Source organism: Arachis ipaensis, chromosome B8, assembly GCF_059453495.1.
Source record: "Arachis ipaensis isolate K30076 ecotype BB chromosome B8, ASM5945349v1, whole genome shotgun sequence".
Lineage (NCBI taxonomy): Eukaryota > Viridiplantae > Streptophyta > Magnoliopsida > Fabales > Fabaceae > Arachis > Arachis ipaensis.
In genome coordinates, this window is record NC_142443.1 from 9,350,893 (window position 1) to 9,422,981 (window position 72,089).

General features: G+C 32.8%; 4 protein-coding genes across 5 annotated transcripts; 2 read left to right on the forward strand and 2 right to left on the reverse strand.

Annotated features, from left to right (window-relative positions):
• Positions 1-2,165: 2,165 nt before the first annotated feature.
• Positions 2,166-3,907, reverse strand: LOC107612344 (coumaroyl-CoA:anthocyanidin 3-O-glucoside-6''-O-coumaroyltransferase 2-like). The gene has a single exon (XM_016314097.3). It carries the CDS (start codon positions 3,821-3,823, stop codon positions 2,360-2,362), a length of 1,464 nt encoding a protein of 487 aa, XP_016169583.1. The 5' UTR covers positions 3,824-3,907; the 3' UTR covers positions 2,166-2,359.
• A 21,697-nt stretch (positions 3,908-25,604) lies between these two features.
• Positions 25,605-27,935, forward strand: LOC107614516 (malonyl-coenzyme A:anthocyanin 3-O-glucoside-6''-O-malonyltransferase). 2 transcript variants are annotated; one of them, XM_088496120.1, is made up of 2 exons: positions 25,709-27,108; positions 27,470-27,935. In XM_088496120.1, exons 1-2 carry the CDS (start codon positions 25,737-25,739, stop codon positions 27,487-27,489), a joined length of 1,392 nt encoding a protein of 463 aa, XP_088352246.1. In that variant the 5' UTR covers positions 25,709-25,736; the 3' UTR covers positions 27,490-27,935. The 2 variants fall into 2 exon arrangements, with proteins under 2 accessions (XP_016172189.1, XP_088352246.1); XM_016316703.3 differs by lacking the exon at positions 27,470-27,935 and having other exon boundaries at positions 25,605-27,402.
• A 9,910-nt stretch (positions 27,936-37,845) lies between these two features.
• On the forward strand, positions 37,846-47,518 carry LOC148547142 (uncharacterized). The gene is made up of 4 exons (XM_088495318.1): positions 37,846-38,922; positions 39,208-39,525; positions 46,563-46,627; positions 47,467-47,518. Exons 1-4 carry the CDS (start codon positions 37,846-37,848, stop codon positions 47,516-47,518), a joined length of 1,512 nt encoding a protein of 503 aa, XP_088351444.1.
• A 20,370-nt stretch (positions 47,519-67,888) lies between these two features.
• On the reverse strand, positions 67,889-69,943 carry LOC107614327 (coumaroyl-CoA:anthocyanidin 3-O-glucoside-6''-O-coumaroyltransferase 1). The gene is made up of 2 exons (XM_088497222.1): positions 69,520-69,943; positions 67,889-69,274 (listed from the first exon to the last, which is right to left on the reverse strand). The coding sequence occupies exons 1-2, from the start codon at positions 69,824-69,826 to the stop codon at positions 68,100-68,102; spliced, it is 1,482 nt and encodes a 493-aa protein (XP_088353348.1). The 5' UTR covers positions 69,827-69,943; the 3' UTR covers positions 67,889-68,099.
• Between the last annotated feature and the right edge of the window lie 2,146 nt (positions 69,944-72,089).

A 72,089-nucleotide genomic window follows, 5' to 3' on the forward strand; every position in this document is an offset into this window, starting at 1 on the left:
GGGTAGGAAGATACATGATGGGATTTTGATTGCATGTGAAACTGTGTAGTGGCTGAAGCTGAGGAAAAAGAGCTTAGCAATTATTAAACTAGACTTCCAAAAGGCTTATGATCGAGTCAAGTGGAGTTTTGTGGATATTGTTTTGCAGAAGATGGGGTTTGGCCGTAGATGGAGGGAGTGGATAAAAGAGTGTGTGTGTGTGTGTGTTCTGCGTCTATGTCGGTCCTAATAAATAACTCTCCCTCTAAGCCCTTCAAAATGGAAAGGTGTCTACGACAAAGGGATCCTCTTTCTCCCTTTCTTTTTGTGCTTGTTGTGGATGTTCTACATAGGATGATTAGAGAGGTGGTGCGGAATGGACGCATTACTCTGTTGTTGGTTGGAAGGAATAACATTGAGTTGTCACATTTGTAGTTTGCGGATAATACTATACTTTTTTGCCCTTCTGAAGAAGAGACGATTAGAAACTATAAGCGATTGCTACACTGTTTTGAGATGATATCAGAGTTGAGTATTAATTTTGACAAGTTCAGCTTGATCCCGGTTAATTGTGAGCAGAGTTGGACACGACAAATGTATCGACTGTTGGGGTGTAAAGAGGCATATTTACCTGTCAGATATCTTGGCATTTTTCTGGGGACGAATCCAAGGCTGGTCAAGACATGGAAACCAATTATTGACAAGGTAGAAAAAAAATTAAGTCTGTGGAAAGCAAAGTCTTTGAATAAAGAGGGTAAGCTGGTTCTCATTAAATCTATTCTCAATAGCCTGCCTATTTACTATCTCAGCTTGTACAAAATGTTGAAGGTAGTATCAGAAAAAATAATATCCTTACAGAGATGCTTTTTGTGGAGTAAGGAGGATGGAAGGGACGGGATACCTCTAGTGAAATGGAAAGTTGTACAGGCCCCCAAAAAGGCAGGAGGTTTGGGAGTTGGTGATACGATAATTTGGAATACAGCGCTCATGTTCAAGTGGTGATGGAGGTTTTCGAAAGAGGATTGTCTACTTTGGAAAAAAATTGTATGTTTCTGTAATAACATGAATCCTTCTAAGATGATTTGTGATAAGCCTGTACCTACAAGAGGGGGTCATTGGAAGGATATTTGTCAACTACAAATCAGGGAGTCACAAGTGAGAGAGAAGATGTTCAGAGGCTTGGCTATGGAATTAAGGGATGGCAGGATAATCCGCTTTTGGGAGGATAGCTGGTTACCTTGTGGTACTCTGAAAGTTACTTTTCCAAGACTTTTCTCGGTCTCAAATCTTCAAGGATATGTTATAGGAAATTGTGGGTTCTGGGATGGGTTAGAGTGGTTTGGAATTTCCAGTGGCGACGAGAGTTATTTCAATGGGAACTGGAACTAGTAAACAAGTTTCATGCGGTTCTGCAATCAGTGAAATTGACAACTAAGAGAGAGGACAGAGTGGTATGGAAATTTAATAAAAAAAAGGTATTTATTCTACTAACTCCTTTGTGTAGGTATTGCAGGCAGAGGTACTTCTGACAGATATCACAAGCTATAGCTTCACTAGTACTATTTGGAGATGATTCGTCCCACCAAAGGTTGAGTTGTTTACTTGGTTTGCACTGGTTGGTAGGGTGAATACAAGGAAAGACTGCATAGATTAGGTGTTATTGGCCAGAATGATAAGATGTGTGTTTTATGTCATAAGTCTGTTGAAACTGCTTTTCACTTGTTCATTGGTTGTGAGCTCATTTAGCAGGTGTGGTGTGCTTAGTTATTCACTCTTGGAAGGATATGGACTATTCCAGGTACGCTCAAACAACACTATGAAAGTTAGACGGATATATCAGCGAGAAAAATGGAATGGAAGCGGTGGTTGGTTGACTTTTTCGTAGTCATCTGAACAATTTGGCTAGAAAGAAATGATAGAATCTTCAAAAATGAAAGTTCAAGTGTGGTGGACATTATTAATAGATCCTTTACAAGTTACGATGAGTAGATTGGTGGTGAATCCTGTAGTTGTTGATGGCAATATCAAAAATGGCTAGGAATTATTATTTTTAGCATTATAAGTTTTTATTTCTTTTCTTTTGCTCCACCTTATTGTGTTGAGCTTTTTTATTTAAAAAAAAAAACATCAGTAGGGATTTGATGACAACAAATATGATTACGAAATCTTAATAATCATCCAGCATTATATCTCAAATAGCTATATCATCATTCACGACTTATTACACGGTCTCATCGCATCAAGACTTATTAATTAGTACACGAAATCTAACCAGCAATGCATGTCATCAACACAATAACACACACACATTATGGCATGCACAACAACAATAATTCTTATTATTAAACCTACTATTTCAGTTATTCATCAGGATTTGAAATCAAATCAAATCTCGAAACCCTTGTTTAAGAACATGAACAAATCTTTGATAATGGACCCTCTTTAACACCAATCCAACCTCAACCCCTCCCTCCACGTGTCCACTTTCAGCAAGAGATATAGCCTTTGATGAATGCACCATTTCAACTTTCTTAGGCCTTCCAAATCCAAAGTCAGTCTCATACACACCCAACTTGTGCGAAGCCATCACATGAAACGCACTATTCCCCAACACAAACAACTTCATGAACAATGCCTTCCAATTTTCCGCACCCTGAAACGGCGAACTCTTCATGTCGTTTATACCCTTTTCTATTACCTTAACCGCATTCACAAAACCGTCTTCTCCTTTAAGTTCCATCCTCTTAAGCTTTGTTTGGCACTGTGTTATGCAATTCCCAAAATAAGTAATTGGAATTGGATATCCGAGTAGATTGTTATTCCTACAATCAGCTGGAAAATGAAAATGCTCTTCTTCTTCTTCTCCTCCTTCATTGTTATCGTTATGTCTTGTAGTTTTAATTAAACTACTCCATACAAAACCACATATCACCATAAAGGTTGATAGATATTGCGGCGCTTTGTATCCGTTGCTTTTTTTCAATTTGTTCATCGCAAACCTTTTCATTGCTTCAATGTCTTCTTTACCAAACACAATTGTTGTTTTAACATAGTCCTCTTCCAATATTGATTCACCATTTTGACTTTGAGCTACGAGTTTGTCCTTCCATAATGTCCTCTCGTTAAAATAGTCTTTCAACAAAACGGCCTCGAGCTCATTAGGATCCTTCAATATTTCCCTATCAAAACAGGGTAGTAATGAATAGTGCTTCTCTAAGAGTGTTGAGTCAATAATTTCTTCCAAATTTATTATTCCACAAAGAGAAGACCAAAATTTCATAAAATGGCCACAACACCTACCGTCCATCACGTGACAATAGGTGATGGCGATGCAAAGACCACGGTTTGGAAAAACCGTGACCTGCAAGGCCACAAGTGGTGACACGATCGTGTCATCATTCTTGTCATGCGTGGCCTTGTCCATTAATGTTGGAACCAAGTGATCCAAATCTTTGACACTTTTGGGGTCATTGCTTGAAATATGATCGAAATTCGAAGCCGACTCGACGATGGTGAAGGTGACGGTGTCTTCATTGGTACATTGAATGAAGGGCTTGTGGGGTGGTGGAGGACATAGGAGGTTCCCGGCTAGAGGGAAGAAACGTTGTAGAGTAAGAGACAGAGAGAGTTTGAGGGTTGGGAGGGTATTTTGGTAAAAATGGTTGGTGGAAAAAGGGAAGTTATAGAAAAATTGGCGTCTAACGTAAATTGGACCTGTAAAAGGTAGGTCAAGGAATGTAAGGGGGAGGGATTTGATTTTTGGATCATCATTATCATGGTATGCTTTTGCAAGACCAACTTGTGTTTGTTCCACAAGCTTATGCTTGCTATGATGATTTTCCATTTTTTTTTTTTGGTGGTGCAACTTTGTTAGTTAAAATTGATAGGTGATGATGAGATAGCTATTATTCGAACATGTGGAAATTAGCAGAGAGGGTGTATGTACTTATATACTGGCTGATCATATCAATTTCCTGTTCAAAATTGAAGCTAAAAGCTTGTGGAAAGTATACGATTTTCCCCTAAATAATGGAGAAAAAACATAATGACTCCAAAGTGTTTCAATTGTCGTATGATGTAGCTCGTGTAGTGGATGACTTATTCAAAAATATATGGACTAGCTATTAACTTTTATTTAGAGATAGAAAAAATAATTATTCATGTATTTTTTTATTAGTTTAATTTTTTTAAAAAAAAATATGATATCAAAATTTTTATAATTGAAAAGTTTAGAATTTTATCATTGTTGAACCAAAATAAAAAAACAACATAAGACAAAAATAATAAAAAAAAAAAACTTATGTCACATTCACGCAAATTCAAAAAAAAAAATCGTACATAAAAAAATATATTAAAAATATAATCATTTATATATCTCTTTTTAACAATTTAAATTATTAGAAAAAAGAAATTTTATCACAGGAAAAATATGAAAAAATATTAAAGAATCATCATAATTTATTATTTATTTTGACCATCAATTTTAACTATTAATTCAATTTTTTTTAATAATAATTTAACAACAATATATTTTATCCTATATTTTTAAATACTAATAGCTAATTAATATATTTTATCTTACATTTTAAATATTAATCTATTTGTTTCGTATTACGAGTAAATAGCCAAAATCGTCCCTGAAAGATATCTCGATATCCATTTTGGTCCTCAAAAATTATTGTTAATTACATTTCTATTAAAATTAGTAGTATCAAAAAATATTTTAAATTTAATATTATCAAGAAAAAATTTAAAAAAATTATATAAGGACTAATTTGATTAATTTTTAAAATTTTAGGAATGAAAATGACTTACGTCTGAACTTTCAAGGACTATTTTGATTATAAATAACTTTTTTACATCTCAAGTGTCACGTGTCGCTGATCTAATGCCACATGTCACTGACCGACACGTCAACCAATCATCTTGTGACACGTGGCATTAGCCCTCTACGTCATTATATGCCACGTGGCACTTAACGTGACACATCATCATCCAATTGACGGAAGGACTAACGTGACCAATCGTGTATCTTTCGAGAATGATTTTGATTAACTTTATTTTTTGAGGACCAAAATGAAGATCGAAATATTTTTCAAGGACGATTTTGACTATTTACTCCTCGTATTACCGTAAAAAATAAATAAGAGCATACACTTGGATATATAGTTATACAGTCAACAATATATATAATAAATTGATTTTCTGAGTAACAACTCGGTCATATCACAAATAGACAAATAGTGTTTTCGAAAGAAAGTGAGGGGAAATTGCTAAGAGTTGATTTTCATTTTCCACCAAGCTAAGCAAAATGGATCGGAGTATTCAACGTCATTGCAAATTTTTTCTTCTTTTTATAACAATAACTATACGGCACATATTTTTGAGAACATTAATGTTAGAAAAAAAAAAGTCCAAATTTATCTTATTTAATATTTATTAATTATTGTAATAATTAATAAATATTAAATAAAATAAATTATGGTTATTTTTTGTTAATTTTTTTTTATTATCAAATATTTTCGTATTTTTTATAATGGGACATCAATGTCGCAAATTATCTTTAATACTGTGCAGCTATGTGTGTACGATAAAAATGTGTCTATCAACATGTGTATCACACTTTTTACTCAATAATATATTAATTAGGAGGTTCCAATGAAATTAACTATTATCCACGTGAAGTTGCAAGGAAAAGTTATCAAACGTAACGATATGTTGTAACTGAGTTACGTACGTCATCAAGCTTATCGCTATTGAGGTAACGTATTAAGTAATTAATTTTGAGTTAATATTTAAATTATTCTCAGCATCAATTTAGTCTTCAAAAATTTAATTTATTTAATTTAATCCTTCACTTAACATTTGTTGTTCATATTGGTCTCTACTCTCTAGCTTAACTTTATTTTTGTTACATGACCCTTAATAACATATTGAGATGAATTGCCGATTATTATGTTTAGGACTGCACATGAATCGGATAATATTCGCATATTCGCGGTAATTATTCGCATTCGATTCGAATTTTGCGGATATTATTCGATCCGCAGAGCCATCGGATCGGATCAGATCTGATTCGCACTATGGTAAGATCGGATTACGGATTTAGCAATGATATCCATGAATTCGATCCGCAAATCCGCATATCTGCACTACGTCTCATATAAATAGCATAATTTAAGAAAGTAAACCCTAATGTAATATGAATTTTAGTGTGTTGTTTTATAAATTTTATGATATCTTGTTTTTAATTTTTTATGTTGTACTTCAACTTAGAATAATTAAACTTAAATCTTGTGTTATTATGTCTTTTTGTTATTCAAGAGAACTTTTATTGATAATATTTTAAGAGTAAATAAGCTCAAACAGGTGAAAAATGAATTTTATGGATATTTTTTTGTAAAAATAGAGAAATAGAATCTTAAAATAGTTTTTTTTAATTATGCGGATATACCCAATATCCGATCCGATCCGATCTGCATGTATGCGGATCGGATCGGATCTGGCCTGAAAAAAATGCAGATATTGTATCCGATCCGATGAGTACAGTGCGGATCGGATAAAATTTTAGACTATATCCGATCCGATCCGATCCGTGTGCAGCCTTAATTACATTAGACTTCTAAATAATTATTTATTATGATAATTGAATTTTTTTATCTTAATTTTTTTCTTATAAAATCTTTAACATTTTAATTTTAATTTCACTTAAGAATTTTAAAATCTTCTTAAAAAATAAATTAAGATAAAAAAATTTTAATTGTCATATTAAATAGCTATTAAAAAATCTGCGTAACAAACGTTAAGTTTATTTTAGTTGTCGTTACTGTTTTAGAACAAAAATGGCAAAAAATTAATTTGAGTCAGGAATATAAAGTTAGAAAATCCAATTAAATAAATTAAAATTTTAAAAATCATATTAAGATGAAAAAGTACATATAGTAATAGAGAAATGTTAAAGGAGAGAATTATCAGAATTTATTATTTTTGTTTTATTTTTAATGATTAAAGATAATAAATTCTAATGAATTTCAAACATTTTTCATAATAATATTTACATGTAATGGATATAATATCGAACATGGAAGAATTCTTCGTATTAGAGGAAAATAAGAACAAATTAATTAAATCTAAAAGAAATAGGAAATAATTAATTTCATGGAAGTAAAATCTTAAAGAAGAAATTATTCTAATGACTAATTTTTTACATGATTGATTACATTACTGTTATTTCTGTTTATAGTATATATATTCTATTACTAATGAGAATTATCTAATTGAGTACAATTTTTAAAGACAATCTTACTCTTATGGTTGTGAAAAAATTCACAATGAACATTTAATTACAATCAATAGAAGAATACTTTATCGTAAAAATAATATTTCTATTTTATTTCTATTCTACTTTCAAAAAATAAAAAATTATCACCAAAATTCCATTGATAAAGATTAAGTTCATCAATCCAAAAAAAAAAAACTTATTTGATGCATAAATAATTTTAAATTAGTCCACTACTAGATATTACTAGATTACCGACGAAAGCTCCAATGGCCATTTCGGCAATGAGGTTACCGTTGGAAAAACTCAACAAAAATTTAAAACAAGAACCTATCTAACAGCGGAAGTATCAAAAATAATTTTTTCACAATCTGTGCAATTAAATAGGTAATACTAAAGATACTCCAAGCAACAAATATAATGTCAGAAATTAGATAATCAGACACTAGAATTTTAACGTGGAAAAACTCCCCAAAAGAGGGACAAAAAACCCATGAAACCTAATCCAGTAAAATCTTTCACTATCAGAATAATGGGTACACAAACAGTCTTCTTAGTGACACCAGGGCATCTCAACAATCAACAAAATATATCACCAAAACTGGTGGAATCAACATAAAATCTCCACAAAATAAGTATCTCAAATCAGACAAAAGAGAAGGCCATACAACTAGCAAGTTATATCCTAATGTTCATCTCTACACCAGGAATAACATACTAAAATTTCATAAGAAATGAAGCGAATTTACCAGGTCAATGTGATCAAAATGGCAATGCTCTTTTCCCCCCAATTTTCTTCTTCTCTTGATGCCAAAGAACTCTCTCTTCCCTCTGTTTTCTTTGTTTCAAACATGAGAGGCTTAATTCTCTCTCTCTCCTTGCCGTGGTTTATTAGCCACTCTTCTTTCTTTATTTATTTATTTTTTGTTTTAAAAAACTTGTGGGCCCCACTTAGTTGGGGACCCACTAACAAATCTCCCCCTCACCAATTCAAGTGGGGATAGGCTGCTCCACTAAGCCCGCCTTCTCTTTGCAGGAATCAAATTTTACTGCAGGTAAACTCTTAGTCATCATATCTGAACCATTATCCTCAGTATGGTTCTTCTCAAGTGCATATGACTTCATCTCAAGCACTTGACGTATCCAATGATACCTCACCTCTATGTGCTTCGATATGGAATGAAACGTCAGATTTTTGCTGAGATGGATAACACTCTGACTGTCACAAAATAACATAAACTTCTCTTGATTGATGCCTAACTCGTGTAGAAATTTTTTCATCCAAAAGAGTTCCTTAGAAGCTTCAACAACAGCAATATATTATGCCTCTGTAGTAGACAAAGCAACACATTTCTGAAGTCGAGATTGCCACAACACAGCTCCCTCTGCAAAAGTCATCATATAACCAGAAGTAGACTTCCTTGAATTAAGATCCCCACCCATATATACATCTGTGTAACCATCCAACACAGGTTGGCCACTCCCAAAGCATAAACAAACTCTGAAAGTACCATTAAGGTATCTGAGAATCTACTTCACTGCTTGCCAGTGTTCCTTGCCAAGATTAGAGAGAAACCGGCTAACAACTCCAACGGCATGAGCAATATCCGGCCTGGTGCAAACCATCGCATACATCAAACTACCAACTGCAGATGCATATAGAATCTTCTTTATTTCTGCTTTCTCTTTCTCACTTGTAGGACATTGCTGTGAACTCAGCTTGAAATGACTAGCAAGTGGAGATTAACAGGTTTGGAATTACTCATGCTAAACCTCTCTAAAACCTTCTCAATATACTTCTGCTGCGACAACCACAGTTTCCCATTCTTCCTGTCACGAGTGATACTCATGTCAAGGATTTTCTTTGCAGGATCCAAATCCTTGATAGAAAAGGATCTGTTAAAGTCTTTCTTAAGACTTTCAATTTTCTTAGTGTCATGACCAACAATCAACATGTCATCAACATAAAGCAAGAGAATTATAAAATCACCATCAGAGAATTTCTTAACATATACACAATGATCAGACGATGTCTTACTATACCCATGACCTTCCATGAAGGAATCAAATTTCGTGTAGCACTGCCTTGGCGCTTGCTTCAACCCATATAAGCTCTTCTTCAACTTGCATACAAGGTGCTTATTTCCTTTAACCTCGAAACCCTCTGGTTGTTCCATATAGATTTCTTTATCTATATCACCGTGAAGGAATGCAATCTTCACATCAAGTTGCTCAACCTCTAAATTCAAGCTAGCTGCCAATCCAAGCACAACTCGAATAGAGGACATCTTCACAATTGGAGAGAAAATATCCTCAAAATCAATACCTTTATTTTGCTCAAAGCCTTTCACAACCAATCGAGTTTTGTACCTTGGCCGTGAGACATTTTTATCCGCTTTTAATTTGAACACCCATTTATTCTTGAATGCTCTCTTACCCTTCGGCAACTTCACAAATTCAAATGTATGATTCTCATGCAAGGATTTCATTTCTTCTTATATGGCCTTCAACCAATCTTCCTTATGCTCATCAGACATAGCTTCCTGGTAATTCTTTGGCTCCCCAGTCTCAGTGTTCATCACATACTCATGAGAAGAGTATTTCTGAGAAAGATGACGCTCTCTAGTAGATCTTCTCAATTCAGGCACAACTGGTGGTTCAGGTGGAACTTCAACATCTGGCACCGCAGGTTGAGGTGTAGGTTCATCATGCAAATCATCACCATCATTATCAACTTGTACATCTCCCCCATCAACAGGAGGTCTAGTGGAAGGACCAGGTTCATCATCAGTAGAACGTCTAACAGTTATTGTTGGCTTATCTGTCTTCTCAAGATCTTCAATAGTTTGGTCTTCAAGAAAAATCACATCTTGACTTCTAATTATCTTCTTACTCACCAGATCCCGTAATCTGTAACCAAAGTCTTCGTGACCATAACCCATGAAAATACACTGCTTCATCAAGTTTAGACTTTTCATCTCTTGGAATATGAACAAAAGCCCTACAGCCGAACACTCGCAAGTGACTATAGGAGACATCTTTCCCTCTCCAAACTTTCTCTGGAACATCACCATTAAGTGGAACTAAAGGGAGAAAGGTTGATCAGATCTATTGCAGTCCTCATCGCTTCACCCCAAAAGGATTTAGACAACTTTGCATGAGAGAGCATACACCTAACTCTATCATTGATAGTGCGATTCATTCTCTCTACAACTCCATTATGTTGAGGAGTCTTAGGAACTGTCTTCTCAAACTTGATCCCATGTCCTTTACAATACTCTTAAAACGAACCCCTGTATTCACCACCATTAGCTGCTCGAACACATTTCAATTTCCTCCCTATTTCTCTTTCAACACTTGGATGAAAGTGTTTGAAGATACTGAGCACCTGGTCTTTAGATTTCAAAAAAAAAAACCCACACTTTTCGAGAATAATCATCAATAAAAGTAACAAAGTATGATGCACCACCTAGTGTCTTAGTATCCATAGTGCAAACATCAGTGTGAACTAAATCTAGAACATGTGATCTCCTATGAGGTTCAGAACTATGAAATGATACTCTAGCATGCTTTCCAACAAAACAATGAGTACAAGTATTTAAAGTTGTACTTTTCAAGGGAAGTGAGTGCTTCTTGGCTAAGACGCTTAGTCCTTTCTCGCTAAAGTGACCAAGAAGTATATGCGACAAATCAGAAGAGGAATCATCAGCTACATTCACATCTTCTTTGCACAAATTTGCTTGCAACCGGTAGAGAGTAGTGAGACTATTGTCTTCTCTAGCAACAATGAGAGCCTCTTTGGTAACCTTGCATTTTTCACTTCCAAAGGAAGTGCAATACCCCTCTTGATCCAATGCCTTCACTGAAATAAGATTGAACCGCATGTCTAGCGCATGCCTAACATTCTTCAACTGCAACTTGCATCCCATGTTAATTTCAAGCCACATATCAACCATACTAATGATATCACACACTCCTTTATCTCCCAATTTGATCTCGCCAAAATTTCCAGCAGTATAGGAAGTAAAAAATTCATGCCTCAGAGTGACATGACATGAGGCACCAGAGTCCATAATCCTAGTGGAATCATCACAGATAAGATTCACATAATTTTCATTATATGTGATAAGAACATCTTCATAAACAATAGCAGCATTTTCTTTATCACTATCTTTACCTTTGTCTTCGTTTCTTCCCCTTGATTGTTCTCTTTTCAAGAACCTACAATACCTCTTGATATACCCCGACTTGCCACAATGGTGACAAATGAACTTCTTTCTTGGCTTGTACTTTTCTCTTGACTTGCTTCGACTCTCTGACTTGTCGGAATTGTGAGGTTTTCTACTTTGACTTCTCCCCCGTGACTCTGAAACAAGTGCTTCTGACTAAGAGGAGGCATTAGTCAAACTTTGCTCTTTTCTTCTGGCTTCTTCATTCAACATGCTCTCTTTAACCATTACTAACATCAACTTTCCATTTGGACCTGAGTTAGTCAATGTCACAACTAGAACTTTCCAACTATCAGGCAAAGAGCTCAACAACAACAAGGCTTGCAATTCATCATTCAAAGTGATTTTATTATTTGTCAGTTGGTTCACCGTCTACTGAAAAATGCTCAAATGCTCCGGCATTGATTTACCTTTAGTGTACTTCATATTGACAAGCTTCCTAATCAAGAATGCTTTGTTTTGCACAATTTTCCTCTCATATAACTCTTTCAATTTGTTTCACATCTTCTTGGCATTCATTTCGGTGTCAACATGTGGATACACGCTAAGATCAAGCCATTACCTAATCAAAGCAATTGCATTCCGATTCAATTTCTTCCATTCAGCATCGGATTTGGTACCTTTAGATTTATCCCCCTCCACCGGATCATACAAGTCCTTGCTATACAACATGTCTTCTATGAGGGTCTTCCAAATCGAGTAATTTTGGGAATTCAATTTGACCATATTTGGCCCATGAGTATTTTCCTCCATTTAATCAGCACACAGATAAACAACCAAAATTCTGATACCACTTTGTTGGGAAAACTCAACAAAGGTTCAAAACAAGAACCTGTCTAACAGCGGAAGCACCAAAAATAATTTTTTCACAACCTGTGCGATTAAATAGGCAATACCAAAGATACTTCAAGCAGCAAATATAATGACAGAAATTAAATAATCAGACACCAGAATTTTAACGGGGAAAACTCCCAAAAGAGGGACAAAAAATCCATGGGACCTAGTCCAGTAAAATCTTCTACTATCAGAATAATGGATACACAAACAGTCTTCCTAGTGACACTAGGGCATCTCAACAATCAACAAAATACATCACTAAAACTCGTGGAATTAACGTAAAACCTTCACAAAATGGGTATCTCAAATCAGGCAAAAGAGAAGGCAATACAACTAGCAAGTTATATCCTAATGTTCATTTCTACACCAGAAATAACATACTAAAATTTCATAAGAAATAGAGCGAATTTAGTAGGTCAATGTGATCAAAATGGCAATGCTCTTTTCCCCCAATTTTCTTCTTCTCTCGACGCCGAAGAACTCTCTCTTCCCCTGTTTTCTTTGTTTCAAACATGAGAGGCTTAATTCTCTCTCTCTCCTTGTCGTGGCTTATTAGCTAGTCTTCTTTTTTTATTTATTTTTTTTTGTTTTAAAAAACTTGTGGATCCCACTTAGTTGGGGACCTACTAACAGTTACCAATAACTAAGCCGTAAAGAAACCCCAAAGACGTCAGTAATATTAGCAGGTTATTATTTTTTTTGTGGATTTTATTTGCCAAACCATTGGTAAGTCTTGGCACGACCTTGGCGTAATTGGACGCGCTAAAAATATTACCGACGGAAAATATTGTCGATGCTATATCTGTTGGCAAATACAGTGGGAGCGTTATTGAAAATATTATATATATATATATATATATATATATATATAAAACCTAGCCATCGATAAGTTTATTTCAAGATACATAATAAAAAATCGGTAATGCTAGAGAGGCATAAAAAACGGGTAAAATTTATTTTATTTATCATTTATTAATTGTCACAACAATTAATGAATGTTAAATAAGGTAAGTTATGGTTATTTTTTACTACTTTTTTTTGTTATCAAATATTTTCAATAAAAAATTTACTAAGAGAAAATATGATATAATTTATACTTACTTTTTACACATAAACACCATTGTATATAATTATTCATGATCTCTACAAAAAAAAGTGGTAAACAAAAAAGACAAAAAAAAGACGTACAACTATTTTTATCAAATTTTATTTCATCACTCATTTTCTCAAATTAGAAATGAAATAAAGTATATAAAAAATATAATTTAAACATTGAAAAAATTCAATATGTAAAGAATTTTGATAAATTAACTTGTATAAGATAAAAATGATACAATTTATAATCAAAATTATAAAAACATCAATAAATAGGAATAGAATAAAAAAATGAAAAAGGTAGGATACAATAATGAATAATAATATTTTATAGTTTATAAAACAAATCAAAGAATAAAAATAATGCATCATAAAAAAAGTATTGAATAGAAGAATAATTAGTAAAAAAATAAGATTTTTTTAAGCATGTATAATTTTTTAACGTGAATCAATTATAAAATATAGAAATTAAAAAAATAAATAAAATTATATTTTTTTAGTAAATTGAAAAAATAGTCACGACCACATAATTAATGATAGATATATAACTATTAGATAATAAATTATAAAAAAATATTAATAGAACTAATAGATTTGATATTAAAATAAAAAAGAGAAATATAAACCATGAATAAAAGTTTAGAATTTAAAATTAAAATATTTAAGATAAAATTTTTTTTTTTGATAAATAACAACTCAAACATTAATATGATAATAAATTATTTTTTGATAACATATATTTAAATTAATTAAATTAAATAATTGATATGATAAACTAATTATAATTGTTTGTATTAATAAAGTAAGTTAAATAAAAAACATCTTATAAATATATTATGTAAAAATTATAACACTTTTAAAATCATTAATCAAATATATATGAGACAAAAAATTAATGTAAATTAAAATAAAATTAATTCGTTTATTTTAGTCAAATCGAATAATTAATATAATTGATTGATTATAGTTAATATGATCAAATAAAATATTAAATAATTTAATATTTATCTCAATTAAATAAAATAAATGATTAGTTAATATAACACTTAAAATCTTTTTAATTAAAATACATAAGACAAAAAATTAATATAAATTAAAATAAAATATTATTTTAATTAAATTAAATAATTAATATTTTATTATTTATACAATCAAATAAAATATTAAATAATTTGATATTTATTTTAATTAAATTAAATAAATAATTAATTAATACATTTAACTTAATTAAATAAAATAAATTAAAAGATACTTTTAAACACATGCTGCGTCAACGATACTAAAGAAATTCGTTTTTAATAATATATAATAGATAAATTTTACCTCATTACCACGTAAACATTTAGGTTTTCGAGCATTAATTATATAATAGATAATTCTTATACTTATCACATTTTGAAGGTAACGAAAGTCCGAAAGGTGTATTACTATATTTATTACCATGAAATTTAGCATGTTCTTTCTCTCTGTTTAAGTTCTCCCTTGCTTCTTAAAATTCAAGGGTCAATAACTCAATATTATAATAAAATAAGAAATTTCACTCCATGAAAGGGAGTATTACCCGTAATTGTCAGAAGAACTCTTAATTAAACCGATAAAATTATTAATTTATTAGTTTAATTAGTAAGTTACCAATTGAACAATTTAAATTATAATTAATAAATATAAATTTAAAAATATAATTTAATTTATATATTATATATTTTTTAAGAAAAGATAAATATAGGCTAAGTTACTGTTCGCAAAAGGATTTAAATTTAAATGTAAAGAGAAATTTTTATTTTGCTAATTATTGACTTACAATTTTAACCAATTTGTATCGTTTTTTTTTAAACGGTCAAAATATTAGACGGGATTATTTTAAAATTTGATTTATCGATTTTTTAATTGAACTGATCGATTCAATTCGATTTTAACAACTATGATACATCACCACAACTAATTTGAATGTTTTAGTTTTAAAATAGTTTAATTTGGCTTTTCAATTGCTTGAAAAAGTAGTGTTTGAATTGTCACAAACTTGCATTGAATCGCAACCTGATAACTCAATTAGGGATGATAATGGATAAGATAAGATATGATTTGAATCGGACCCAACTTCCTAATCCAACACGTGGTCAACCCGCGAGTATTCAATCCTACCCGTAGGTTTTCACAAATATGAAATATTATTATAAAACCTAATAAACGGACCACGACGGCACGATGCTGAAGTCTGAACGGAGCATAGAGCACGGAGAGTGCTAAAGTCTGAATAGAGCATGCGAGTAGTCGAACACGGAGCACGACGACCAAGCTAGCAAGTGTCAGCAACGTGAACGAGTAGCGCCGGCAAGGGGAGTGAGGGCAGATGCGGAATTGCAGAGAAATTGAGATTTGAGAGTTCTTTGGGAGTTTGGGGGGTTGTGAATCTGTGATCTGAGTGTAGGTTGTGATATAATGTAATTATATATCACTAAATAGAATTAGTTTTTGTATAAATAAAAATATTAAATTATTAATTTTTTATCTTGGCCCAATGATAAAGATTTTTTACGCTAAATGAGGGGTCTTTGGTTCAACATTCACTTACACTACGAAAAAAATACTAAGTACCGTCGGATTTAGCGTCGCGCATTAGCATCAGTATTACCGACGAATTTATAGACGGTTTTCATGTAGAATTCGACAGGTCAAATCAATACCGACGGATTTTCATTTCCGACAGTAAATTCGCCGGTAATAGTTAGAGGAAAAATGGAGAAAATAGGTGCAAAACGTAGCATGGGATTTATTGGCGAAAAAATCCGCCAGTAAACTCATTTTAGTGGAACGCTGCGTTTTGATGACCGCAGTGCGTTACCGTCGGATTTATTCACCGGTAAATCCGACGGTAAGGAGTTGAGCCCTGAAATTCAAAGCGCGAACTCTCTCCTCCTTCATTTCGAAATCTCCTCTCTCTCTCTACCCCTCTTCTCGCACTTTCTCTCTACCCATCTCCTCTCCCAACTGCTCCATTATTAACATCGCTACCTCTACCCCCTGTCGCCATGCACCTCCCTCCTCTGGTCCTTTGCTTCGTTGCCTCAAGCTGCGCCTTTACTCCGTGAAAAATCTGCACAGCACTGCCTCGCCACCACGACGAGGAGTCTGCTATGCCGCCGGCCACCTCCTCCATCACAAGTAAGTTAGCCGTTTCTACCATTAATATTTGGATTTTGTTGTGAAATTGGTTTCAATATATGTTTTATGAACAAATTTCTATAGATTTAGGGTTTAGAGTTTAAATTATGTTACCGTGAAATTGGGTGTAGGATTTGAAATTAATTACTATAAAATTGGGTTTAAGGTTTGAATTTTATTATTTTAGAATTTTGTAACAACTCAATTAATTATTCAATATTATTGGTAACAGTATGATAATAAGGTATGTTATTTTATTGTATTTATATTAATTATAAATTTAATATAAGAACGGAAATAATTTGCTTCAGGAATACGACTTTAGTTATTTAAGAAAATTGATGATTTTTTGTGTAAGGATGTCAAATAAAAATAGTTATATATATTAAGAAAAAAATTATATAAGACCCGAGATATAAACATGCAAATTTGGTTATAATACTGGTATATTCATTATTTGCTGTGTGTATATTTTGATAAATTCTTTTTGTTATTTGATCTATAAATTATGAAATTAAAATGAAACTTTTTTTAACTATAATTTCTAGTTGGCCATTATCAATAAATAGTTGAATTTTTATTTTGTACAAATCTAATCTTATAACAATTCAATTATGTTTTATAATGTATTTTCATGTGATATAGATTATTACAAGTTTAAATAATAACTTGTTAGGCACATTTCTGTAGATTGAATGGCTAAGTTGCTAAGTTTAAATTAGTCATATTCAAGGATTATTTATCACTCTAAGGTATACGATTTTGGTCCTTTATCTTACATATTATGTTTCCAACCTTCATGAGATTAAGGATTATTGCTTTGCATTTGTATTATAAAGGCTCTTTGTTTAATTAAGTTTAATTGTAATGAATTTAATTGAGTTTTGAATGATACTGTGAATTGAGGTTGGTTCACTACAAAAAAATAAGATTAAAATGGCATTAATTTTAGGACGGTTTTTATAGAAACGCCATTTCTCCTGTTAATTCCGGCGGTTTTAGCTTGTGCCATAATATTTGTTATTTTTGTGGCGGTTTTTGTTTATTGTGGCGGTTTGAAACCGCCACTATCATTTTTTTTCCATCTTTTAAATTCAGATGTGTTGTATTTGACTATATCAGAGACTTAGAGTGATTAGTGTGGCTTCTCAATAAAAAAGGGAATGACGAACCCTACTCCCTTGCCACTGTCATTCATCTCTTCGCTGCCGCTCATCCCCTCATCGCAACTCATATCCTTGCCATTGCAAGAACATCGTAGTTGCCTTCAGCAAGTTTTCGATCTGGCATCGAAGGTTTGTCACTGCCGCTTATTTCACCGCCATTGTTCATCTCCTCGCCGGCACACATCCCCTCGCCATATCAAGCAACATCATGTCGTTGCCTTCAATGAGGTTCTGGCTTCGATCTGAAGGTTAGTCACCGCCACTCATTTCCTTGCCGCCTTTATTTATCACCTCGCTGCCGCAAGCAATGCCGCTATTGCTGCCTTTAGCGAGCCTCTGCGATTTGGTTCTTCCTCTTCATATTTTTAGATCTAGTTCATGCTCTAGTAGGAAGAAATAGAGAATGTATGTTCTTTTTTTTTTATTGTGTATTTTTACTTTGATTGATCTTCTGCGTTGTTGTTCTTGTTGACGAGGGTGCTAGAAGTGGTGGAATTTTACCACACGTTGATGAAGAGAGAACCATCGCAACCGTCTCGACGCGAATGCAGCTCCAACGGAATCGTGGAGAAAGTGCTGGCTCCGGCAAATGCACGGAATCACGGTAAGTGCTCTATGTTTTTCAATTTTTGCTAAATTTACAATTATGCTCCGTGATACTGTGAAAATCAACTAATTGATGAGTGGATAATTTATACCCTTTTGGCATTGTTTTTACATAGTTTTTAGTATGTTTTAATTACTTTTTATTATATTTTTATTAGTTTTTATTCAAAAATCATATTTCTGGACTTTACTATGAGTTTGTGTGTTTTTCTGTGATTTTAGGTATTTTCTGGCTGAAATTGAGGGACATGAGCAAAAATCTTATTTAGAGGCTAAAAAAGGGGCTGCAGATGCTGTTGGATTCTGACCTCCCTGCACTCGAAGTGGATTTTCTGGAGCCACAGAAGCCCAATTAGCGCGTTTTTAATTGCGTTAGAAATTAGACATTCTGGGCTTTCCGGAAATATATAATAGTTCATACTTTGCCCGAGATTTGATGGCCCAAACTGGCGTTCAAAGTCAGCCTAAAATATCTTGGCGTAAAACGCCCAAACTGGCACCAGAATTGGAGTTAAACGCCCAAACTGGCACCAAAGCTGGCGTTTAACTCCAAGAACAGCCTATGCACGAAAAAGTTTCAATGCTCAGCCCAAACACACACCAAGTGGGCCCCGGAAGTGGATTTCTGTACAATCTGCACTTAGTTACTCATTTTCTGTAAACCCTGGTTACTAGTTTAGTATAAAAACTACTTTTAGTGATTTATTTTACATCTATCTTATGTTCCTATTTTGATATTGTACATGTTTGGAGGCTGGCCTCACGGCCATGCCTAGACCTTGTTCACTTATGTATTTTCTACGGTGGAGTTTCTACACCCCATAGATTAAGGTGTGGAGCTCTACTGTTCTTCATGAATTAATGCAATTACTACTGTTTTTCTATCCAATTCATGCCTACTTCTTCTCCAAGATATACTCTCGTACTTAATTCAGTTAAGTCAGAATGAAGGGGTGACCCGTGACAATCACCCAATCTTCGTTACTCGCTTAGCCAAGGTCGCGTGCCTGACAACCGCAAAGCGATCTACATGATGTTCAACGTAGTCATTGGACGACAGCTGGAGTATATTCTCTTGGGTTTCTAATCTAAGATTAGAACCTTCGTGGTATAGGCTAGAATTCTTGGCAGCCATTCCTGGGATCCGGAAAGTCTAAACCTTGTGTGTGGTATTCCGAGTAGGATCCAGGATCCGAAAAGTCTAAACCTTATCTGTGGTATTCCGAGTAGGATCTAGGAAGGGATGACTGTGACGAGCTTTAAACCTATGAATGTGGGGCACAAGTGACAGTGTGCAAAAGGACAATGGTCCTATTCCGACGCTAGCGGAAACCGACAGATGATTAGCCCTGCGGTGACAGCGCAGATGGATTTGTTTTCATTCGAGAGGATCATACGGCTTGCCATGGAAGGAGGTAACGCATGGTTGGAAGAAAGCAATAGGAAAGCAGAAGTTCAGAAGCAACAAAGCATCTCCAGACGCTTATCTGAAATTTCTACCAATGAATTACATAAGTATCTCTATCCTATTTCATATTTTATTTATATTTTAATTATCAAAACATCATAACCATTTGAATCCACCTGACTGAGATTTACAAGGATGACCATAGCTTGCTTCAAGCCGACAATCTCCGTGGGATCGACCCTTACTCACGTAAGGTATTACTTGGATGACCCAGTACACTTGCTGGTTAGTTGTGCGGAGTTGTGAAAAAGAGTTGAGATTACAATTGTTCGTACCAAGTTGTTGGCGCCATTGAGATCACAATTTCGTGCACCACTAATCAAGTTTTAATTTCGCGGCAAGGTGTTAGGGTTTTGATTCTTTGGTGTGTGAGTATGAGGTTGAGAAAGATACTTTGAACACCTTAGTTCCTGGCATAGTTTAAATGTATGGATGGAATACACTGCATCCGTCTGAAAATAACTGTCGGTGCAGTACTTTCTAGTTATATTTAAATTATGAAAATGGCTTCTATGCAGATGTAGGAAGATCTAATTCAGAAGGCAAAATGGTTGTTGAGTCGCAGAGAGACAGTTAAGTGTTTCGACGGCATTGGGCGTAACCACCGTTCCCTTCACATACATGGTTCACGTCCTTAGTCTGGTTGCCATCATCTTGGTCCTTGTCTGGAACATTCACTTCAGGGGTGGCTTGGCCTGGGACGCTGATAACAAGAATCTCATCTTCAATGTATCTCTCTCTCTCTCTGCTATATTTTACAATATTCAGTATCTATTTGTTCATTTTACCCCAATTCTTGGAGATTCAATTTCATGGTAAGTTAAATGTAAGGTTAAGTTAGATAGTTTCTACACATTTCTCTATAATCAAAGGTTACCCCCATGTTGGATTTGTGAAAACCGTGAAGGTGGATATATGTCTAATTTTAGGAGAGGTTATGTCAAACTTTTTTTGAAATAATATAAATGTTGAAGGATTTGTGTAGTATATACGCTAATTAGTGTCAATAATATATTCTCTTTGCAGACATGACGACAGGTGGCAGATGTAGATTAAGTGGGTCTCGTGGTCGTGGTAGAGAGAGGATTTCTACCGAATTTCTAGGACTGCTTAGTCCTCGCCCTTTACCTCGACTATCCCATTGACCCCTGTGACATTACCGGTAGGTCCAGCGGACCAGCCGTTAATCATGGTCCCAAAAACATCTTTTTTTAAGGAAAAAGAATCTTTTAAAAAAAGATGTAAATTGTAGCTTCTCAAAAAAGATGTTTATTTTTTATTTTTCTAGTGTTTTTACTTTTACTGTTAGAAATTTGCCAAACACACTAAAAAATAAAAAATATCTTTTTCCGTTGAAAAAAGATCTTTTTTATCGATTTAATGGCGCCCAAACAAGCACTAAAAATTGAACAAAGAGTAAAAATTAACAAATAACATATAACAAAAAATTAACAGATAACATAAAAAAAAAACTAGATCCTTTTCTGAATAGAGAAGACCACCACAGATGAAGGAGAATGATGACGACGCTGATGGAGACATCAACCGAGAGGAAATTGTTGCTGATTCGGTTGGGTGAGTAACGGTAAGGTCGTAAGGAAGCTCTGCTAGGGTTTATACAATGGGTGCTACTAAAATATGTTTAGGTTAGGGTTTGAATGATAAAATCAATAAAATGTATATATATTTTAAATTTATATTTTTTAATTTAATTAATATAGGTTTAGGTCTACGGGTTGGTTAGGTTCTACACCACCAGAACCATTATCCGGACCATTACTAGAGAGTATCATCGGTTCAGTTCGGGTTGTACCCGATTATCCATTGGTTTTAAAACCAATTTAATTGGCTCGATTCAGGTTCGGACGTGTAATCGAGTACGCGATACCTGTGAACACCGTACCCTTAAGTTTGCTAATGTTTGTTAATTATTGCTTGAATTAGTTGTTTCTTTATTTATTTTAGGGTAAAGTATTAAATTAGTCCTCTACGTTTGGGCATAATCCTGTTTTGGTCCTTAAGGTTTAAAGTATCCTATTTGAATCTAAAAAGTTTTATTTAGCTTCAATGTAATCCCACCGTGAGGTCAAAGTTAAATAATTAATGAAATGTCCTACATGGCAACAGTACAAGAACAAGATCAATAATCTGGAGAATAAGTACAAGCTCCAGAGGCACAAAATCAATCGTGGATACATTAATATATATATTTATTATTTTTCTTACAATTTAAATAAAATATTTTCTATAGAACTAAGGAGAATGATAAATAAATGTATTGATATATTCTCGGTTGATTTTGTATCACTGGAGCTTCTACTTATTCTCCAGATTATCGACCTTATTCTTGGACTGCTGTCATGTAGGACATTTCGTTAATTATTTAATTTTGGCCTCACGGTCGGACTACATTGAAGCGAAATGAAACTTTTTTGGATTCAAATAGGACACTTTAAACCTTAATAACCAAAATAGGATTATGCCCAAACATAGAGGACCGATTTAGTACTTTACTCTTTATTTCATTAGTTGATTTCAATATGTGTAGTCTAAGTCGTTGGATTGTGAGGCGACACTGGCGGAGACCTTCAAGTATAACCATACGTTGAAGGCCAACAAGGAGAAATTTGCTAATGAGTGGTATGCGACTCATTCTGTTAGTTTCAATTAATTCTAAATTTGAAATTTATTGGGTTTAAACTCAATTAATTGTTATCTTAATCACAACGTGTGTTACACGAGAGGACTACACGCAGAGATTGGAGGTCACGACACAACAATCTCAGCTGCTTAGTACTAATGGGAACGACGATTCTGGCTCCAATACCTCAGTGGTAGATCCTGATAGGGTCTAGCGCGAGACTGACTCTAAGCCCCACAAGAATCGTCACTTCGCTTTGGGGTTGTTCTTCTCCAGCGGTCTCTGTACCTCCACATTGGCGGCTTCATCTGCCTCTGCCTCTGCCACCAACCCTACCGATCCCGAGATAGTTGTCGACTTGAAGGAGGAGATGCAGAAGCTCACACAAGAGCTTCACCAACAAGCTCAACAGTTTGAGAAGAGGTACAACGAGCTTCTTGCATGCATTGGAGACACCGTAGCCATCAACTCGCAGATGATGGAGAAGTTAGAGCGTTTGCGAGAGAATATGGAGATGTAAAACGAACATATGCGTGCTGGAGGCAGTGGCAGCGCTGCTGGTGGGGCACTGACATCAGCACCTACTCCGCCGCCTCAGCAGGTGGAAGAAGGCGACGACGACGATTACCGGAATCTGCAGGGTTTATGATTTTAATTTATTTTATGTCTATTTCATTGTATTCTACTTCTGGGACATTTTTTTATATTCAAACAATTGATATTTAATAAAATTATTAGTTGATTTCTAGTAATTTTAAATTTTTGTCCTAATTATATTAACAAAAATTTTTAATTTTACTACTAATTATGACTTAATTATCGAAAGAAATTATCGTAGGATTTACTGGCAGAAAAATTTGACAGTAATTGGGCGCCAAAACACATAATATGGCGCCAAAGTTACTGTCAGAATAATCCGACACCATCAGCAACTTAATCTCGACATAGTCATTAAAAATTCAATGAAAAATCCGCCGATAAATAATTTCTTGCGTTGTTCATACTGTCAAATTAAATTCGATGATAAATTTGACGATACTCAATCCGCAGCTTACCTGACCCGCGTTCAAATCCACTTTTTTACTTACTCATGGTTAATTTCACTGTTTATGAAAAAGATGATAAAAACTGAGATTCCTAATTAGAAATAGAAATATCCTAATTCTCATTTCATAAAAAATCTCATTTGATGGCAAATTCAGCTTTTTTTTACATATAATTTTACTGAGTTAATATTTAATTTGGTTCTTGAAATTTGAGATTTTATTCAAATTTACTTCTAAAACTACAATTAACTCAATTTGAACTTCAAAATTTACAATAATAATTTGCGTTAGTTTCTGAATTAATTTCTATAAACGACATGTTAATTTTGTACGTTAATTTTTTAAGATTTAGACTCTTCACCTACTTCTGACTGAAATTTATTAAACTTTATATAAACTTGAATGGCTCTCTAACGTCCTCACAAAGACGACAATAACAAGTTCAACTTAAAAATTTAGAATTTAAAAATAACAATTAAATTTCTGAAAATTTTAAGAAGTCTCGACACATAAAACATAAATAAAAAATTAAAATCACAGTAAATTAATATATCAATGAACATATTATTAATAAAAATTAGTTAAAAAATTAATATAAATTACGATTACAAATTTCAAAATCCAATTTAAATCTATTATAATTTGAAAGGATAAATTAAATCTAACCTCAAAGTTTAGCCAAACTAAATATTAACTCTAATTTTACTTCGCATAAAAAATAACAACTATTAGATTATCCACCATTTGATTAAATATTCTCTGTTGGTAACCACTATTAGATTATCCACCATTTGATTAAATATTCTATGTTAGGTTGTGAGTGGAATATCTACCTTCAGAGCATAGTAATCAAATAAAGGACGAAGAAGAATATATAAAATTTAATTTTGATGTAATATTAATATAAAATTATTTTATATGAGTATTAAATTATATAATATTATATTAATAAAAATAACTATTTTTTATATTACTAATGAGTTATAATTCAAATGACATAATTTTTCTATACTCATTTAAGAGGTCGCAAATTTGAGTCATCCTATTTTTAGTAAATAAAAACTATTTTTTATATTATTTATATATATAATTATCTAAAAAAATAATTATAATTATATAATTGTATAAAATATTTTACATTATTAATAAATAAAAATTAAATTCTAAAAATATCGCTGACATATTCAAATCCATCGTGGATAACAATTAAAGGCCACTAGCTATCTATAAACATACAATATTAACACCAAAGAAAAAAAAAAACTAAATCAAATGGGCGTGAAACATACGTTTCAACGGCTGATAATTATATTGAAGTCAACTTTGATTGAGTAAAATACTAAAATATAAATGGATTTAGTTTTTGAGTAACAGTGTAAGGCCAGCTAACTAATTTTTTTCAATCAAAATTTTTAAAATTATTTTATTTATTTTAAATTTTAAATTTTAAATTATAAATATTTAATTCTAAATCATAAATTATAAATCTAAACACTAAAATTAATTAATATTAATTAAAAATTAATTTTTTATATTTTTTAATTTTATACAATTTTAAGTATATTTTTTAAAATCATATATTATCACATGCATATAAATAATATTTAATTCATTTATCACAATAATTAATGAATAGTTTCGCCCTAAATTTGTTTTAAAAATAACCTATATAGTGTTGATAAGTAGTGCATAAGCACAGTATTTTTTAAAAAATAACTTATTATTAGAAATTAAGTTACCTCTATAATAACTAATTAAACAAAATTTAGAAAAAAATTATATTAACTGTGAAATACTACCTAATACAATTTTTTTTTATTTTTCGAAGAGAAATATTAGAGACATTAAAATTTATTAGTTTTGGCTATTATTTAGTTATTAATTTAATTTTTTTAATTTAATTCTATTAATTGAGTAATCTAATAATAATATATTTTATTTTATATTTTTAAAAGATAAATTTTAATGGTTTTTTAACCTTCGGATAGTGGAAATAAATAACTATATGAAAAAGTTTAGGGATCAGCAATTTTATTAAATTTTAGCCACCATGTAACCAGTAAAATAAAAATGAATAATCCCACATCATTAAATGAAATCTCACACCATTAAAAATATTATTAATTATTACTTGATGGCCATAAATCACAAAGTTGCTGGCATAACACTCCTCTAACTATATAAATTTGAAGATATACCCGGTTGAGTATTGGTGCTTGGATGCTGAAATGGAAAAACTTGGTGATGATGAGCATAAACTAGTTGAAGAATCCAAAGTAGCACCAAATAATCCCAAAGCCACATGTCTTCCCCTTACATTTCTTGATATATCATTGGCAGGTCCAATCTATGGTAGACGCCAATTCTTCTATAATTTCCCTTACTCCACCCACCATTTCCTCCAAACTACATTCCCAATTCTCAAACGCTCTCTCTCTCTCACCCTTCAACGTTTCTTCCCTCTTGCCGGTAACCTCCTATGTCCTCCACCGCCACACAAACCCTTTATCCGATGCACTGAGGAGGACTCCGTGGCCTTCACAGTCTTCCAGTCCTCATCGGATTTCAACCATCTCTCCAGCAACAACCCTCGAAGTCTAAAGAAATTGAATCAACTTGTTCCTAAATTGACTTGCAAAATAATCCATCATCATGATACACTTGTTTTTCCAAATTTGGCCCTGCAGGCCACGGTTTTTCCAAACCGTGGTGTTTGCATCGCCATTACCTACAATCACATGATAGATGGTGCGTGTTGCAGTCAGTTTATGAAGCTTTGGTCTTCCCTTTGTGCATGCGGAGGAATTGATTTAACATTTCTTGAAAAATCAACACCTCCATGTTTCAATAGGGGAATACTAAAGGATCCTAACGAGCTTGAGGCCATTTTTATAAAACATTATTTTCAAGAGAGGGAAAATTGGAAGAATAAAGTCAATCAAAGTCAACCTTTCGATTCAACCGTTGCTATGGAAGAGGATCATGTCAAGGTAACGATTGTACTTGATAAAGATGACATTGAGAGAATGAAAATCTTCTCACTGAACCAACTGAAGAAAAGAGACGGATTAAAATCGCCGCAATATGTATCCAAATTCGTGGTGGCGTGTGGTTTCGCATGGAGTAGCTTGGTTAAAGCAAGAGCAAGAGATAGCGCGTGTGAAGAAGAAGAGAACATGAAAGAAGAGTATTTTTGTTTTGCGGCGGATTGTAGAGGACGTTTAGAGTACCCGGTACCGGAAACGTACTTTGGAAACTGCATAACGCAGTGCAACGCAACGCTGAGAAGAAGTGAACTCAAGGGTGAAGGTGGTTTTGTGAACGCCGTGAAGGTCATAGATAGGGCTATAAACGACATGAAGAAGGAGCCGTTTCGAGGCATGGAAAATTGGAAAGAGAGATTTTCAGACATGTTTGGGTCGGGGAGAGTGTTGGTTGTGGGAGGGTCACCAAAGTTTAAGGTTTATGAGAACGACATGGGTTTCGGAAAGCCTTGCAAGGTGGAAATGGTGCAGTCCCTCAAGGGTTTGTCCATTGCTGAAAGTGGACAAAACGACGGAGGAGTCGAGCTTGGTGTCGTTTTGAAGAACAAGAGCCAACGTAAGACTTTTCTTAATGTCGTTAAACAGGGGCTTAAAGCTTTGAAATAATCTTCTTGAGAATTTTAGTTATCATAACTAGCTAGTAATAAGTGGATTATTTGTGTAGCAAGTCTTCATTTATAGTCATATAAGTAAACTTGCAAGTTGCAACATTATTACTATTGAGTTCAAAATATAGAGCTACACAAATCTATTATTCTATTATATATATATGAAAGTTAAATCTCAAATTAGTTTGAGATTCACGAAATGCACCAATTTAGTCTTTGACTTTTTAATTGTATTATTTATGTTCTCGAGATTGAAAAAAATGCACCTATTTAATTCCTTCCCGTTTTTCCGTCTAAACTGCTTCCCAGCGGCAATGATGTGGCAATGAATTACCACGCTAGTACTCAACGACGCCGTTCTCTCCCAAACTACTAAATTCATTCAAAGCAGCAATAACTTCGGAGAAAGAAGAAGAATGGTTACTCTTTTTCTTTATGGCCTTCATGTTCCTCTGCTGCTTCTTAGAGCGCTTTCTTTTTGCTTCCAACTTCTTCAGTCGCAACTCCTTCATCTTCCTCCACTCCTCCTATGTCTCTGTTGGAAGGGAACATGTTTTTATCAGATTTGTTGTGTAAGGTATTGGCATGTTATTAGAATAACTCCCGATATTTTGATTATTATTATTGCTGTTGTTATTATCTTCATCTCTGATGAGGGGTTTTGGGAATGAGAATGAGAATTCGAATATTGATGTTGTTCTCTTGATCTTCTTCACTGTTGGGTCCACACCAAAATGACCGTTCATTGAAAGACCAAGGCTCAGCTCAATCTGATCTCTTGTTCTGTATCTCCATCACCATGGCGATGTTGTTGTTGTTGTAGCTCATGATGGTGATGATGCTTCACGGACATGAACCTTTTTAGCAGATTTCTTAGGAAATTGCTCATGCGAGTTCTGCTGTTCTCTCTTTCCTCAACAACTTGTGCCATTGAAAAATTTGGAATTGAAACAACAAAAAAGAAGAAAAAAAGTTACCTTTTTCAGGGAAGTAAGAATACTCAGATGGCTCAAAATTCACGAGGACTTAAAAATTAAGTTTGTTTTTGGTAGGTAACCGAAATTTGGTGATGAACCAGAAGAGAAACAAGGTCAAATCAAATGGTTTTTGTACCTATGCAGTGAGTGAAAACGAACAGGAAAGAAAACGAACTAGGAAGAAGAAGAAGAGTATTTAGGGTTAAAAAGGGGCTCAGGGATCACATTGGGTTTAATACTTTCAATTGCCACATTATATGTAACCGTTAGACACTCCAGCGTGGCAATCCATTGCCACATCACTGCCGCCGGAAAGCAGTTTGGAGGGAAAAACGGGAAGGGACCAAATAGGTGCATTTTTTTCAATCTCGAGGACATAAATAATGCAATTGAAAAGTCAGGGACCAAATCGGTACATTTCGTGAATCTCAGTGACTACTTTAAGGTTTAACTCATATATATATATATATATATATATATATATATATATATATATATATAACTAATGTTATAACTAAAATGTGATACATATTATTTTTTCATTACAATTACAATCAATTTTTTTTTCTAAAATTAAATAGTTTTCTCATCCACCTCTATTCTTTTGATCATTTCTCTATTTCTTTCATTTCTTCACCTATTCTATCTCTCTTATATATTATTATCTTTCATTTCTTCACCTATTCTATCTCTCTTATATATATTCTATTTCTTTAATTATAAATTTAACAATCAAAATATACAACATAATATTTTTTAATTATAATTAAATTAAATTAAAATTAAAATTAAAATTGAGATATAACTATATTATATTATTAATTTAACAACCAAAATATATTACATAACATTCTCTCATTAATATTAAGATGAGATATTTTTCTCCAAAATTAATAAATTTTATTCTTCTATATCCTCTTATCTACATCTTTCTCCTTCTCTCTCTACCCTTCACATTTTAATATTTTATATATAACTTATAATTTTTATTTTATATTACTAATTTAACAAATTAAAAGGGTATAGTGCGACTGTGCGAGATAGGATTATTATTGGTTGTTGAAGAATAAATTAAATTGAAATAAAAATAGCAACTGGAACTGACTTTAGCATTTGAATCTTCCAAAAAAGATCAAATTAACTATGCGCTTTGGTTTACATAACGCTCTTTCGACGGAGGTCTTTTGTTTTAGGAGACATCTAGCTAGTTTGATTATGTGCCACAGATGTAATGTGGCTCCGGAAACAATAGAACATTGCCTTAAAAATTGTGTAAATTTCAAAGTTATTTGGTTGATGTTAGATCCTTGGGTTATTGACTCAATTGAAGGCATCTCTATTGAAGTCTAGTTTCGAAAGGTCATGTCTGATAATGAAACTCTTTTTGGGACCGGAGTGTGGTGGTTGTAGAGGCATAAATGCAATGATATTTTCAATGTTGAAAATTATTGGACAAATCACAAAGTGGTTGCACTCATCAAAAGCACTGTCATGAATATAAGAACCGATTGTGTACTTCTTTTAGTACCTTTAAGAATCGATTGTGCTGAAAACTCCCTGTAAATAATAGTTTTAAAGTTAATTATGATGCTAATTTGTTTACTTATTTGAATTTAGTTGGATTTGATTGTCTTATTAAAAATTCTAATGGGTTGGATTGCGGGTAGTTCTGGTAGTTCTCCTTTCTGATCTATCATCCAATGTGAGCTTTCTGTAATTTGGAGGGGCTTTGTTTTAGTTTGAAATTACGGATTAAAAAACATATATAGTGTGTGAAACGGATTATCCAGACATTCTGTACCTTTTGCATGACTCTCCTAGTAGATGCAAGTCTGAAGTTGTTGATTTAGTTAATAAGATTCAGGAGCTGTTATCAGGATTTTGGTATCTGCAATTTGATTGGATATGTAGGAAAGCAAATAAAGTTGCGGATTGGATGGCTCGATATAGAGCTAGAAATAATTATTCTAATAATGTTATTTGGTCTGAGTCTTCAGCAAATCATCATAATTGATTTAGGATAGGTGTTTTGCTTTGTTTTTCATTACAATTAGAATAAAATATTTTTTTTTCAAAATTAACAAACTTCATCTCTTCTTCTTCTTTATATTTCTCTCTCTTTTTTCTCTTATTTTCTATCTATCTCTATCTTTTTATTCTACATTATTATTATTATTATTATTATTATTATTATTATTATTATTATTATTATTATATCTTTTTTTTATTTAATTTTAAAATTATCATTTATCTTTTTAATTTATATTTTTACTTCTCTTTCTTCAAATATTTATTACATATAATTTGAAAAAAATACTAATGTTGTGGTTAATAATTAGAATCAAGATTCAATTATTTCAAAACATTAATTTTAAATTAATTTTATAACTATTAATAAAAAATTTTAATACTAATTAATATCTAATTATATATATGTATAAAATATTATTTTTAAATAACAAGCATAAAAATTAAGTATTTTTATTTGTACAATAGATTTAACACCTAATCAAAATATAAAAGTATACATATTAAATTTTTTTAAATTTTAGATAATGAATGTTAGAATTAATTAGTAAAAAATTAAACTCTTTTATATGAAAATAATAACTAAAAAGCTTATTATTTGATTTTTTTATTTAAGGAGATCTTGGTCTCTTCTTATTAGCTTATGGGGACTTTCGTCTCTTTCGATCTTTTTGTAAAAGAAATTTGATTTTATAAATCTTTTCTATCATAATCTATAATATCAAGATAAAACCGTCGTAACTTCAAAAGATTTATATTCTCGTAATGTTATTACAAGCAAAAACACTAATTTTATTGTAAAATATATCTTTCTAACTTTTTGCTGAAATATTTCTATAAACTCAATACTAAGAACTAAGTTTAAGAATACGAGAGAATTTGTAAAGAATTTGTTTGATGTTTTTTCTGGTTCTATAAAATATGTTATAAGAAGGATATACTAACTCCTCATAACTCATTCTAATGCCTATAATAACTTAACTTTATGAGTTTAATTGTTATATTGTAAGTACTATTCTACTATTAAAGAGAATGTTATAACATATATGAACATATGATACCACAATAAAGTATTAAATAACACGGAAAAATAATAACTTATTCTCCTAGATCAAGTTAATCTAAAAGACAATTCATAGCCTCTAAAGAACATAAGAAAATGAGCTCATGACATCACAACCTTAAAATATATGCATTATTCTAAATATGTACGCTAAGGTATGATCTTTAACTTAGTTTTTCGTGCCACTCATGCTAATTTGAGCGTTAGAGTCTTTGCAGAAACATCTCCTACTATTAAAAATGACAAACTCGAGACATTAAAAATTTAAAATAGGAAGATGATGGTAATATCGTGTTTCCAATCTATTCTCTATAATTTTATTCAATTAACTCCTAAATTTAGAAGAGCAAAAACACTTCTAAATACTTCCTAAACCAATTTCAATAAAGATATATATTGGCTGGAGGGAATAAAACCATATCTATATCTACATATTAGCACAAATTAGTACTTAAAATTGGTAATGAATAGAAAAAAAATAGAATTTAGACTTTACTTTAACTCTTTCTACGAATTTAAATTCTCTATAAAATTTAATTTTATCTTATTTATAGATTGAGAATATTTTAACCTCAATTATATTCACATCTTAAACTTTTATATTCATCCTACTCATCACAAATCAATTTTTTTGAATTAAATATAATATTTAATTATTTTATATTTCATAAATAATATACTAATAAAATAGAAAATATAAAATTAAATTTACATTAAAATTAAAAATAATAAAATTATATTAAAATTTGTGTTAAATTTATAAAAAGAAAAAATGAGTTTGATCTTTCATTAATTTTATTATACATATATAATAATTTTTAATTATATACTATAATATACTAAAGATACGAATAAATCGGATTGAAATTAATATTTTCGAATAAAATTAGTATTGTCTTTCATTAGTACTCTATTAAGGGTCTATTTGAAAAGTTTTAAAAGTGATTAAGGGATAAGTACGATTTTGGTTCCTAAAGTTTTGTGCCAGAATCGAATTCGTCCCTCTTCTAATTTTGGATTTAAAATCGTCCTTAATGTTGCATTTGTATTTAACTTCGTCCTTTCTAATTAAATTTTTTTTAATGACAATTCTACCCTTTTCATTTCGCGCGAAATGCTTGATTTCTTCACTTGGATGAAAAATCCTTAACGTTTATTACAGCACCCGTTATTCACAACGCTTCATACACCAAATCCATTACATTGTGCCCTAACCCAGAATCGGAGAGGACCGTAGATGTTGATGGACTGAAATTGAAGAGAGGAGGCGAGATCAAGGAACTGGAAGGAAGGGACGTGAAGAGTCGCTGAAGCATTACTGATAGGGTTTGCGTAGGTATGATTTTCTTCCTTCTTTTCAGTATGGTAGCTCTTGCTGCAGTGGTTAGTGTCGGGTTAGATTACTTAGGGTTTGGTGGTCTGTTTATCGTTGGAATGAGGCCATGTGTGTGGAGAGTGGGGATTAGCATCGGTGTGAAATAGGAAGGTGCGTGTGTTTTATCATTTTTTATGAATGTCTATGTGTTATTGTACTCTGTTTCAGGGTGTTGTAGAAGACGATAGGTTATTTTAAAGTGAAGGTCTACCATGGAGGATGGTTTACGTATAAGAACGGTCCATTAGAGTATGTGGGAGGAGAAACAACGGTAATAGAAGAGATTGATGGTGATCGGTGGTCTGTATTTGAAGCGTATGCTGAGCTAAAACAACTTGGTTACGTCGAGGAGAATATCCCATCGTTGTGGTTTAAGGATCCAGTTGTTGACGACATGGAGAAAAATTTGAAATTGTTTAAAACTGATGCGGATTCCATTGAGATGTGTCGAATAGCAGAGTTGAGAGACCATGTAGAGTTGTATGTTGTCCATAAGGTTCAGGACGAAGAGATGTTTTCTGATGATGGCTACATTGATGTTGGGGATAAAGATGGGATGGGAGACATTAGTGAGGGGCAAGAGCTAGTTCTGTATGGTGGAGTAGATGAGGGGCGAAAGCAATCTGAACCATTTGCTGCTTACTCTAGGGCAGAGGACGACAATGAAGTTGAGTATGATAACTCTAGTGACAGTGACAGTCTCGATTCGAAGTATAATCCATCTGGGGAAGAGGACGATAGTGAAGATGATGTGCACTTTACTGATAGTGATGATGAGCTTGATCCTGAGGTAAGTGGGTTTCAACATGAGAATGTGATGAGTAAAAAACCTAGGGCTGTGAAAAAGAATGCTGGAGCAACTGAGCAGTTTGAAAATGATGAGGGAGGAGACAGTGATGACTTAGATTTCGATCAACAGGTTGGGGCTGATGGGTCTGATTTGGAGCATGAGGGTTTCAGATTTCCAGTTCACAAGCTTCAGAAAGATATGAGTCAATACAAATGGGAAGTTGGCACATTGTATGCATCTTGGGAGGAGTTCAAGGACACTGTAACTGCTTATGTTGTGCATACGGCAAGGTCAATCAGGTTTAGGAAGTGTGATTTGCAGAAGGTTAGGGCTATTTGTTCGGGTGATTGTCCTTTTGGGTGTATGCTGCAAAAATCAGAGGTGAGAAAACTTGGCAGCTACGCAGCATGAACTTGACACACACATGCACACAAGCACACAGGGTGGGTGTTATAAGAAAGAAGCTTACCCTGTGTGGCAGATGAGTGGCATACCATGAATGTTCATGTAGAATGTGGCAGATGAGTGGCATACCCTGTGTCCATGCTATCAGTTGCATCAAATTCAAGGGACTTGACTTAGAATCTTTTGTGGCTGGGTGTTATAAGAAAGAAGCTTACATGAGGTGCTATGACTCAATCATACATCCCTTGAATGGATTAGATCTTTGGAAGAGAACTGCACACTCTGATGTTATGCCTCCCCCTGTCGAAGGCCTAGTCACAGGCCAGTAAAAAAGAGGAGAGCAGCTGCTGGAGATGAATAACAGAGCAGCCGCACTCACCTATCAAGGAGGGGAGAGAAACAAAGGTGCTCTCTGTGTGGATTTGTAGGGCACAACAAAAGCAGATGCCCTAAACCTACTGAGGAGTTGGTATGATTTTTAATTTGTCTTCCTTCTATTAATTGGTCTCTCATATGTTATTGCTATCCCATTATAAAATTGTATATGTTTGTGTGGTCCAGCAGTCAAAGAACAAAGGAAAGCAGCAGAAGGAAAGCACCAAATCAAACCATCTAACTGCCAAGGGAGGAAGGAAGACTGCCTCTTCCCAGTCCAATCCCAAGCAATCTGTCAAGAGGAAAGCTGTTTCAGCAACACAGCCATCGTCTGCAGCCCAATCCAATAATGCAGCACAGCCAAAAAGGCCTAGAAGCAGGCCCAAAGGGACTACTAAGCCCAACTGCTCAACCCAACCTGCTCTACAGCCCAACAAGGTTGCCAGCCCAACAAGTTTAGCACCTCCTTCATTCTCATCACAGCCAGCCACCAGAACTCTTCCTTCATCTCAGCCTACCCTTACCACATCTTCAAGCCAACCTGTTGGTCACTTCTCTGCCAAGTTCTCTGGAGCACCTCACATTTCTCCAAAGAAACTGAAGTTAATGACAAAGTTGCCTCTAAGAAAATGGGAAATGCTTTAGAAAAGGGAAAATGGAAAAATTAGCATCCTATTGTCATGATTGTATTTTGTGCATGTTGTCTTATTTTGGGTTATGTTTTTGTGAACTTTGCTGGGAAAGTGCAGTGTGACTTGTTAGCTCTTTTTTTTTGTGATATTTTGCCTATAAGCATCTATGTGTGTTGTACTTGGTTGCTGGATTGGACCAGCCAACCCTTTTGGGATTACCTCTGTGTCTGAAACACTTTTTATTATGTATGTTACTATGACATTTACCATATTCAGTTGAGGTTGTCTTTGATTCAAGTTTGTTATATTGTTAGGAAATTAGTCAGTAGTGAAAAACAGGTATTTACCAAGCAGAAATCAAACTCACATTACAACAACCAACCATGCATACATAATTGTCATTTATACATGTTGAGAACCAATTCAACAGAACACATTCATACCAGGTACATAATTGTCACCTAATAACTTACCATCAAAACACTTTTCACCAAACCACATTCAACAAAACCAACCCTAAAAGAATTTACCAACAACAACAACAGCATCATACCCAAACACCCTTTTCATACCAGGTTCAATGGAATTACACACTTAGGCCTAGACATAGAAAAATTCTGCAGCAGCAGATACAGGAACCCAGCCCACCCAACAAACTCTAACAGAGCAATGACCATTAACTTCCACTCTGCCACTTTCGTCCTTGATTTCAAGGAGGCAACCTTCTTCTTCATCCTTGTAATTTTTGGGTTTTTCACCTCTGTCTCTGGCTCTGCCCAACGAAAGAAGTTGCATCCTTCATGCACCTACACATAATCACCATCTTCACTCTCCAGTCCTCAACCCAAATAACTCAACTCAGAAGAAAAGAAAGAAAAACAAACCACATAGTAAACAAAGCCCCAGAATCTGCGCCCATAGTTCTCCTTCGTCCCCGAGGTTCGCAGCACCGGCCTCTCACCATGGGAACAGAGCAGCAACCTACCATGCAAGGAAGATTTGCTTCGAGACGAGATCGAGCTTTCGGCAGCCATGGCGTTCTCCCTCCACGACGTGAGCGACGGTGGATGATGACAAGTCATCTTAGCCTAGTTTCACTAGCCTTTTTCTTTTGTTTTCAATTGATTTTATGCACTTTCTTGAGTCATAAGTAAGCCAATTGGGTAGAATTTCATGTTTCCTTTGATTCAATCAACCATGGATAAATTAATGCAACTTCATGAGATTTTGTGCTATAACTATCATATATTATGAAAGAATAATAATCTCATGATTTTGAGCAGAGCTTTGATGTCTTTGATTGATTGATGATAGGTGAAAAGAGCTTTGAAAAAGGTTGAAGAAAGAAGGAATGGCAAAGAGCAAGAGAGAACAAAAAGCTTGAGCCAAAGCTTGCCTCAAACTTTAGCTCAAACTTTTGGAGGAGCTTGACTACACCCTGGAGGGAGCAAAAGCTTGCGCCAACGTTTGACCTCAAGCTTTCAGGCAAACGTTGGCGCCACAACAAATACACCCTGGAGAGAGCAAAAGCTTGCGCCAACGTTTGACCTCAAACTTTTAGGCAAACGTTGGCGCCACAACAAACACACCCTGGAGGGAGCAAAAGCTTGCACCAACGTTTGACCTCAAGCTTTTAGGCAAACGTTGGCCAAGAAGCATGCAAGGGAGGATCCACGTTTGGCTCAAAGTTTGACCTCAAACTTTGGCTCAAACGTGGATGACAGCACGGGAGGCAAGCTGATATGAAAAGCTTGAGTCAAAGTTTGCCTCAAACTTTGACTCAAGCTTTAATGGTTCATGGCCCGGTTCACAAGTGGGTTTCTCTCCAACTCCAAGAGCAATCAACAGAGGCTTTTGTCAACCCAATTCCATCAAGAGCAAAGGCCCAATTCAAGGCTTGAAGATCATTTGAAGAGAGTGTATAAATAGCTTAGAATTTAAGTTTTTAGGGGAGCTTTTCCGTTTTAGTTTTTACTAAGTGATTTTGGAGAGCTTTTGGTTGGGAGTTATTTGGAGATTCTGAGTCTTGGGGAAGGGAAATTGAATTCTCTTTCTTTTTATTTTCTTGTTTTCAATTTCATTTACACTTGTCTTGAATCTTGGGTTGAAGAATTAAGGAAATTCTATCTCAATCTCACCTTGAGATCTCTCTGTCTCACTTTACCGCAACTTTTGGAAATTGAATTTGGTTTTACTTCTTCTTCTGTTTGATTTTTAAATTCTCTTGCAATTGATTTCTGAATTGGATCTAGGAAGGCATTGAGATCTAGACTTGGTTATCTAGTCTCTTGAGTCCTGAGATCTGAAATTTCCTTTTGATTTCTCTGTTGAACGCTTCTTCGAGCAATTTACATTTTCTGTTTGAGATTTACTGCAATTAAATTCATCTTTTACTTCCCTATTTGTTGCAATTTACTTTTCCTTGTTTAATTTCTGCAATTCCAATTCCCAACTCCTTTTATAATTCAAGCAATTTACATTTCTTGCACTTTAAGATTCAGCCATTTACATTTCTTGCAATCTAAGTTTCTGCAATTTACATTACTTGTTCTTTAAGATTCATCTTATTTACTTTCTTTGCTCTTTAATTTCCTGCAATCTACCCCTCTCCCTTTACATTTCAAGCAATTTAATTTCTGCAATCACAAATCACTTAACTCAACACTTGATTCGCTTGACTAAATCAATCACTAAACTAAAATTGCTCAATCCTTCAATCCCTGTGGGATCGACCTCACTCACGTGAGTTATTATTACTTGATGCGACCCGGTACACTTGTCGGTTAGATTTGTGTGTTTGGAATTCATTTTTTTTTCCAAAAAATACACATAAAGTTTTTGGCGCTGTTGCCGGGGATTGAAATAGATTGACAATGATTAAGTGAAGTGGAGATCTAGATCGAGCACTTTTTCTTTTATGTTTCTTTAATTTTTGACTAACACACTAACTGTTTGAATTTTTGCTTAAGCTAACTAAAACTTCATTCTAGTAATAGATTGAAGTGTCACTGGTTTTGTGTGTTTCGTGTGTTTTGTTTGTATGTCAAGAAGAGCCATACCCACCTTTCATGAACAAGACGAACGAATTCTCAGGAGATTAAGAAGAGCTGAAAAAGGGAAAGGCATTGTTGGAGAGGAAGAATCTGAGGAAGAATATCACGAGATGGAAGGAGATCCATCTAATCCCAATCATCCAGAAGGAGGGGTTAACAATAACCCACAACAGAGGAGAGTACTGGCCTCCTATACATTTGCAAATGTTAGACATTGTGGAAGCAGCATTCTTACCCCTAATGTCAATGCAAATAACTTTGAACTGAAGTCACAACTCATCACATTGGTCCAAAACAACTGCTCTTTTGGAGGAGGACCATTGGAGGACCCGAACCAACATCTATCCACTTTCTTGAAGATTTGTGACACAGTTAAAAGCAATGGAGTACACCCTGACATATACAAGCTGCTGCTATTCCCATTCTCTCTCAGGGACAAGGCCACTCAATGGCTAGAAACATTCCCGAAGGAAAGCATCAACACTTGGGATGATTTGGTGAGCAAGTTTCTTGCCAAGTTTTACCCCCCTCAAAGGATCATTAGGTTGAAGACTGAGGTGCAGACATTCACACAAATGGATGCTGAAAATCTATATGAGGCATGGGAAAGATATAAGGCTCTGCTGAGGAAATGTCCACCAGAGATGTTCACTGAGTGGGATAAGCTGCAGAACTTCTATGAAGGGCTCACTCTAAAGGCTCAAGAGGCACTTGATCACTCAGCCGGAGGATCATTGCAACTGATGAAAACTGCAGAAGAGGCTCAAAATCTCATTGACATGGTGGCTAACAACCAGTATTTCTTTGCTCATCAAAGGCAACGCCAACCATCACAAAGAAGAGGAGTAATGGAGCTGGAAGGAGTGGATTCAATTCTGGCTCAAATGATGCAGCAGCAGATTCAGCAACAATTTGAGCAAATGGCCAAAAGAATTGATGGCCTACAAGTAGCAACAGTGAGTGCCTCAAGCCAACCAACAACTCCTTGGGGGCAGAATGAGGAGAACCAAGAAAAACAACAACAAGAGCAAGTGCAGTATATGCAAAACCAAGGATCAAATGAGGTGTATGGTGACACCTACAATCCATCCTGAAAGAACCACCCAAACCTCAGATGGGGGGATAATCACAACCAGAACCAACAACCATGGCAGAGGAACTCAAATTAAAACACTTCAAGAAACAACCAAAACCACAACCAGCAGCAAACTAACCAAAACCCTTACAGAAAATCCCAAAACAACTTTCCCAACTCCAATCATTATCCATCCAATAACCAACCCACCAACCAAAACACTTACCATCAACCATCAACACCCCATAACCAAGCAATTTCACATGACTCTCAGAGGATCACTAATATGGAAATGTTAATGGAGAAGATGATGAAGCACCAAGAAATGACAACAAGGAACCAGGAAACCTCCATGAAGAATATGGAAAGGCAAATTGGCCAGCTCTCTAAACACCTTGCAACAGAGAGACCATCAAGTTCTCTGCCAAGTGACACAATTCCAAATCCTAAGGAAGAGTGCAAGGCGATACAGTTAAGAAGTGGGAGAGCATTGATGAGTAACAATGATATTACAAAGAAGCAAGTGGAGAGTAGCAAGAGGTCAATAGAGGAGGAAAAGCCAACACACGCAGAGGAAGCCAATGATCAAGATGTGATGCCAAACAAGAGCACTGAGAAACTCAAAGAGAAGAACAACCAGCCACACAGTTCAAAGGAAGAATTTTAAGGACAGCAGCAAGTGGAGAAGAGCATTACACCTCCACTGCCATATCCTCAGAGGTTCAACAAAGAAACCAAAGATCAATATTTCCGCAATTTCCTGGAAACTTTCAAGAAGCTAGAAATCAACATTCCCTTGGCTGAGGCATTGGAACAGATGCCCTTATATGCCAAGTTCTTGAAGGAAATCATCAACAAGAAAAGAAGTTGGCTGGAGAAGGAAACTGTGCTTCTCACTGAAGAATGTAGTGCGCTCATCAGAAAAGGACTCCCTCCCAAGCTGAAAGATCCTGGAAGTTTCTTCCTACCTTGCACCATTGGAAGTCTATTTATCAACAAGGGGATGTGTGACTTAGAAGCAAGCATAAATCTAATTCCATCATCTTTAGTGAAAAAGCTTGGCATAGGGAAGGTGAAACCAATACAGATGTCCTTGGAATTGGTGAACCAGTCAGTAGTACATCCCAAAGGAGTGATTGAAAACCTTTTAGTTAAGGTTAATAAGTTCATTTTTTCTGCGGACTTTGTAATCTTGGACACTGAAGAAGAAGAAAACAATTCAATCATCTTGGGAAGGCCATTTTTGGCCACTGCTAGAGCCATCATAGATGTAGAATAGGGAGAACTAACTCTCAGGATGCACGAGGAAAGCATTATCCTGAAAGTGTTTCCAGAACCACAATTTAGTGAAGAAAGAAGCAAGGTAGTCAGCGACTGTTTTCCAAGGCAAGCAACCAACAACACAGGGGAGCAAAAGAATGAGCATGTGCAAGGAGGAGAAGGAATTCAAAAAGGAATTAGGATGATAAACAAGAAGGAAGGTACCACAACCAAAGCTGCTGTCAAGGAAGAAAGGCTAACAAGAAAAAGGAAGAAAAACAAGAAGAAGGCTCACAAAGGGTGGAAGAATAAAAAAATCCCAACTGAAGGATTTTCTAAAGGCAACAAGGTGCAATTAATATATCAACAGCTGGGAACTGAGGATCACTACACTGTTAACTAAGTACTCTCTCTTGAGCACATTGAAATTGAGCATCAAGGCACACAAAGAAGGCTTACAGTGAGGGGGGATAAGCTTCGACATTTCAGTCATCAACCATCCTAAGGGGATCGATGTCAAGCTAATGACAATAAAGAAGCGCTTGTTGGGAGGCAACCCAACCTGAGGTAGTTTTCTTTTCATAGCTTTTTCAATAAAAATGTTGAATAATTAAGTATGTATTGCAAAGAGCTAAGTTTGGTGTTGCACACCAAAACAATTTAAGGGAGAATGAAGGATTCTAAGTTTGGTGTTCCACCAAAATCTCATTTAAAAGTATACTCGCACCTCCTGCATAATGCTAGCTCCAAGCAATCAAACAAATTATTCAACCATTTAATTGCTTTTTAGTTTTGGTTCCATAACCTTTAGCAAGGCCAAAAGAATTCATAAGTGGACAACCTTTTGCATTAGAGACAGTGGCAAGGAATTAAGTTTGGTGTTTCCACACCAAATTAAATCCAAAAGCCACACTCAATTCATATATACTAACCAGTCACTTAAGGGCTTGAGAAGCAAGCAACCTTTGAAAATTGTGCAGGGAACTAACCACCAATTGAAGACATCATGCACCACAACTCAAAAGGGGCACAACAGAAGGAAGAACAAAAAGAACTGCAAACCAATAGGTTGTATCTATACTTAACTCTTGCGGTTGAGAAATGCTTCGATTTATGACTTGCTAAAGTGTTCATCTAGTGTAGGCAAAATCACTCTTTAAAATAAGTAAGCTAGTCTAAGTGTGTGCTTGTGTGTTCACTTTCACTTAACTAAAAGCATGCTTTGACCCCTGCATCTTTAATTTAATAAAAGAAATGTTTGAAATGTGAAATGAGATAGTTCTTTGTTAGCTGGAAGTACAATAAAAGTAAGTGGTGGTATGTATGTGTGATTGTATGATAGCTCACTTTTAGTGAATAAAAGAACTAGACTGTCTCCTTTTAAATAGAAGGTAGCTCACTGTCTATGAATCTCAATAAAATAAAATTCCTAGGTTAAAAAGAAAAACAAAAAGAGAAAAGAAATAGCCAAAGAGTGGCAACAGAACAAAAAAAAGAAGTAAAGCTAGACACTAATAGCTTGAACCTTAGAATATATGCCTGTGGTGTCTTTGTACTAGGATCTGCTTGGATTATTAAGTTTTTTGGAGTGCATCAACACTTGGTGACTTGGGTTAACTAACCCGGGATCATCAACTGAAAGTCCACTATCAAGAGCAACCTAATTACAAGGATTTAGTAACCCAAAGAGGTGCTGGGCATCAATATTCTAAGAAGGAATGTGAGCCAAGTGTCTATAGTGAATAATGTGTCAAGCATAAAAGAAAGAAAAGAGCTTGTTACACATGACACTGAACTAAAGCTTATAGAAAAAAAAATTATAGTCAAGGACAAAGGAATAATGAGAGGTCATAGCAGTGTGTTGCTTGATGCTTGGAGGAGACTTTCTAGGCCTAAATATCAATAAGAAGTGAGTGTTTACATATCTACATGAAACCCCATGAACCACCAATAATACTCTGCTAGCATAAACATCCTCTCCCATTTCATTCTTTCTTCTCAATAACTCCTTTCTTGCTTGGGGACAAGCAAGCTTTAAGTTTGGTGTTGTGATGACAAGTCATCTTAGCCTAGTTTCACTAGCCTTTTTCTTTTGTTTTCAATTGATTTTATGCACTTTCTTGAGCCATAAGTAAGCCAATTGGGTAGAATTTCATGTTTCCTTTGATTCAATCAACCATGGATAAATTAATGCAACTTCATGAGATTTTGTGCTATAACTATCATATATTATGAAAGAATAAAAATCTCATGATTTTGAGCATAGCTTTGATGTCTTTGATTGATTGATGATAGGTGAAAAGAGCTTTGAAAAAGGTTGAAGAAAGAAGGAATGGCAAAGAGCAAGAGAGAACAAAAAGTTTGAGCCAAAGCTTGCCTCAAACTTTAGCTCAATCTTTTGGAGGAGCTTGACTACACCCTGGAGGGAGCAAAAGCTTGCGCCAACGTTTGACCTCAAGCTTTCAGGCAAACGTTGGCGCCACAACAAATACACCCTGGAGAGAGCAAAAGCTTGCGCCAACGTTTGACCTCAAGCTTTTAGGCAAACGTTGGCGCCACAACAAACACACCCTGGAGGGAGCAAAAGCTTGCACCAACGTTTGACCTCAAGTTTTTAGGCAAACGTTGGCCAAGAAGCATGCAAGGGAGGATCCACGTTTGGCTCAAAGTTTGACCTCAAACTTTGGCTCAAACGTGGATGACAGCACGGGAGGCAAGCTGATATGAAAAGCTTGAGTCAAAGTTTGCCTCAAACTTTGACTCAAGCTTTAATGGTTCATGGCTCGGTTCACAAGTGGGTTTCTCTCCAACTCCAAGAGCAATCAACAGAGGCTTTTGTCAACCCAATTCCATCAAGAGCAAAGGCCCAATTCAAGGCTTGAAGATCATTTGAAGAGAGTGTATAAATAGCTTAGAATTTAAGTTTTTAGGGGAGCTTTTCCGTTTTAGTTTTTACTAAGTGATTTTGGAGAGCTTTTGGTTGGGAGTTATTTGGAGATTCTGAGTCTTGGGGAAGGGGAATTGAATTCTCTTCCTTTTTGTTTTCTTGTTTTCAATTTCATTTACACTTGTCTTGAATGTTGGGTTGAAGAATTGAGGAAATTCTATCTCAATCTCACCTTGAGATCTCTCTGTCTCACTTTACCGCAACTTTTGAAAATTGAATTTGGTTTTACTTCTTCTTCTGTTTGATTTTTAAATTCTCTTGCAATTGATTTCTGAATTGGATCTAGGAAGGCATTGAGATCTAGACTTGGTTATCTAGTCTCTTGAGTCCTGAGATCTGAAATTTCCTTTTGATTTCTCTGTTGAACGCTTCTTCGAGCAATTTACATTTTCTGTTTGAGATTTACTGCAATTAAATTCATCTTTTACTTCCCTATTTGTTGCAATTTACTTTTCCTTGTTTAATTTCTGCAATCCCAATTTCCAACTCCTTTTATAATTCAAGCAATTTACATTTCTTGCACTTTAAGATTCAGCCATTTACATTTCTTGCAATCTAAGTTTCTGCAATTTACATTACTTGTTCTTTAAGATTCAGCTTATTTACTTTCTTTGCTCTTTAATTTCCTGCAATCTACCCCTCTCCCTTTACATTTCAAGCAATTTAGTTTCTGCAATCACAAATCACTTAACTCAACACTTGATTCGCTTGACTAAATCAACCACTAAACTAAAATTGCTCAATCCTTCAATCCCTGTGGGATCGACCTCACTCACGTGAGTTATTATTACTTGATGCGACTCGGTACACTTGCCGGTTAGATTTGTGTGTTTGGAATTCGTTTTTTTTTTTTCCAAAAAATACACATCAGTGGTGTCGGCAGCAGTTCCAGATTCAAACAACTTGCCCTTATTTTTGGGGGTTAACATATACATTTATATTGCTATTCCCTTTATTTTTATATAATTATTCTTCTAACTACCCTAACGATGAAAAGGGCATTTATGTCCGAAAAAAATTTTAAGGATGAAGTTAAATACAAATGCAACATTAAAGACGATTTTAAATCCAAAATTAGAAGAGGGATGAATTCGATTTTGGCACAAAATTTTAGGGACCAAAATCGTACTTATTATCCTTTTTTTATTTTTTGACTTATGAAAAATAGTAATATTAATGTCTGGTGTAATTTTCAAAACTAAATTGTAGCTTTCTAAAAAGCTATTTAAGAGTTTATAGATAAGTTAAAAAAATAACTTCTCTCATAATACTACTATACTATTTTTTATTATATTTTTATAAAATAAGTACTTTTAAAACTAAAAATTTAAACATAAAATAATATATTTATAAAATACTTTAATATAGTTATTTATTGTTTTAACTATTTTTTAAAAGAATATTTAATTAAGCTGTTTACCATACTACACTTAATTATTACAAGAACATTAAATGTATTTATTGACGTCCAGATTACGTTTGAACGTTTCTCCCTAGGTAAGTCATCATAGTTTTTCATTTTCGCGTAAATATAATTAAAGAAATACTTTTTTTTAGAATTATTAAAAACTATATATGTTAAAATATAAGTCTTGTTAATATGGCATTGTTTCGTATCGTGTATGATTACGTTTGAACGTTTCTCCCTAGGTAAGTCATCATAGTTTTTTATTTTTACGAAAATATAAAAGAAAGACTGTTTTTTTTTAAGAATTATTAAAAACTATATACACTACCAGAAACACGGTAGTTTATCACGGGAAAATATTCACGAACAAGAAGCAGTGGCAAATTTTCATGATCGTCGTAATCACTTGCAACGTTTTGCTTTTCCGTGGTTAAATTGTGCGAAAGTTTTTCACGTTCTTGTTTGTCTGTGACCAATTTGAATTGGACTCTCTCAATTAGCACAGACCCAATGCTCACCGTGGCGAAATCAAACGATGTCTACTTTTAAATTACGCGCTTCTAGTGTTTCCTTCCATCCCTTTCAAAAATTTTATAGGCAGTTCCTATTTTTTTCAAATTTAAACTTTAATAATAAATTTCAATTTGTAAGGGTGCAGACTTATCTAGTTTGTCGATGTTTTTTCTCTCTCCTTTCCGGCTATTTTCAATTGATAAGATATGCATTAATTGGAATAATATAAAAAGAGTACATACTTATAACTCTAATTAATTGAGAATGAATGATAAAAATATAAAATTCATAATAAAAAGAGTACATTTTTTTTTGTCCCTAATTCACAATATGTATTAATTTTCCTAAATTTTATTTTTTTATTTTTATTTTTTTATTAATTTAATAAAAAAATATCCGACATAAGTTAACGTAGGTTTATTTTTGAAATAATTACAAAATTTTAATATTTTTTTTCTCTGGCAATCTTTTTTTATTTTTTAAAATCCAAGTCAAAATCCATAATCTTAATTAGTATGTACCGTCTTTGAAATATGATATAAAATTATAATTTTATATTTTTTTATTATAGTTAACTATTAATTTAAATTAAAAATCTAAATTACTTGACTGAAATAAATTCAAATGAACGTTTACAAGACACAAGTGAAATTTTGGGCGGAAAAAAAATAACTTTCACTTAGCACTAAAGTAAAGTCCACTCACTAGAAAATTGGAAGAACTCTCTCACATGACTATTGTTCAGTTTCTCCGTATTCAGCATTGAGTAACCGAAGATGCATTAGTTTTTTTTGTGACTAGAAGATGCATTAGTTGAAATAGTATAAAAAGAGTACATACTTATTGCTTTAATTAATTGAGAATGAATGTTAAAAGTATATATAAAATTCATGATAAAAAAGAGTACTTTTTTTTTTCTCTAATTTACAATATGCATTAGTTTTCCTAAATTTTATTTTTTTATTTTTTATTATCTTTTTATCAATTTAGTAAAAAAAATATCCAACATAAATTAACGTAAGTTTATTTTTGAAACAATAATTAGTATGTACCGTCTTTGAAATATGGTATATATTATAATTTATATATTTTTTATAGTTAACTATTAATTTAAATTAAAAATCTCAATTACTTGACTGAAATAAATTCAAATGAATTTTTACAAGTGAAATTTTGGGCGGAAAACTTAAAAGTAATTTTCACTCAGCACCAAAGTAAAGCCCACTCACTAGAAAATTGGAAGAACTCCCTCACAGGTTCACACTATTGTTCAGTTTCTCTGTATCCTTAGTAAATTCAACGTTAAGTCACCAAAGAAGGTCCCAAAATAGCGGAAATCAAGATTTTGCAGGCAATCCTAAATTACAAAGAAGAATGGAAGGAACCCTAAGCAGCCCTTTTTATGTTTATCTAATATTCTCTTGGATCTTTACTTTTTTTTTGTATTTAAAGGACTTTTTTTTTTACCATTCACTAATTCTTCCCCAATATTCCTGTGTAGGAACTAGATCTGCGTGTATCAATGCTGCAACTTTGTCTCTTGTCGATGCTGGGATCTCCATACAAGTTTGTGTTTTCTTTTAAATTGTTCAACTTTTAATTTAGCTTTGTAGTTTTGTAATTATTGAAACTTATATGAATATGGATAAATTTGAACTAAGTAGAAGACAATGTTAAAGGTCCTGATACCAACGTTGAATAAAGTTACACTTCTTTAAGTTATTATCTGTGCTCTCACAATTCCCGAATACATAGTATCTAATTATCTATTTCTTTATATTATCAATAGCATTTTTGCTTTAGTATTTGTTTCAATATTTAAGCTGCTAATGGATGAATATGTCAATAATGGTAACTTAGAGTAATGGATGCATGTTGCCATGGAACAAGGGACACTTACCTGGGAGGTCCGCATGAAAGTTTTATTCGATAGTTACCTGGTAAGCTCAACTTTCTACTTTAAAATATTGACCTTAGTAATTTCTAACACATTTTTATTTTTACTTTAAGTTCTTTTTCTCTAAATAGTTTTGATTGCAATTCAATATCTCGCTAATAGTATTCGTTTGTCTCGTTAAATAATACTATAATTAAGTTTTAATATGAGAAAATATCATTAATATCACTCTCTATTTTATCTTTATTCTTGACAGACTTGCTTATTTACTTGCATGAAGCAATTGAATTGAAAGTTGTTCACCAGGATATCAAGTCTAGCAATATATATATTGATTGATGACGAGTTCAATAAGATGTTTTATGTTGTGAAAATGAAAACTCAGCATTATTGGGTATGCATTTCTACTTTTTTTTTAACTACATTAAAATATTATTTTAAATAATGTCTTGGGACTTTTTTTTCATGAATTAAGAGATAACACAATCTTATTTGAATGTTTTTGCAGGTATTCCAATGAAGATGTTAGAGATCTAATAATGATACATTCTAATACTTGATTTTGTAATAGTTTAAACTCATTTAGTTCAGGATATTTGCTTTTCAACACTGTTACTTAAATTTCATATTTTTATTACTAAAAATATTACTTATATGGATATGGCTAATCTTTTTTAATTTTGCTCTAAGTAACATCTTTATTTTATATATATATATTTTTTTAATTTATCTTTTATGATTAGCCACGGAAAAACCGTGGCTAAATAACCCAACAATGTTTAGCCACAAAAAAAATGTGGCAAAAAAGCCCAGCTTACCAATATTAGCCACGGAAAAATTGTGGCAAAGCTATACTTGTTGGTTACACTGTTATCATTTAGTCACGGTTTAGAGTGTGGCCAATAACGTAAAAACCGTGGCTATTCAGATGTCTCCACGGATCATAAAACTGTGGCTAACCGGACGAAAACCGTGACTAACTGAAAAGGCGTCGCCCTTGTTAGCCACGGAAATGTATTCGTTACTAAAACTTAATTGCTACGGAATTTCTTAATTTTAGTCACGGTTTTTTCCGTGGCTAATCACCGCATTTCTGGTAGTGATATGTTAAAATATAAGTCTTGTTAATATGGCAAATTGTTTCGTATCGTGTATCTTTGTTGTTGTGTCGTCTATAGTCTTTTTTTATTTGGTTGTTTACACGAATCCTTTTAATTTGACCTGTTAAAAATTAATTTAATATAGATTAAAATTTTATTTAAAATTATTATTAATTAATAAATTTTTATATAAATAAAATAAAATTTAAATTCTTAATATTATTTAAATTAATTAATAAATTAATTATTAGAACAATCTAAATTAGTATATATATATCGTATATAGGGACGGACCGAGGTTCACATAAAGGGAGGCATTTGCCCCCAGTAAATTTGAGAAAAAAGTAATAATTATATATATATGTATATATATTTGCCCTTAATATAACTATATTTTTTTTCAACAAAAATTTATAAAATTTTATTTCGAAATTTATATTAAAATAATTTTTGTTTAAGTTTAACATGTAACAATATTTATTTTATTAAACTTGATTTAATATCACAATTTTAAATAAGTAAATAAATTAACTCAATAAAAAATAATTAACAATGATAACATAAATTTTTAAATTAATCAATCAGTTAATTATCAAACTAAAATTTTCTAAATATAAACAAAATTATGAGTATTTTTTTATCTTCAAAAATTAGTTGAGATAAAAAAAATAGTATCTATCTATTAATTGATATTTTTTATTTTAAAATTATATAGTACTTTTATTTTATCTCTTAAAAAATTTTGTTTGTAACAACTATTTTAGATTAAAAAGTATTTTATGTTATAAATATCATAACAAAAAAACTTTCTAATTGAATAAGAGGTAATTAATATTTGAAAATTATAATGAGTAGTAGGATAATTGTTTAAAAATATAGAAGTTAATTTAATATATTAAAATATATATTTTTTTACACTGTCATTTAATTATATTTATTCTTTTAGATAACTATTTACATGATGAATGTAAAAAGTAGTTTTTTTTTAATTATAATATATAATTGCGTAAAATTTTTAATCAGACAGTATATCAAAATTAAATAAAAAATATATAAAAAATTAATTATTTAAAAAAAAGAGAAAATAATTATAAATTAAATTTTTATTATTTTATATAAATATTTTTTTCATATACAAATTTAGTTTTTTTTTTGTATTTATATATAATTCTAATTTCAAATTATAAATACTAGTATATTAATAGGCACTAATGTGCCAATTGATTCATTCTTTTATCATTAAATGTGTATAAAAATTAATAAAGATGACAAATTCTCTCTAATTTAATTAAAATATTTTAAGATCAAGATTTAAAAATAAAAAAACATAAAATTACACATAATGAATAGTATTTTAAAAATAAAAGTGTTTATTAATTTTTTTATTTCATATCTCTAATATATTTTTAGCATAATTAACAATATTTAACAAAATTTATTTTAGTATATATATTTTTGCCCCCACTCTTAAAATTTTTTGGGTCCGTCATTGATCGTATATATAGCTATCTTAACATAAATAGTTCTGGATTAAATATCGACAAATGGATGACTGAATTTTCTGAGTTGACTGACTAAGGAAACGTTCCTATTACTTGGTCAACTAATACTTGTTTAATTGTTTACGAAAGAATAAAAAAAATGTCTTTAAATTATTAAAATTTTCAAATTTATTAAAAATAAAAATATTTTTGGTATGTGACAAAAATACTCAAATTAATAATAATTGATCTCTACATTTAAGTCATTTAATTAATTAAGTCTAATCAAATAATGTTGACCTAATTCATCTCCACGCGCCACCACCTCTAACAAATTTTTGATTCAATGCGCGAATATATATATAACTGTCTTTTTCATGTGGATTTCATTTCTTTTTTTCAAATTTTTTCAGAATTTTCTGTGTCTTTACGTTCTGTTCCATCTCTGCGTTCCTGATGCAGAAAAATTATTTTTTCCGTTTTTACTACCAACAAGTGTACCGATCGTATCAAGTAGTAAAACTCACAAGAGTGAGGTCGATCCCACATGAATTAAAGGATTAAGCAATCAATAGTGAGTTGATTATGCTAGTCAAACGCACATATAGAAGTGATGAACAAGCATGAAATGTAAATGACAAAAAAGTAAATGAAGGCAATAGAGATTGGCGTTTTGCACTAAAATCGTCCCTGAGATTCCAATTGCACCAATAGAATTGAAATTAATGTATTCAAAAATATTGAGAATTTTGAATTTATAGAAAAAATGAGAAAAAATTGGTGAAGGGACTAGTTTGGTGCACGACATTTAATTTCAGGGACTAAAATGAGTCACTTAATGCAAAGTGAGGGACTAATTTGGTGCATATACAACGATGACATAATGGATGACACGTAGACGAATACTGTTGCAACACGTGGCACAACCGGACACGTGGCCAAATAACATTGTGACACGTGTCACAACAATCCACGTCAGCATGCCACGTGTCACTGGTCACCACGTCACCCTACCATTACACGTGGCCAAATCATGAAGTGACACGTGTCATTTACAGTCCACGTCATCATGCCATGTCATCACGTCGTTAATGGAAAACGGGCCAAGGACTACTATGGTGCATTTTTTTCAATCTCAGAGACGTAATTGGTGCAATTGGAATCTCAGGGACGATTTTAGTGCAAAACGCCAATCTCAGGGACCATTTTTGGGTTTAACTCGACAAAATATGTAAAGTGCAGAAAAATAAAGTGTTGGAAACTAAATCGCAAGGAGTAGGCAGTGCAAGAAAATAAAGTGCAAGGAATTAAGATGTTGACAATAAGATGCTGGAAAGTAAAAGAGCATGAAAGTAAATTACAAGGAAGAAAGTACAAAGAGAGTAAGTGTAATAAAGTAAAGTGCAATAAAATAAATGAAAAATAAAGATGGACAGCATAAGGGATTGGAGATGTTAATTCTTCATGAATCAATGGATTTCAACCTTAATCATATGAAGTAAGCGATGGCGGATTGCAATAATTGAATCTCAATTTCTTGGCAATCCAATTTCTCTTAACACAAACAATTGTCAATTCCTTGATCTAATTATTCATGAGAAGAGGTGAAGCTCTATTCTCAAATCCATAAGTCACACAAGTTCTCAGGATCTCAATTCATCCCGAATGTATTGATCAAGAGAGTTGTGAGAAATAGAGTTCCAAACTAATTTCTTGATTCCCCTTCTGAGACTCACATAAAAATTCAATGATCTAAACCCCCTTCCGAAGTGAATAGATCAATTAAGCACGGGAGTTATCTCTTGGCTACAACAAGCGAATTAGAAAGAAGAAATAAACATCAATTCAATCAAAACTTAAAACAGAGCTCCTTTCCCAAATGCATAGGGAATTAAGTGGTCATTGCTCTTAAATAAGAATTAAAGTGCATAAAAATAAAGATGAGGATTAAGGATTCAGAATTAAAATGAAAATTTAAGATTTATAAATAAAAATTAAAAATTGAAAACTAAACTATTACAAAAAAAAAGAAGAGAAAAGGGAGAAGAGTGTATTAGGGGAGGGTCCAGAGACCCCTCCCAAGATGGTGTTCCCAGTCATGAGTTCCCCCTCCCTCATTCTATGAAACTAAAGCCTTTATATAGGCTCCCCTAAATTACAAACTTAAATGAAATTAAAAGCAAATTACAATGAAATAAAAATAAACTATTCTAGATACTTCTTGTGTTCTTGATTGGTTGACAATTGTGGGCTTGCTTGCTTGAAGTTTGGAGTGAAATATTTGATCCAAATTGAGGTTTCGGATTGACTTGGTCTTGGTGTTTTTGGGGCTTAAAGATGTCTATTGTTTGTTCCCCAATTTCATGCCCACTATAAACTATTATATATCATTGAAAAGCTCTGAATGTCAGCTTATGCAACTGGAAGCACCTCAATCCGATCTTTGTAGCTCATGTTATACTCCTTTGAAGGGGACAAGGTCGCTGGCATTATTGCTGGCGTTAGTGTGTTAACGCTGCCACTAACGTCAGCGTTAACGGTGTTAACAACGCCAGGTTCTGAAGCTCAAATTTAATGTCCACCCCATACTATTATATATTGTTGGAAAGCTCTGAATGTCTACTTTCCAATGCCATTAGAAGAGCATCATTTGAAACTCTATAGCTCAAGTTATATTCCATGGAAGGTGAACAAGTCAACTGGCCTTACTACACGTTGATACTATGTTTATCTTTGCACTTTCGGGGCAAATTTTTTCTCTCAAATTTAGTGTCCACCATGTAGTGCCATATATGCTTGGAAAGCTCTAGATTCCTACTTTTCACTGCCATTGAAATTATCTCATTTGAAATTTTGTAGTTTAAGTTATTCTTATTTGAAGAAGACACAGTCAGGCTGCCAGGAGCAACGTTAGTGGGCTAACTTTGGGTAACATTAGCACACTAGCATTGGCACCCTTCTTTGTGTAGCAACGTTGGTAGGCCAACTTTGGGCCACCAATGTTGCTTGTCACCTTGGCAGTGTTAGTGGGCAACGTTAGTGAGCCAACTTTGGCCACTAACGTTGCTTCCCTTCTCCTTGAGCCAACGTTGATGGGTAACATTGGTGAGCCAACTTGGGCCACCAACGTTTCTTCCTCTTTCCTTGAGCCAACGTTGATGGGCAACGTTGGTGAGCCAACTTGGGCCACCAACGTTGCTTCCTCCTTCTTTGGCACCGTTAACCATAGCATTAGTGGGCTAACTTTGGCCACTAACGCTATGGCCTCTTCTTCTTCTCTGCTCCTCCTTTAAACTCCTTTCTTCTTTCATGATTGTTTTAATTTATGCTTTTTACTTTCTTTTACGCCAATTTCTACAAATTCAAACCAAATCAAAGAATTGAAAGTAATTTATGATTTAAGCACAAAAATTTTCAATAATTAAGCATGATTAGTAAAAATTAAAGGTGAAAAAGCATAGAAAAACATAACATGATGGTATTTATTTGTTTTTAAATTAGTTTATTCAATTATTTAATGGAATTTATTTGTTTTAAATATATAGTACACAAACAATTCAATACTTAAACATCATAAAAATTCAACTTACAGAATTTTTGTATTTCCTGATGAAATTGGTTTTTTTAATGATTTCAATATTTATTTGAATAGTTTTCGGTGTATTTGAAAAGAATTTTGGTGTATTATAGAATTTATTTTTTTCATGTATTTTTTGAATATGGATTCATTCAGATTAACAATATTTTATTACAGTATAGACAGATTTTTAGAAATTTAATTTTAAAAAGAAAATTTATGAAAAGATTGAATTGAATATTTACAAAGATATAAACTATGTGTTTGTTTGAACTATATATGTATTGCACAGACAATTCAGTACACAACTATTATAAAAATTCTTTACAATTTACAATGTTCAAACTATTTACTATTAATATCTCCTGATTTTAATATACAGTAAGGACTTAATAATGCAACATATGGCTTGGATAGTGTGATGACTTCAGATTCTTGAATAGATCTATCTCTGAGTTGATTTATTTCGTCAAATAAAATGAGTGGAGCATATTCGCTGAAATGATCAACTTGTTCCTACAATTTAAAGAAATTTCTATCTTTATTAAATTTTACTAATTTAGTAATAGAGAGTTATCTATTTTTAAAGATAGTTACATGTTTTTAATTCTTTCATAAATATTTTTTTTTCGGTTCAATTATCTCTAACCATTTCATCCCATATATTCCACAATCCCATCTAAAGACAAAGATGAAATAACACATTAAAATAGAACAGTAACAAAAAACACATAAAAGTTTATTAAATAGAAAGATTTGATACTTTATTTGCTGCCTACTAGTGTTGACGTATAGTACTTCGACACCATCATCTCTTGTCTATCAAATGTTTTCCTTTGACAAATACCCTCATTTGTGAAATTATGAAGCCCTAAAATTGCAGATATGATTCCGATCCGCAAAGTTATCGGATCAGATTATTGGATCCAATCTACACATTAATAAGATCGGATTGCGAATTTTGTGTAGATATCTGCATATCCGATCTCATATTTGCGTATTCGCAAAAATTAAGAAATAAATAAGTAAATGTTCTTTTTAAGCTTTATTTCAACTAATAATTATCATATATGTTTGTATTATTTTAATTTATAATTTAAGAAAAGTATATTTAATATTATTGTAAGAGTAAACATATTTAAAAAATAAAAAAATAATTTTATTAAAATTTTTTTAATAAAAATAAATTTTTAAAAATATTTTTGTGTTTTGCAGATATATATCCGATATCCGATATCCGATCCATAAATATACGGATCGAATCAAATCTAAACTTAAAAGTTGTGAATATTAGATCCGATCCGATCTAATGATTTTAATACGGATCAAATTAAAATTTTAGCCATATCTAATTCGATCCGCATTCACCCGTACATGTATTTATTGTCGAAAATTGAGACAAACAATAAACAAATAATACAGCTCAGATGCACTAGGTGCAATAACTTGATTAAGATCAATCTAAGTGGAGTTTTGACCTGAAACCTATAAAATTGCCATGGTGATTTGTGAGTTGGCGACGATAGTGGAGTAGATAGATCAGGATCATGTGATTTCAAAAATAAATAAATAAATAAAGCTAAGTTATTAAGTATTATTAAGGGATCATATAATAATGATCCAATTGAAATATATATATATATATATATATATATATATACAAAATTAGTTGTTATATTAATTATTTATATATTAAAATATAAAATATAAACTAAAAACAAATTATATAATATATATTTATACATAAATATAATAATTAATTTAATAGTTAATTTTTAATATGTATATAATATTTTTTATTTAAATAAAATTGACAGAAATAGAAAAAACAATAATAAATTATTAAATAAAAATATTAAAAATTATTAAAATTTATTATTTTTTATTATTACTTAATTATTAAATAAATTTTTTTAGTCTAATAATCTAATATAATATATTTGATTTTGTATTTTTAAATATTGATAATTAAATTTTGATAACCCTCTAACATTCTTCATATTATAAATTTATAATATAATCCTTTTTGAATTAACGCTAAGGTCCCTTTTTTTTTTTAGTGCCAGAAAAAGTATAAAACACCAATAATTTCAATCAACAACATAGTCAATAATTTATAATTAAAAAAATTCAAAAATAATAAAAATATAAAAAATTTAAATAAAAAATTTAAAATTTAAGATTAAAATTTAAAATTCACTATTTATAATTTATAGTTATAAAATTTAAATTTTTAAATTTAAAATTTAATATTTAAAATTTAAGATGATCAGTAGTGACTAGCCAACGATAGTTTTTAGAAAAATTGCTGGCAGTTGACTGCAGCAACGATGACTAGTGGCTTGTGGTGGTACAATGATATGCAGTGATGATCCAGAAAATTTTGATAGTGAGGGCAAAATTTATATAATATGATAATAAATTTTATAATAAAAATAATATGTTTATATAAAAAATTAAATATTAAATTATCTATTAATCATTATATATCTGTATATAAATACATGTATTGTTTAACTTATTTTTAATATATATTTTATATTTTAATATATATTTTATACAGATAATTATTTTTTATGTACATATAACATGATTATTGTTATGATTATATTTTGTTATTGTAAAATATGATTAGGCTTTAAAATATCTAATATACAAATTAAAATACTAAAATAATAATTTAAATAATAATATATAATTTAAAATTCTATTCTTTTAGGTTTTATATTTTTAAAAAATTAAATAATTTTTCTCTTAACACTACCATCAAAATTTCTCTCTTTCCATATATATTACTAAACAATTATTTGAAAATTCACTTCCCAACACAATTAGAAGCCGACTCTTATTGATATTGATAGTTAAAAAAATTCTTTCAATTAATATAGTTGTTACGCAAAAATTAAAGCTAATTTGAAAAGAAGATAAATAATATTCTTTTGAGTTAATTTTTAAAAAAGAACACTAATTTCGTTTAAATTTGAGAATTGATCATTCTAACGAATATCTAATATAAAATTTTTAAATTGACAATTAAGTACCAAAAATTGAGTAAAAAATTATTGTGGGGTCAAATTTAATAATCTAATAGGAGCAAATAAATATTATTATCATATACTACTAAAAAAAATTTCAAATTGTAGCAGGGGTGCTTGCCCCACACCATTACACTTGGAACCGTCCCTGGTGATATGTGAAATTATGTTGTTGAGAGAAGAATAAAAGTAAAAAAAGTTAAAAATAATTTTAAAAAATATAAATAGGTATTGGATTTTTTGAATTTGGATCCTCTAAATTTTGAATTTTTACTTTAGAGGGTAAAGTGTGATCTCTTATCTTTAAATAATTTTTCTCTCATATTTTCTTTTGGTCTCACCTATAAAATAAATGGTGAGAGATTATATCTTTTTCTCTAAAATAAAATTCAAAATTTAAAGAATCCAAATCCGAATTTTTTTTGGATTGTTGACTACTGTTGTCTAAGTTTTAGTTGGTTACTTACCTTAGAAAGTCTTCTTAAATCAATTTTAAATTTTAACAACTATTATAGATAACCAATAAAAAGTTAACCAACATTAGCCAATAATCTAAAAAATTCCAATGTTCAATCCCAATTTTTTTGAAATTACTTTTTTAATCATTTTTATCTGTTTTTTTTTTCTCAACACACTTTAATTTCACTTATTATTACAAACCACCTACTTTTACTTTTACTATTAGTCTAGCTACCATTGCAGTCGTTGACAATCCTCCAACAATCATCTTTTGCTCTTGCCAGCCACTTATTACTGATTACACTAAATTCTAAAGAGCAATGCTAGGGGCCAGCAACATTTGTGATTGGTAGCCATCAACTAGCCATCAATGATGATTTGATGGTGTGAGATTGGTGTAAGATTTCATCTAATGGCTCACCTTTTTCTGCTGGTTACATGCTGGCCAAGATGCAATAAAATTGCTGGTCCCCTAGACTTTTCCAATTCTAAATTTAATATTTTAAACATTAAATTCTAATACGGGATTAACTACAATATAAGTCAATTAAGGCAATTTTTTATTTTTAATTTTAAAATTCAAAAATTAAGATAATGGATGACTATTTATTTTTTGTTTTGTAATGAACCTGTTTTTAACTAGTTAACTTGAATTAATTTTACTCCTAGTAATTTTTTAGCCAAACTCCACATTTCTAATTTTAAATATTTTATTTTATTATGAATTGTTGGCTATTTTATTGACTAAAAATTATCAATTACTAATAATTTTTTATTTTTTAATCAACATATAAGAGCAATAACCTTTAACCATAAAATTTTATTAATGTTTAATTTGTATTAATTTTATTTCTAACATTTTACATATGGTTTACTTACACTCTTATTAGGATTAACATCATCAAAAAAAATGCTAACATGACAAATACTTATGCAAGACAACTTTAAGCTTATGCTCAATGATATGTTAGGCGTAAAATGATTTTTGGGTTAATACTTAAATTCGTTCTTGAAAGATCATTTATTCTTTAAATTAGTCTTTAAATAATTTTTTTAATTATATTAGTCCCTGAAAGATAAAATGTAAGTCAAATTAGTCCTTCCGTTAGTTGGATGATGACGTGTCACGCCACGTGGCGGGTCAGTGGCAGGTCAGTAATGCCACGTGTCACTTGACATGTAAAAAAGTTTTTTATAATCAAAATAATTCTTGAAAGTCCAGACGTAAGTCATTTTCATCTCTAAAATTTTAAAAGAGTAAAGTATCGTTTTTGTCCCCAACATTTGGGGTAAGTTCTATTTGTGTCCCTAACATTTAAATCGTCCTATTTGTATCCTTAACGTTTATAAAAGTGATTCAATGTTATCCTACTATCAATTATACTAACAAATCAGATTATATTTTTCAATTATTCTCACTTGGATGTATTCATTCTCAATTAGGTCTCACTTGGATGTGTTCGATTTTAATATTATACCCACTATTTATGTTTAGATTCAATTATGTCCCTAGAAAAGTAAATTATATAAATATTGTAGGAATTAGTTTCAACATTTGATGAGCTATTTTTCGGAGTAGATCATCGATTCTATTCCAGACATTTTTATTCTAACTTCAAGAAGAGATTTTTAAAACTCAAACTAAAGCGTTCATGATGTGTAATTGACGATAGGATAACATTGAATCACTTTTACAAACGTTAGGGATACAAATAGGACGATTTAAATGTTAGAGACACAAATAGGATTTACCCAAAACGTTGGGGACAAAAACGATACTTTACTCAATTATAAAAATTAGGGTTAAGTACTGTTTTCGTCCCTAAGGTTTGGGGTGAAAATCAAATTCGTCACCAACCTTTTTTTGTTATTAAAATCATCCTCAACATTACAAGACATTATAAAATCATCATTTTGTCCATAAATAACATTTTTGGGACAATTTTGCCCTTAAATAAAAAAAAAATACTTCCCATCCTCACCACTAATCCCCTGCATCATTAATCATTACCACTACCACACCACTCTTTAATCTGAACCCATTACAACACCATCCCTTCATCCAAACAACACCAACAATGCTAACAGCAACTCAAATATCCTTCATCATCATCTTTCTCCCTTAACCTCCTCACTCTACTGTTTAACATTCTTTTGTCACATGGAATTAGACCATCAATAGCAGCACCAACAGCCGGCAGCGCCAACGGGTGTGGAGAATATTCCGGCGACGTTGAGCCACAGCGGTAGGTTCATCCAATACAACATATTTGGGAACATATTCGAAGTCACCGCCAAATACATACCCATTGAGCATTGAGTTCCAAAGTACCAAATCTCTAACAGGTAATTCCTCAAACACCTCATGTGCATCCATCACCAACCCAAATTTCATATAAGTATTAACCAGAGCACTCCCCACAAGCACATCCAACTCGAATCCAAACTTAAACAACAATCCATGAATCTTCTTAACCTCCAAATCCTCCACACAGGCTCTGATCACACACGAGAATGTGTACTTATCCGGAGTGACACCCAGATGGCGCATTTACTTGTAAACCAAGAAGCCATCAAAGGAAATTCCATTCCCAACAAATTCAGCAATGACAGCATTGTAGGCGAAGACATTCTTATCAAGATCGGTAGAGTAGTTGAAGACCTTGAAGGAATTGCTCATGAGGGTGCACTTCGAGTACTTTTGTTGTTTTTTTGTTCGTTTTAGGTGGGGTGGTTTATTTTATTTTTAATATTTTTTTATTTTTGTTTAAGGGTAAAATTGTTCAAAAGATATTATTTATGAACAAAAAGATGATTTTCTAACATTTTGTAACGTTGAGGATGATTTTAATAACAAAAAAAGGTCAGAGACGAATTTGATTTTCACCCCAGACCTTAGGGACAAAAACAGTACTTAATCATAAAAATTAATCAAACTAGTCTTTATATAATTTTTTTATAATATTAAATTTAAAATATTTTTTGATACTACTAATTTTAATATTATTTTTTAAATCTTAATAAACAAAATTCTCTTTACATAAAATAATAAAAATAATTAAATTTTTATAAAGTTATTTTGTCATTTGTATTTTAAAATTTTACATTTTAAATTATAATTTTTTTATGTAAATTTTTTATATTTAAATGAGTTATCAAATTATTGTTGATTATATATTTAAAAATTTAATATTTTAAATTTTACTAAATAATATAGTAATTATTTTAAATTTTAAATCTTATAAATTTTTAAAATTATAATTTTATTATTATTTAATTTATATAGTAAAACTCAATAATTAAAAAACTGATTTGTGGAATCACTTTTTGAATCTTAATATTCTAATATAAGTTTTTAAATAGTTTGTTTAAAACACAAGAAATTTTATTTTAATACGAAGCATATCTATTTATATAATGTACTAGCACAGAGTAGCCTGTGTTATGCATAGGTATAATGTTTCCTATTTCATTTTATCTCATTGATTTGTGAAATTAAAAAAAAAATTATATAATCTATTCAAACATATGAAACACACAAAAATTTATTATGATCTTTGCACGTATTACGCTTAAGAAGCAATTCGTTTAGCATATATAATAATAATAATAATAATAATTAAGCAACAAATTTTTAATATTTTGTAAAGTTTGGAATTAAAGCAAAATTTGTGGATCTTCTTGAATTTTGACTCTAAGTATCACTACCATTACTCCTATATGTAGGTAATACCATAATAAAAAAAAGATGTAGTGGTATAACTTTGTTTAGGTTAATAAATACATACATTTCAATTTTGAGTATATATATATATATATAGTCCAACAAAATGTAATAATGTAAGAAAAATGTTTTAGAATAGAAAAGAATAAGAGAAATTTTAAAAAAAATTTTTAAAGAAAAGATACAATTACTAATATTTTGTTTGTCAATTACATCTCTATTAAAATTAGTAGTATCAAAAAATATTTCAAATTTAATATTATAAAGAAAAAAATATTATATAAGGACTAGTTTGATTAATTTTTAAAATTTTAGGGATGAAAATGACTTACGTTTAGACTTTTAAGAACTATTTTGATTATAAAAAACTTTTTTACATGTCCAGTGCCACGTGCCACTGACTTGCCACGTGTAGGGTATACTATACCCTACTCTACCCGCACTCCTAATATATATATATATATATAAGTTATGTATGTAGTGAAGAAAGTGAGTGTTGAACTCACAATCTTCCTCTTATAAAAACTTGAAATAACCACTAAATTAGTTGATGATCATATTATTTGTAATTTTATGTTGAATTTTTTTAAAGATTTTATTGTTTTTAATTTTAATTTGAACTTAGTTTTTTATTTTTTATTTTATTAATATGTATAAAATTTGAAATGGTTGAATTTTATATTTGCTTAAAATTTTTTTATTTTTCTGCGGGTATGTAGGGTCGGGTAGGGTAGGGTTTAGAACTTTAGGGTGCGGGTAGAGTTAGGGTTGCGAGATTCTCAACCCGCGGGTAGGATATGGTAGAGTTCGAAGAAAGTTTTCAACTTGCGGGTAGGGTTAGGGTAGAGCCCAAACCTATCCTACCCTACCCATTGTCAGCCCTACACGTGGCGTGCCATGTGTCACTGACCCGCCACGTAGCGTGACACGTCATCATCCAACTGACGAAAGGACTAATTTGACTTATATTTTATCTTTCAAGGACTAATATAACTAAAAAAATCATTTGAGAATTAATTTAAAAAAATGAGTGATTTCTCATAAACAAATTTGAATATTAATCCCATCATTGTCACTTCATATGTTGTCCATATCCAGAATATAATTACAGCATAATGAAAATGTGTTTGAAATCAAATATTAAGTATCAAATTGAAATAAAATATCAATACTGAAGAGAAGATTAACATTTATTTTCAATAAATTTTGTTATAAATAAAAATTATATTAATAATGTCTTTAAATTAAACATATCACTTTTAGTAAAATTTATTTTAATATAATAATATTTTTTAAGGTAAAATATACTTTTTGTCCTTGAAATTTTCGAAAAGTTTTAAAAATACCCTTAAGTTTTAATTTGTTTCAATTTTATCCTTGATGTTTTAAATATACTTCAATTATATCCTTTTTGTTAATTTTTTGACAATCAACCAATAGTCAACTTTTTGTTTCCAATTTTAACCCCTAATTCTAACAGTGTTTGGCAGTTGGCACATTGCCTAATCCATCCTCTCCCTTTCTTTCCAATCTCATTCCATTCTAACAAACCAACACCTCCACTTTTTTTTCCAACCATCGCTCATCCTCTCATCCATCTCTCTCGCTGCAACCACCAGCACCACTACCAACCACCACTGCCAAATTAATAACAAAACTATTTGGGCAATTAAACCCTAATTATAGATCTGAACAAGAAATTAAACCTCGTCATTTCCATTGGGTTGTTTCTGAAACCAGTTAATGTTCAAGATCTGGACATGGGCAGAGGGAGAGGGAGAGTTGAGGCTGTCGGAAAGGGAAGTCATAGTGCACATAACGGCGGACCTCGAGGCACGGTGAAACGCGGACGGCTGAGCTCTGGGCGTGGTGAATCGTGAGCGACGGAGCTCCAGGAACAGTTAATCGTGGATGGTGGAACATGAGCTTGAGGCGCCATGAATGGTGGATGCTATGTGAGACTTGAGTGTGTGGGATTGGGAGAAGAGAAACGTGTGAGTGATCGGTATTCGGACCCTGTCTTTTGCTGCTTTATGATCATAAAAATGGATCGGAGATGGATGAGTGGTGAGGGAAATGGATGAATGATGTTGGAGACGAAGATGGAGGTTGGTGGTGGTGGTTGCTGGTGGCGTCGGTGGTTACAGCGAGAGAGATGGATGAGAGGATGAGCAATGGTTGGGAAGAAAAGTGGAGGTATTAGTCTGTTGGAATGAAATGAAATTGGGAAGAAAGGGAGAGGATGGATTAGGCAGTGTGCCAACTGCCAAACACTAATAGGATTAGGGGTTAAAATTGGAAACAAAAGTTGACTATTGGTTGACTATCAAAAAATTAACAAAAAGGATATAATTGAAGCATATTTAAAACATCAAGGATAAAATTGAAACAAATTAAAACTTAAGGGTATTTTTAAAATTTTTCGAAAACTTCAGAGACAAAAAGTATACTTTACCCTATTTTTTATTAAAAACAAAATTTTGATAAATATCACATATTCTCATTAATAAATTATATAAAAATATTTTTCGAAATGAAATTAACTACTATTTATATCCATAAATATTAAAAACACTGATAAATTTGTTCAAAAAACAAAACTAACATTATTTACAAAAGATAAATTCTAATTGACCCTATTACTTAAACACTAAAAAAATGACTTAAAATTTTTAAACTATCATTTCTTAATCTAACCTATCTCTAAATTTCTAATCACAGCTTTAACCCCACTCTGCCACCGAATTCTACAACCTCTCTTCTTCCACTCTTACCACCACATTCACCTTCTCTTTGCACTGTTCCAACCTCTTCAAACAACAAATCACCTCAACATCCTCTCGAAACTTCAACCCCCTCCCCTCTTTATTTTCTCCCTGAATTCAACCACTGCAACATCTAATGGAAGGGTAGATGCGCAAAAAGCTGGTCAAGGAGGGTGAAAGTGTTGTGCCTGAAGATAGGGTTCCCGAAGAATAATTTTCTGCCCTAAGACTTGACGAAAGAGACGAGTCACTGTACGAAGTGGATGTGACGTGTGGCAGAGGAAGCTAAGGAGGAATATACTTGTGTTCTCGACCGACAAAGCGTTTGTATTTTGCATTAGAGAAAATCTTCTTTTTTTGTTTCTGACAAATTTTTGGACTTGTATAAATATAAAACAAAGATTAAATTATTAAAATCATATTCAAAAATTTATTTTTGACAAAAATAATTTTAAAAGATATTAATAATAAATAATAATGAATTTGGAAAACTCTATATTTTAATTTAGTGATGATCAAACATTATTAATAAATCAATTACAAGATTATTATTTTGGTTTTAATATTGATCAAAATAATTTTTGCAATGCAGTTCTTTAATGGGCCAAAAATTTAAGAAATTCGTTACCAGCCCATATTAAAATGACATTTAGCATTAATACAAAATTCCTTGATCCATATGGCTGAATTGATTGTTATGTTCACTTAGGCCAGTCCGAATCACTATTGCAAGCCCAATATACTTATAAACATTCAGCCTTGTTGCAAGTTTCCTATATCATGTGGCTGAAGCAATTTGTGATTATTTGGGCCAGAATTCAAACATTACCTTAAGTCCAAATAGTCTCACATGCATGATCTAAAATCAATCGGGAAGGAAAGCAAGTGTCTTTATTACTTTATGTCTCCAACGGATCTCATGCTTCACCATGTAGTGGAATTTAAATTTTATTGAAGTGAAATTAATAAATGCATGGGAACTATAAGAGAAAAACTGTCATCGATTTGATGTCTTGTCTTAATGAGGCACGCTACCTAAAGTAAAGGGAAGTAAAAGCAAATCATTTTCTTAATTAATTTGTCAATATCAATTGATTGCTTTTCTTTTCTCTCTCTCACTTTCTTCTTCTCTATTCGGTCATTACACAGCAAACCATGGAAGCTAAAGCCTTTCACCAAAGAAAAGGAGATGCACGTCTAAAGACCATCACAATGATGGCAAGAAAAAGAAAACATAAAGTATGCCGTGGCTAAGATCCTCTTTCACTTGTGGTAAGATTTTGTGAAGAGATTTTGGCTCCTCCATACCAAAAATAGAAGTAAAGATTTCGGTCAGAGAAGAAGATCTTGGAGAGGATGGTTTATCTCTGATTCTGCTCAACCACCACAGAAGGTAGCTAGAGTGGCTACGTGATGGAAGAGGCAGAGATTAGAGCAGATGAAAATATTATCATCATGAAACATTAAGGGTCAGAAGTTCATCTTGGAGAGCAAGTCAAGGATGAAGGGCTCGGATTGATGAAGAGTGATGACCAAGGAAGGACTAGAGGTAATTGCATGTTGGGCTTTGCATGTGTTATCTCTTCTCTCTCTGGCCGAACCGATTCAAGTTGAAGAATAAGAAGATTGGTTTGGTTTGTTTGGTTTCAACCTTGGAGGCTTCTCCCTATAAGTAAGGGTGAACAGTTAGGGTTGATTCAAGGAAAAGAAAAGAGTGAGCACAGAGTTCCTATAGCTTCCCAAGCTAACAGATTTCTTCTCCTTCAATGTTCTTCATTTTGTATTTTTCTGTTTAATTTTGTCATGTCTTGAGTCTCATGGAAAAAGGCAAACAGTGAGGTTTGTAATGAAAAAGCCATAGAGCGGAAAAAGGCAGAGAGTGCAAAATTAAAAGAAAAAGTCATAGATGTACTTAGTGTTCCTTTGTACATCTGTGTTGTGTTTCATGATTCTGTGGAAATCTCCTTGTAAGTTGGGTCAGCACTTTACAGTTGAAAGCTTGGCAGTGACCAAGTCAAGTTCAGTTTGAGTTTAGATTCTGGACTTGTCCCAGATAGGAAGGGTAGTTCCTAGGGAGAATTGGTGTTTGTAATCAAGAATGATTATAGTAAAATTCCATCATTGTTGTGATGGAGACTGGATGTAGGCTGCCTTACACTTAGCAGCTGAACCAAGATATATCTTGGTGTAACTCTCTCTCTCTCTCTCTCTCTCTCTTCTACTCCATTTCTGTTTCTGCTGTCCAGGAGATAAAACTGAAAATATCTCGTGCTGACTAACGAGACAAAAAGAAAAGTCTCGTGGCTGGGGACGAGACAAAAGAAAAAGTCTCGTGACTAGTTACGAGATAAAAAGACAAAAAGTTTTCAGAAGTGATTTCAAAGGCCAGCAAGTATTGTAAAGCAAAAAGGGGGCTAAGATTCAACCCCCCTTCTCTTAGCTACTGATAACCATCAATTGGTATCAGAGCTTGGTCTCAAAGAGATCAAGCTTTGCAACTTGGAGAAAAGATCCAGATGGCAGAAAATAGTGGCTCAAATCTGGTGACCTACAACCTGACTGAAGGACAATCAAGCAACAGACCTCCTCTTTTCAATGGGAAAAATTACACCTATTGGAAGGAAAGAATGAAGATCTTTGTGCAAGCAGTGGACTACCGACTTTGGAAGATTATCCTAAAAGGTCCTCAATATCCAATTGTCACAAGTGCCGAAGGAGTTGTCACTCCTAAGCCAGAAGCAAGCTGGACCGAAGAAGACAGAAAGAGGATGGAGCTCAACGCCAAGGCTATCAACTTATTCAACTGTGCTATCAGTTTCGAGGAATACCGACGGATATCACGATGCACAACGGCAAAGGAAATCTGGGACAAACTTCTAGTGACTCATGACGGAACCACCATTATAAAGAAGACCAGGATAGACATGTTGAACAGAGAGTATGAAATGTTTGCAATGAAGGAAGGAGAATCTATTGATGAACTGTTTGAGCGTTTCAACACCATCATTGTCGGCTTGGATGCTATGGGAATCAAGTATCCTGAATCTGTGCTAGTGAGAAGAGTGTTAAGATGTCTCACAAAAGAGTGAAAAATAAAAGCATTAATAATTTTTGAGAGTAGTGGTCTTGATTCTATGACATATGATGATTTGAGAGGAAATCTTCTTGCTTTTGAAAATACTTATTTGAAAAAAGATTCAAAAAAGAAAGGAATTGCTTTTACATCTGTGACTAACCCCCTGGATGATGAATCCAGTGATTCTGAAAATGAATTTGTGTTGTTTGCCAAAAAATTCAGGAAAATGGTGAAGCTCAAGGAGAAAGGCAAAGGAGGCAGTTCAAGAAAACCAATGAAAGATCTCAGCAAGGTGACTTGCTACAACTGTAAAGAAATGTGGCACTTCAAGTCCAACTGCCCCTAAGTTAAAGAAGGAAGAAAAGTCGAAAAAAGGAAAGAAAAAGGGACTGATGGCATCATGGAAAGATTTGGAAAATGATTCAGAAGACGATGAAGAAACGGAAACCATGTCTCAACCATGTCTTATGGCTGACCACATTGAACAGGTAATCATTCCTAACCCTAACACTGAATCTCTTTATCTTATGATAGATCATCTTTTTGAAAAAATAAGATACTTTTTGCTGGATAATTAAGAACTTGAACAACAAATCATCATTCTTAAAGCAGAAAATGGATTTTTCAAAGAAAAGCTAAGGGAGGCCGAAACTGCTTGTGATATTGTTGAAGAAAATAAGCAGTTAAAAGCCCAACTTAGGAGCTGTGAAAGTGACCATTCAGTTGTTGCATATGTAGATTGTTTTAAAAGAAATGAAGAGTTGCTTAAAGAGGTCAAAAGACTTAAAGAAGACTTAGCCAAGTTCACTCAAAGTTCTGAAAATCTGAATCAAATCTTGGCTAGTCAAAAACCTTTTTATGATAAAGCTGGCTTGGAATTTTAAATATATATTTTAAAAAATTTTAAAAATTATATTTTGATATAATTTTTTATAAATATTATTAAAAAATAAAATATTTTTTTAATTTAATATTTTATATTAAGTAAATTTAAAAAAAAAATAATTGTAGATCACCAAATTTCTTTTAAAAAAAATTAAGATTAAATTTTATTCTAATTTTTTTATTTTTAAATATTTATTTAAATATTATTACAAAAATTCAAAATAAATACATAAATTATTTATTAAATACGAATATTTTTTTATCATTTATAAAAAAATAATATTTATTAATTATTTTTATTATATTTTTACATCATTCAAAAAGTATTCTATTGATAATATTTTTTAGAAATTTTTTTATCATGATTTTTTTGAGTACTAAATTAATAGTTAACTTTAAAATAAAAATACTATTTAAATACTAAAATTAACTATTAAAAATAAATTAAATAACACATATATCTATACATAAATATATAAATTAATTTTTATATATACCTATCCTGATTAATATAAAATTGAAACTCGTGGTAATTTGAAGTCTTCGAGAGAGACGCCCGGTTAATTGAAATTGAAGCCAAGGAGGGATTTTTTTTTTTTCCTATGATTTTCGGTGAGGTGATATGCTCCTCTTACTCTATTTTTCGTCTTAAGTATAAAAAAAATCATCCTTTAAAAAATCAGATATAATTAAATAACTGTGTCAGTACAAAACTAATAACATGATATAAAATATTTTTTATTGTGAATACATAAAAATTAAACTCCAACGTATATAATGGGAATATCAATGCAAGCACATAAAAAGTTTTATGAACAATGTTCGAGATAGAGAAGGAAAAGTAATTTACCCTTTATTTCATAATATCATCTCCAAAGTCTTACCCCACATGGTAATAGACTAATAGCCATGAGCTAGCCCATGACCAACGTACCCTACCCTGATTGAGATTGAAATTATTAAACTACTAACATAATATATAAAAGCTAATCAGAACAACAACAGAGGTCTCATTACATATATTATCATATTGCCTAATTCAATTCAAATTGGTCATCATTGACAAAGTTTGATGAACACTTTTGATGTGTTGTTCAAAGATGTTGATGAATAGATTCATTCGAGGCCATTCAAGTGAAAATCCAATTTCAATCGCCCCTTCTTTATTCTTACTATCAGAAAGAGAAATTGACCCTGATGATTCAAGATGTGCCGCTTCAGATTTCCTAGGCTTCCCCCATCCAAAATCAGTTTCATACACTCCCAACCTTGGTGACCCTGCAACTATGATTAAACTTTCTCCAGACGTAGCTAATTCCTTATACCTTTCCATCACATTTTCACCATCTCTATATGCTTCTCTTTTCAACTCTCTAATTTCACTCTCAATTGCACTTGCCACCCTAACAATCCCATTTTCTCCTAATATGTCACCCCTTTTGAATGTCACAAACCCAGAGTCTAGACAATTTCCAAAGTAATTTTGAGGTACACAAAATTCAACATGGCCACGGCAATCAGCTAGAAACACCAAATGGCAATTTTCATCATACTTATTATTATTGCATTGTTCTTCTGATTCCATTATACTAACCCAAACCAAAGAGCTTGTGACAACAAAGGTTGAAATGTGTTGCAATGACTCACAGTTATCACCATAGGTGTCGCTATATTTAAGCGACACCCATTTTTTTAATTTGTCAACTTGGTCACGTGTCACCACGAGCGTACCACGTGCCTTGTTGGTAGAAACATCTTTCACAAGCCCTCGGAATTCCAAGCTCTCAAAATAAGATTTTTTCAGCTCTTCCAAGAAAACTTGCTTCAGCCCTTTTGGGTCTTTAACCATGTTTCTATCATGGGAAGGTAGGGTTAAATTACTATTAGACCCTTCAAGAAAGGAGCCTAAGTTATTACCTCCTTTTGTTACTATCTCCTTGCAAAGTGTGGCCCAAAACTTTATGAAATGATGAAGAGACTTGCCATCCGCAACAAGGTGGTTGAAAGTGAGACAAATAGCGAATCCAGAATTCGGTATCATGGTTACTTGAATCGCCATTAAAGGGATCACACGAGTGCCATTCTCTAAGGTATCTTGTGGAGGCAAAGAAGGAACAAAAGGGTGCCAATCTCTTGCATTTTGTGGTGAATCAGATACAAGAAGATTGAAATCAGCTTTGGACTCCGCAACCGTGAAAGTAACTGAGTCGCTACCTATGTATATTGCATAAACATAAATAAATAATATAAAAAATATTAAAAAATAATAAAAAAATAAAAAATTATCAGAATTAATTATTTTTTATTATTGTTTTGAGTCATGAATTCATTAGGTTTAATAATCTAATAATATATTTTAACTTATATTTTAATATTAATGTCTAACTAAGGATCAAAATATGGCCCTCTCTAACATTTCTCTAAAGAAAAAATGAGACTAAAGAGTCGATAATCCGTACCTTGGTGATAGCGCATGAAAGGTTCGTGGGGTGGTGGAGGCCAGATGAGTTTGGAGGCGAAAGGGAAGAAGTGTTGAAGAGTGAGGGAAAGAGAGTGTTTGAGAGGAGGGAGTGATGCTTGAAGGAAGTGGTTGGTAGGGTAAGGGAAGTCATAGAAGAAGATGCGCTTGACGGGGTGGCAAAGGAACCATTGAATATCGAAGAAAGTGAAGGGAAGTGTGGTTGAGGGAAGAGAGCCTTGTGGTGGAGCAACTTGACAATTTTCTATGATCTTCACCTCATCATAGTTGTCGTTCTCAGGAGCCATGATCGATTATGTGTTTGTACACTGATGTGTGCCGCATATATACTAAAGGAAGTGTTAATAAAGAACACTTGTTCAGTGTTTTTTTTTGGTAGACTTCTTGTTCTTTAAATGCAACTACGAATCTACAACAACACTAGGTTTTATTTATTTTTTCTTTTTTTGCTTTTTATTTTTGTCCGTTACTTTTGTTATTATTACTATTATCATATGAGAATCTCTTAAGTGCAACACAGCAGATGAATTTGACGTCTATGTGATGTATGTAATCAATAGAAAGTGGGATTAGTCTCATTCCAGATTCCTGATAATAGCCCTCATTGATGAAGTTAGGGGGATCGACTTCTTTTCTTTCCATTTTCTGTCTGATTTTGGGCCTCCTCCTACCTCCGTTTGCAACGGCTACAGACGCAAAAAAAACATTTTGTAGCCCTCGTGTTCTGGCGAATTTGTCCAAGAGTAACGGTTGCCCCATTAGCGGGGATGCTTCTCGAGAGCTTGTAAAACCCGAAGATAGACGTCGCTTTTTGTTGGATTGTGTAATTCTCCAAGCAGACGTTGGAAGTCTGCTCTTGTCGCGCCTACACCAGCTTCTTTATTTGGACTTTCCAAAACAAGGCGCTGCGCTATATCCTCCCATGGTTGGGGGTCCCTTTGTTGGCTTTTCGAGAAAGATGATAGAAGAATAGCACATAATAAAGGCGAAGAAGAATCATCGTGCTAATAGACTTACCGCTCATACAGCTCCCAGCCAACAAGCAGTTAGCCTTCTTTTCCAAGGAATTCCAATGTGGATGACTGGACATCAGCAATAACTGGAGTAATGCCAATAAAAATGGAAAATGAGAGACCCAAAGTAATGAGAAAATGACTTGTAACTGTGAAGCTATAAGGTATCATACCCTGGAGATTACAAAATAACGAAAAAGTAAAAGTGACCGAGATGCAAGGGAAAAACTTTTGTTTCACATTTCCGGAAAGACCACCTATTTGTTCGTTTACCAGGTTCGGCACGAAATCATAAATAAGCTCTACCAAGGATTGCCAAGCATTTGGTACTGACTTTCCTCCGCCCTTTTTAGTAACCAAATGAAACAGCAGGAAGACCAAACCGAGAGTTAGCAGCATAAAGAAAGCGGGATTTGTGAATGAGATATACAAGTATCCTACCCTCATATCAAGAAATGACTTAATGGCAAATTGATCAAGGGGGCTGTGGGGAACATCTTGCGCTAGATCCAGGGCATCCTTAACAGGAGAACCCGAAGGCGAAGAAGGGTCAGATGGGCCGTGGGTGGGACCAATAGGCCGTTCCCACGGGGTTATCACCAACCCGTCTTTCCAAGTTATTTTAAATGTCATGGGCTTCTGTAATCTTTCATTTATCTGGATAATCCTATAAGCGTGCCAAGTGTTTACGCTTACGTAAAAACAGAAGCAAAAGCCAAGCACAAAAACTGAAAAAATCTCTGACATGGTCTTGATTGAGAAAAAATGATTCCCTCCATACAGACTGAACCAGGTATGGTTAAAAGCAAGCCCGCAGGACTTATGTTTGACTATAGATTGTTTGTTGTAAATCGCCAGTTGGGTTTACCAACCAAGAAAGACATGGGAAAAGAAAGAAAGATGCACAAAGGAAACTGGAAAGCAGAGCCATTTCAACTACCCGCTCTAATCGAAAGACCTAGCGAAGTGAATGACTTGATCGATCATACTGTACTAGATAGACCATAATCATTTCATACGCCATTTTAGGATCTGGTCTGATCCCTAGTGTTAGCTCTAGCTCCTCCTAACCTAACCTTTTCTTGCGACTTTCTTTCCTTTTGGAAAGGTGGTCATAGAATCGAATTCCGGGCAAATTACTGCGAACGATGATATATGCTTCTTCAAGTCTCATCGTCGGTTTTGGCACTGAGATGATATCTCGTTGTGGAAATCTCGTTGAAGTTGATCATTTAATCGAAAAGATTCTCAGTAAAAGCAGAGTCTTGGTTTTCTTAGCCGAATCGATACACTAGACCAGACCCGAGCATCTTTCCTGAAACAGGGACATCAATGAATCCAAAAGGGAATCGTCGAAGCTATCATGTCCCTTTCTTACGTACTTCAGTTATTGAAAAATAGAACCAATCCATCGTGCTTAAGACATGAGAATTGGGGAGTGCGAGTCCTTACCAGAACTAGTGAAATGGGGCTCAAACCACTTCATTTAGGAAAGAGGGCCCTCTGTAATAAGAATGTCAAGGAGATGATACGACTT

Bases quoted from the DNA above. Each gene is read 5' to 3' on its own strand.
- LOC107612344 (XM_016314097.3), bottom strand. From the start codon at position 3,823: ATGGAAAATCATCATAGCAAGCATAAGCTTGTGGAACAAACACAAGTT.
- LOC107614327 (XM_088497222.1), bottom strand. From the start codon at position 69,826: ATGGCTCCTGAGAACGACAACTATGATGAGGTGAAGATCATAGAAAAT. The intron at 69,275-69,519 runs GTACGGATTATC...CAATATACATAG, and splicing joins TTTCATGCGCTATCACCAAG to GTAGCGACTCAGTTACTTTC.
- LOC148547142 (XM_088495318.1), top strand. From the start codon at position 37,846: ATGTCAAGAAGAGCCATACCCACCTTTCATGAACAAGACGAACGAATT. The intron at 39,526-46,562 runs GTGATGCCAAAC...ATTCCTGTGTAG, and splicing joins AGGAAGCCAATGATCAAGAT to GAACTAGATCTGCGTGTATC. The intron at 46,628-47,466 runs GTTTGTGTTTTC...ATGTTTTTGCAG, and splicing joins ATGCTGGGATCTCCATACAA to GTATTCCAATGAAGATGTTA.
- LOC107614516 (XM_016316703.3), top strand. From the start codon at position 25,737: ATGGAAAAACTTGGTGATGATGAGCATAAACTAGTTGAAGAATCCAAA.